A 72,089-nucleotide genomic window follows, 5' to 3' on the forward strand; every position below is an offset into this window, starting at 1 on the left:
TGTTAGAAAGCACACTTCCCGTGCCATTCTCATTGCGTTGCCATTATTTTTCATAGCGCAATTTTCTACCTCATTGCAATCTTGTACAGTGTACCTAGTTGTAACATCCCTGTTCAGCATAGTGTTACAAACCGTCACTACACAGAGCTTGTGACACAACGGCACTTGAGTAAAGCGAACATGGTCATGGGCAAAGCAGAGAGGAGGTGAATCAGGGGCACCATTCACAAAAACTTTCACTAGAATTGTTCACAAGAGGAAACTCAAACCAAGTGCCAAAACCACTGATGAACAAATAGCTTTGCGAGTTCAGCCCCACATAAAGTGATTCACAAGAGTATAATCATATGTTCCCCTCCAAAGCATTTGCCATTGTATTCTTGACCTCTCGCTGGCGATATTGCTCCAGCAGAACCACACCAGCAGTGCAATAAGTAAAAGTGATTACATTTTTCGTGCTGCGATACTGCAATAAGAAGTTTTAAATGTAGCTTGTATTTGTTTCTTTACTATACCTCAAAGGCACAACATGGGCATTACATGAGGGGTGGGCATATAGATAGTGTTTGAATATGTTGATTAGTTTTTAACAAATAAGTGGTAAAAAGCGAGTTGAAATAGTTGTCCGTTGCAGTAGTGATAAAAATGGACAGATCATTTCAATCGTGCTATATGTATGAAGGAGTTCTGAAATGTAACTGTGTGAGCACGTGGTGGGCAAACTGAATTCGCATGGATGGGATGCCATGGCCATAAAAGGTGAGTGTGCTATTTTATGGCAGGGTATTATGGAACCTGTGGAAAAGACAAAAGTGGGCGATTTTATGTTGGGTGGTGAGGTGCAGTTGTCAGCAAAGACTGTTCATCCAAGAAATTGATGGGATGTTAGTCCCTGAATAGCACAATGAGGGCTTTTCCACGGAATGTAGATAGCTGTAGAAGGGCATCATGGAGTAATAGCACGAAGGAAGTGTTAGCAAACCGACTGCATTTCGAAGGGAAGCAATATATTCACTAGTGTGAGATTTAGATTACATTTTGAAGCAATAAGAACTCCCCGACCCCTACAATTGCTAGGCCCGTCTTTGTGAAACATGTCAGAATTGACAAAATAGGCTGATAGAGAGAAAGAGAGAGAATACTTGATTAGAGAAAAAGCGGAAAAGTTGGCCAAACGAACATGTCCCTGGCTTGCTACTCCACACCGAGGTAAAGAGGAAGGGTAGAAAGATTCCCAAAATATCGATGGTCTGGTTGTGCCAGGTTCCAACTAGCACACTTTGTAACCGAAAATTACACCACACAAAGATTGTAAATATTATTTCAGCTCGCAGATATCATCAAAGTGCATAAACATCATGATCTTCAATTATTTCCTTGAATTTCTTAGTACCACACAAAGATTGTAAATCTTTCAGCTCGCAGATATCATCGTAGTGCATAAACTTCATGATCTTCAATTATTTCCTTGAATTTCTTATGTTTAACATAGCCCATTCTTGGGCCACTGGGTACGTGGCACCGTGACACATGGGCCTTTCTATACTAGTAAAAGCCTTGTTCGTTAGCTTGGTTTCATCATTAGACTTTGTATAACTTAGTGCCCTGTACGATGAGCCAAACGAGAACAAGGTGAAAGCAGGAACCAACGTTTCGACAAGTGGACTTGAAGAAGACACGTCTACTTGTCGAAATGTTGGCTCTTGCTTTCACCTTGTTCTCATTTTGCTGATCGTCTTGAATTTCCATCTTCGCCTTCTCCATGTTTTAATGTCCTGTAATTTTTTTCTTTTATATCCATTTGCGTTTGCACGAGCTTTGTTTATATATTTTTCTGTTATTGTTTGTTAAGTATTATATAAGAATGTGTCCTTCGTTTTGTAACTGTTTTCTTTACTTCCCGCTCACCTAATACTCCAACCTTGCAGCCTTTGAGGTATACATAGAATAAATATATAAATGCACAAGCATGTGTCATTCCTTTCTCTGCACACATCTCGCACCATACTGCCTTCAACAAACATCACCGTGTTGAAGTCTCGCACACATCTCACACCATACTGCCTTCTACAAACATCAGTGTGTTGATGTCTCGAAATGCGCATCCACATTAACTGCTATTTGCATTTTGGTATAGCATGTGAACAGCGTAGTGCATAAACAAACCTTGCATAATAACCCTCATTGGATTGTCGAAAATAAGGGCAACTGTAAATATTGCAGTGACTTGACCAGCATTTACACTTGACAAAAACTTCATTTCGCATAGATTCCAGCATGTCTGCTGAATCTGCAGTTTGTTGGCTAATTGATGTGGTCATTACTGTGTGGCCGCATCTTGTAGATTTGAAAACAAAGCTCAATAAATTGCTCTGTTGCAACATATTTACAAAATGCATACATCACTGCAATGACAGCACCTGAACTTGATACAAACACACGCACTACAGGATGTGGACAAACTAAGAACGGACATGCTAAGAACTAAGAACAAGCTGAGGACAAACTCCAGAACGTTTGCATCCTGATACTTATAAAAGTGAACATTTTCATTCCGCGGCTGTCAATGAGAGGGTGAAAGAAAACTTAATTGTGTTCGTGGAACAAAAACACATTGATCAGCTTTCGAAATGAATAATTATAGCTAAGTTTGACATTGAAGCAGCCTTTCGAGAGCAAGAAAAGGAATCAGCACTGAGCAGCTTTGAGCATTAAATTGGAGGCAAATAAAGTAGGCGTACAATTCTGCAAATAGAATGTTTAGGAATACCAGATATACGAATGAACATTGAGGCTTTCCTTTGAATATCCTTTGAGTAATGAAGTTTGAAATGACTTCCATTACCATGTGATAACAATCATCTAACACCGGTTAAATACATGACTAGCTTAAGAAATCTGGATGATTGCAATAAATTACAGTGAAGGCACTATAACAGCAAATAACATTAATAATAATATTTTCACAAAACAGGCTAACCGTGAGAAGCGCGCGAGGCTTGGCAGAATGGTGAAAAACCACGTTCCTGGATTATGCACAGCACGTATTGGTATTTCTCCACATAATTCTCTAGAAGATGACGCTGAGCACGTGTAGCGCGAGGGTCTCGTTGAGCTGACACGACGACTTCGCTGCAGCCGAATTCAGAATACTGCATATGCGGTAAGGGTAGCTATATGAACTTGTTGACAGGTCATCTCATAAGTAGACAGAAGGTAGACAGAACGACACAGACATAGAAGGCTCGAGATAACACGCAGCACTGAACCGCTGAACTAGCTGCGCACAGCGTTGTCTAAAAGTCTCCGTGCATCGCACTGAGCTTCCGCAACCGCCGTTGCGCACTCCGAAACAATGGTAACTTCAACACGTTTTTAAATTACAAAACAAGCATATTATTTGTTCCTAATAAAGAAAAGTAAACAATAATTAAACGTAAACGTTTTATTCATTACAATAAAATAATTGTGCAACGTGTGCCACTAAACCTGGCAGTAAGCAACCCTGGGAATCGCACCAGTCGCATTGTTAAAATCGCAATCATGTGAAATGGGCCCTCTAAAAATCGCTCTGCGACGCGTGCGACAGCACCGATTTTTGTCGTTCCAGTCGCATCATGTGACACAGGCTTGAGTCAAGAAATATGATGCATTCATGTAAACGCGGCTTATGACTGCCTCTGTTGTCTGAACTGTTCGGTGAACGGGCGCCGCCGAGGCCCCAAGCATGGGATGACATCGCAGCCATATGGCTGCAAGGTTTGTCGCCAATGTGCGCACACCCCCACGCGCATGTCCGCGTTCTCCCACGCACCCACTCGCGCAGCGCTACTGGCATGGCGCCTCCTCTCCTTGCTCCCCTCGCCGGTGATCACCGCGTTCCTGCGTCGACCACGGACTGCGCCCGGACACTCATGAGCCATGTCTACGCCTTGAGGCCGTTCCGTTGTGATGCTGCCCGAGCAAAAAACGACTAGCAAAATACAACGCTACGAGCGCGTTGGTGCGACACTTGGCAGGGTATTCATTTACACGTTTGTGCGGATGACATTTTTTTTGGTGTCTCATAAGCACCTACACTTACTTTATTAATCGTTACAAAGTTATTTGTGCCCTCCCGAAAGCTTACTTGAGACTATACGTGCTTCGTCGACCGTCTGCCAAAGGGCACATCTCGTGTTTTTGCAAAATCTTGCTGTTTGCATTTCACTATGTATGCCGTAGCGAGTTTATTCCCCTGATATACTCGTATAAATAAGCATGTGATGACTAAATTGGCGAAGAACACATTGAGCGAGTCGTGTCTTCCACAGCAAGTGCCATGGGATGGTGGCGCAAGGTCAGTAACCGACGCTACGGATTACGAAAAAAAAAAGCTAAATTATCATGTACAAAGTGGACTGGATGTTTTTCTTTCTAGACCACACACAGTTTTTGAAAATCGCCTGTCGCCGATAACATTTTAATCCTTGACCTGGACTACGCAATGACGCGGCATTACTTGCACCAGAAATCGAAACGCGTCATCAAATAATTAAAAACAACTCATTCATTTTAATTAGTTTACAGCAGATATTGCAACTTACGAATTGTAATGGGCGCGTTCAAAAGGCCCATATATATGTGTGATGGGAGTAATGTCGTGTGAGCTATGTCCGCCAGGTAGAGTAATCCAGCTTAAGGACTATGTTTACGCCATCCGCCACACGCGATATGTAAGCATTCTGTACGGCCTAAAACAATTGAACACCTCGTATGTTCATCCCACTGTGATGCGCGTCCCATCATGGAATTCTGACATGTCTTGTTTTCTGGCAGCCCATATTATAAAATCAAGCTTCTGATACTTTTAGAAGGGGAAGCCTTGCGCTTCTGCCTTAAACTCCCCAAGTTTCTGAATATAGTGCTTACAAAGTAGATTCTGCAATCTTAGTGAAAACGTTCCTAAAGTTTTGCAGTACTCTGCAGAGACGATCAATGTATGTTTTAATTTGGGAACCAAGTACATGTTTTGATAAACTCATTGGTCACGAATACGCCAATACTCAAATGGCATTTGTAGAGGCAGAACTAGAGCCATTGAATGTGCAGATTCGATTCGACCAGTCAATCCAATTCGAACCTTTGATTGAACCCACGATATTTTCCCCCATAATATTAACTATTGTAAATTCTAAATTTATATGATAAGCTACAAGATTACCTTGCAGAACTGGAAACAAGCTGTACAATAACTACTTATACTTAGCCACGCGACGAGAAGGTTGGTGTAGACATCGTCTCTCCTTATCTTCATTGGCTTTTTTTCATTTGTCGTCCTGGTTATAGGCATATTTTCACAGCACAACTACTGGTTATTGTTTTAGCAGTACGCAAACTTCCCACGGAGGAGCGAATCATCAGCTGTCATATTTACAGACTCTTTTTCGGTGTGTTCTTCACTGTCTACGACAACGAATACAACTTTGTTAAAATTATTAACCTGAGTCGACCGCCAACCTTGTGTCTGCCGTGCTTTAAAAAAATCAGCTACTAACCAACAACTCTGTTAAATGTGTTGCGAAATGCCCTACCAACTTCCGAAATATCCGTTTACTATGGGTACCAGGCCACCGTGGTTTCTATTTAATGTAAATCGCAGATTTATTAGCCACAGGGTCTCTAAGTGGAGCCATTGCAGCGCAAAGAAACGCCCACAAAGAAGACAGCACACCACGGGCGCAACTCTCAAGAGATTTATTGGTTCGCCCAGAAGAAACAAGAAAGAATAGATATACACAACATAGCGCATGTGTACACAATCTTCGTAGCAAAGAAGACGAAAATTCAGGAAGGCGTGTTCCGCTACCAAATAAGCAGATCGGCGTGTCACTGGCGCAATCCATGCCTCTGTTGCTGATAGGAAAAGCTTCCAAAAGTTCACGAGCAGTAGTATCCTGACCTCTGCCCAGAATGTTTAGCTGAGGGAACCGTGGTTCACACTTGTAGGCCAGGCAATGTGCAGCCAGATGCGCATTGGCTGTATTAATTATTGGATGCATCCTTCTTGGATGCATCCTTGTTACGTAGGCCCTCCAAGCAGCGGCTGAGCAGCACCAAAGAGTTGTTAATGCAGTCAGCTTCGCGAAGCCGTGACCCATTACTGCCCGCTTTGGATTGTCTCTCCGAAGCCGCCAGGTCACAGAGCATCATTGTGTTGACGTGCCAGTTTTGGGTTTCCAACCTTGAGCTCACAAGCCGGACCATGAAGACGCAGTGGCTGCGGCTCGAGCTGCGGTTGAGCCGAGTCTCGGCAAAAGTCTGGTTGTTGCGCGCCAGGCAGAAGAGCCGGTACGCCTCATCAGCCGAGTGCATGGGCACTTTGATGTGCCAGCGCACAAATGCGCGCTTCGCCCGGTCATCACCCAGCTTGACAATGTTGCGCCACTGGCCGCATTTCTTCTTTGTGGCTGCCTCAGCTGATGGGAGTTAAGTTCAGTTAAGTGGACTACAGTCCAATATAAATAACTAACTGAGCTTGGAAACTTTAGGGAAATTTCATGAATCCCTAACACCTCCGAGCATGAAAAAATACCTTTGAATCTATGAGGTCACACTAACGTGCCGGTGCTGAACTTGCCAAAAGTGTTTTAATGCAATGTTGCGTTTTCATCTTCTGTTAATTTCTTAATGAGAAAGCAAAGAGAATAGTTGTAAAAGAACGCCGTCAGTCTAAACCCAATTAGTCTCTATAGTGTCCCTTAAAGCCGAGACAAGCGCAATAGGTAAGCATACTTGTGCTTCGTCATATTTGCTGTAACAGCTATGTAGTAGCGACTCATCGCTGCTATTTGAGGCCATGTGGAAGGTGCTGAAGTCCACAGTGCTGCGGGCCGCCTTATCGTCCAGTAATTTGCTTTTGCGCAAGAGCGCAGAGGCCTCCTCTTCTGCGCCGAGCTGGAGGACGTCGTCAAAGCAGTCGGGGCGCGCTGGTGCCCCCTTGCACACCTGAGTAGTGAGATGCAGAAAGGGGAATACATTCAGGTCACCGATAGATTAAGTGCTGAGAGTTCGTACCAACTCAATAACAGGTCGGTGAGACAATAAAGGTAGCCTCCCAATTGACTGACGACCCAAGGTTCTTTGCAGACAATGTTTGATATGCCGATGTGTATTCAGTGACTGGTGGACAAGCATATCTGCCTGATGTTTCTCGTTGTAAATGTGAAAAATATTGGATCTTTTTCGTGAATACGCCAATGCTCAATGCGATTTGTAGATTGGGACAGCAAAGCATTTTTCTGGTATTTATATGTGTCGTCCTTAAGGAGTTCAACTTAAGGTAGCAAGGAATAGTTTCATGGGGGGCTACATGGGCGGGGGGGGGGGGCGAGGTGTTACCTACCCCGAGGTAGTTAACAAGCCGCGTATGGACAATCACATGCAAATATTGAGAATTGTAGCTTCAGACAACGCTGTCAAATGGTTGCACTACTGTGCAGTAGAACTATCTTGGTTGAGGCCCTGGAGGAGTTTTCATTTCCTTCAAATTCAGTCTGAACAACATGGCTATGGATGCATTCTTTTCCCTGACAGTGAGGGAGCAGGCGTGCACAGCCTTGTGCAAGTTTATGTCGTGCAAGCCACAAAGTCTCGTTCTACACAAAAATATATCGGCAGGTACCGAATATTAGCTTATAATATACGAATTAGTGATAAGCATTTTAGATTTACTTCATATTATACGCGATAACTCATTCTAGCAGTCTACACATCATGGTTTGACTGTACATAAAGCACGCAGAAATTGAAGTGTAGACGTGCAACGAGCTGAGTGGTGAGGCTGTCTGTCTCCAAAGTGCGCACGGCCAATGTGAGGCACAAACTCAACGCACAGCGGAAGCAGAGGGTAAGCAAAGTTATTTCCTTGCAAAAATTTCATGATGTGATGCCTTCCGTGAATAGGTGAGGCGCGAACATCGAAGTTGCTGATCAATACTACAAGAGTTGCAACTATGAGTAGCTGCCGACAGTACAGAAGCCGGACAATAACAGTCTGCAAGTTACACTGAGAGAAGTGCCAGCTGGGCCAGTTTGTTCTATTTTAGATGTGCAGTGTTATTTATTATTTGGAGGGAAGTACGTAGAAGTATTTGATTGCTTTTCAGTATTGCCTCAATTACTTTCGTAGGGCAGGAATTGGTGACTAAGGAAGTACATTTTGATTAAATAGTGATCAGTTACTTTTTGCTGTAAGGTGGACAAGTCTGTTCTAGCGCAAGGTAGAGTTCAAGAAGAGATATGGGAAGTGAAGAGTCCCTGACCCGAGATCCAATCAGCTTGACTAACCTTTCAAGGGTGGGCTGCACGACTCCTGGGTCATGCGGTGGACCCTGCATGGTGTGGGTCTTGCGGCAAGCGGTAGGGCCACACGCAAAGAGCTACACATGGGCTCCACGTACGAAGGCATCAAGTAGATTCCGCACCACCTCCTGAAACAGCTGCGTCTGGCTGCAGCCCTCTGGAAACACCTGGGCGCAGAGGAGGATGATGTGAAGTGAAAACAAATCGAGGTAACGTAGTAAGAGAGGAGTTTTCGGAGACATTGAGGAATAACTAAACAAATCATTGGGAAAGCTGCGCATGTTTTTGTTGTAGAAAGGATGATGAAACTGAAGAGACTCGCAATAACAATGCCGTTTTCTGCAAATCTCACCTCTGCATTGAGGGGTAAGCAGTGGCAAAACCTCGGCATTCAATGCACACTGCTGGGATAAATGGTACGTGCGTAAAAATTGTATGTGCGCCAACAGAGATATTGCAATGAAGACAGGGCAAAGGGAAATCTGTCCTTGTCATGTCTCCGTTTGATAATTTTGATGTCTAAGCATAACCTCAAATTTCAGTGGATAATTTGTCTGCTAAGACACTTCTGTTGTATTTGACTCTGTGGTGCCGCCATGTATTATATGAGAACTCACGGGGTCTCCCTTAGAACACCGATGGCAGATTGATCTGGTTTTTACCATGCTCTATGCTTGAAATTATGTGGACTTCTAGAAACTGCATCCCAAGTAGGCCCGCCCAAGCCAAACATTCAGCTGCTAGCAGAGCAATCGGGTAAGCCATCTCGATAGCTGTCAGACATCAGTCGCACACTCTGCTCAAAGGCGAGAGAACCTTTTAGCGCTTAGAACGACAGGAAGCAGAGCTAGTTGGTAAGGATCCATTATGCAAAATAGGTGAGGTGTGCAAACCGGACACAAGAGAAGTGCACCACACGAACGTCAAATCGTCCGATTGTCCCATCGCAGTGGTCCGTCAGTGAAGTTCACTTCTCCTGTGTCCTGTCTGCATGGCTCACACCCTTTTTTTTTTGCATAAACTATTAGCGCTCTGAATAAACCTGACAAAAATGTTCAGAGTACTCCCTTACGTGTGCTTCCAGAGCACGAAAAAATATCCAGTCACATATAATTAGAAATGCCTTCTTAGCGCCGTGGAACTCAGCGTAAGGCATTCAAGTAACTACAACAAGAAAAAATATGTTTTTTGAAAAGGCATATTGTCACCGTTGGAAGCATTTAAAGCAGCATAGATTTTACAGCGAAGCTTGCTTTGCCGCGGCCATTCCACAATTTCGTTTAGGTAGGTTGGACGAGTTCTCGCTGAATAAATTTGACACACTTAAAAAAAAAAGCGCGGCCGCCAGCAGGAATTCAACATCGGCACCCTCTTGCAGCAACCCGACTCCCGAACCATTAGGCCACATACGCCTTTTTTCTTCATGGTATTTATTACAAATACAAGGGTGAATCAAAGTAATTGACCGCAGTTTTAGTAGCCAAACCAACCTAAGTAAATGTAGCTACAAATATACGACACTTATTGCGGTTTCAATTTACTGGGAGGCAAGGTAGTGATACCAGACGTCGGACCTAAATAGGTGGCTGTACATATTTTGTCCGACGCGAACTGACACAGTAAAAGCAGGGAAAAAACGGCAAAACAAGACAAGTACACAGGACAAGTGCCGAGGTCAGCGCCTGACCTGCGCACTTCTGTCTGGTGTTGCCGTTATTTTTGCGCTGCTTTTATTGTAAATACTAATTCGGCCAGTTTTACACCTTACAACAAATATTGTACGCTGCAAACACTGGCTGTAAAACTGACCTTGGTAAAAAACGTTTTTGATTATTGTCCAGAGTGGCGGTGGTGGACTGTACAGTTGTTTTATCACATGCATAGAACGCAGGACTCGTGAAGGCCCTGCCCGTAACTCCTGGTCAAATACGCAGGTAGACCTTCACCGCTGAGCCTGCAAATAAACCTCGTGTTGCCACACCATGCACCAACTCGGAGCATAACTTAATTCAACATTTCATTTGCAGTGAAAATGCCCTTTATGAATTAACTATTAAACCTCCGCGATTGAGCTGCCCATGTAGCGGAAAATCCGGCGTCAGACGTCGTTTCGTCAGACATTTTCAAACCATATACCCAGGCCTTCCCTTTGACGCAATGAAGTGCCTGAACTAATTCAACGTCTCAAGCTAAAATACGTAGAGAAATCGTAAACTACGACTTGCACACAGCCTTCAGACATGATAGCTCTCGGAATATAATTTGATTATACGAAAAAGCACTCCTGTTACGCGAAAACTTAAACCCCCTAAGACAAACCCAGCGCGGCTTTCACAGACCGGTCGCGGCGTCCACCATGTTGCATGTGCCGGCGAGATGGGCGTCTTCGGGCCTACGGAGCGGCGCGCCCGGTTAATTGCAATAGAGAGTTTTAATTTGTCCGCTATTCTGGCAAACCGGGGTGGTTTGGGCTGATTACCGGATGGTCGGGGGGCGTAAACGTGAGCGGTGCAGCCGCCTGGTGTTGCAGAGCTTAACCAGATAAACGCAGAGCTAAAATTGCAGTAACCTACTTTATTCTGCTTCGCTGCTGGTACAAATTTTCGGCAGCGGCGTGATTGTCTTCACTATCACGCCACTGTGGAAAACTTGCTTCCCAGCTAAGGAAAATATAGTAATTGGCTCTGTTTAGGTGGTTGAGCTTTGCACCACCAGCTGGCGCCACCAACCTGGCAGCTCACGTTTACGCCCCCGACCATCCGGTAATCCGCCCAAACCGCGCGGTTTGCCGGAGTAGCGGACACGCTAAAAGTCTAGTAACTCCAGCTGGCGCTCGCCTCCGCCGCCTTCCTGCCCATGCAAGACGCCGTGGTTCGACCAAAAAGCTCACCTTCGTGCATAGCGCTCACGGTAAGCGTCTCCGGGTAAACAATACTGTTACATACGCTCCAGTTGCCGAGAAGCGCGAGGAGCAATCACGGAGCTGTGAATGCTATTTCGTTACACGCTTAAAGGCTAGCATTAGGCCTCCTCCAAATTTTTGAAGAGCGCCGTGCGCGGTGCTGCACAGGTTCACATCGTACAAGTGCAGAGCCACTCCTGCATGCCTCGTAACCCTGTCGCAAGATGAGAAGTGCAGCGCTCAAGGAGCTTCGTCTTCTGCAGACAATAAGGCTTTCTTTTTCGGGGCTAACGCACGTGTAACAAAGGGGAACGTATTGCCCTCCTTTACTGAAGTAATCGTGGGAAGTTCTAGAAATGTAAACGGAATAAAATGCACCTTAAGAGAAAGCTGCTCAATAAAAAGCCGTTGAGCTCATTAGAAGGCTTCATCAATGTATCCCGACTACAATAGACATCAAACTGGTACCCCGTTTCCTTAAGACAGCCAGAGGAAATCACGCCGCTAAAGCTGAAAGTTAACGTCCGTATACTGTGAATCAACTAAGGGTGCACCACATTGTATGTTATCAAGAGTGTGCATGTCAGCTGCTCTTCTAAACTAGCCAGTAAACAACACCAGTGCGCTACTGGCCTTAAGTAAAATTTAATAGCACGGTGCAGGCCACGCTCACTGCATGAAAATGAGGACGGAAGTGCTACATTGCCTGAACTAGTGTAGAGAACGCAAACAAATAGGAGAGTCTACATTGAAGTGATGCTGAGCCGAGTATAAAATGGGCAAATGCATAACGAAAGCAGAGCAAGGCATGATATGAGCAACCAAAAAGCCCAAAGTACGGAAGAGGGAACACTCCAAGGAGCTCCAAGCAATTTATTGAACCGTGAAGTAAGTACACACAACCGAGCTTTTAAGCAGCCTTTCCACCAATGTACCCTAAGCGCTAGTGTTATTCTAGCCACCTTGCCATGCTGCTCCACTGTCACGGTGGGAAGTAACCCTGCCGAAACCGGGATAAATGTGACACCATAGCCAGACATCACACCATTACTCGAGCACCCCAACACGGCAAACACGCCTGGCAGGAGTGACAAATGCAAGTAAAGAAAGAGAAGGACATGATACGAAGGCAAACAGACAAGATTCAAATTAGTTTCTCTGTACTTCTAACCATATGGAAAACTACCTGCTTCTTGGCCAATCCCCCCCCATACTTGGTACGCGCCACTGTTGAGGACAAGACAAGACATGCGAAAAAGGAAGACGAAGAGAGTGCGCGGAGACGCCATCTTGTAGAAGGGGCGCGCGCATGGAAGGACGTGATGGCCGGGGCGCAGCTGATTTCCGGCACCGGAACTACCGCTGTCCCGGACCTACCCAACGAGCCAGGTCAGCGATCACTCCACTGAACGTGGACGCGCGAAGGCTGACTGCAGCCGTCACCGTCCACTCTAGGGATTTCAGCTGGGTGGGTGTGGACCAGCGCCAGCTGGCACGAATCCAGTTCAGCTATAGCGCGACAGCTCCCGAGCGACTGCCTTCGTCATGTCAGCCGGGGCACTGGTGACGCCGGACATCAGCGACATCTGATCACGACCGGGTTGCGACGATATCCTCGACGGACATAACGGGTACTGTAAGCGCTCCGACGCCAGAGTAACGATCTCCCCACAGACGTTGGTTAATGCGGAGGGTGTGAACACAGAACCTGCTTAGGAAGGACGCCTGCCGTGTACAATCAGTGTTGTATTTATATGTGTGCATTATAATCTACTCATGCAATCAATGTTGAAGGCCCAACGCCGGATCTCTGCAGTCTTGTTTGGGTCGCTCCGTAGAAACCATTTTTGCTTACACTCACTAGACACCCCGACTTGAAAAATGGCATGTCAGAGACTGGCAACTACGAGACACTATAGACGAGGGAAAGGTTAACAGCTGACGCTGTAATGGGAACAATACCACGCAAGAGTGTCAATCGAACCATCTACTCTGGTGTCCTTGAACCAAGTTGCGGAACTAATTAGGCAAGTGCTTCGTAAAATTTGCCCCTGCGGGATCGTATGTACAAATGTGGTGCATTGAAAGTTCTGCAGCACGTAAGATGTTATGTTGAGCCAGTAGCAAGAAGCTCCCACAAGCTACACAACTACAATGTCAGTGGTTAGTTCAAGTCCACTTATGCCGCGATGAAGGCAATACTTTTCTGTGCTGTGATTCTACCATTTGACTCGATAACTGCAGAGCATAGGCGCTTTTTTTAAATTTAAGGTGCACATAACATTTCCAACAAGCTATGCCGTACAGAGAAACGAGACACCATTAAGGTAAAGAAATAAAGACATAAAATACAACCAACAGCATGGGAGGGGCCTCAAAATGCCTGTCAGTGCAAAATAAATTGAACTGGTTTCCCAGAGGGTCAAGGTGCATCGACCTCGCTTTAAATTGAGTTTTAAAGCATTAACCATAGACAACAATGCACGTTAAATGTTGATTACCAGTTACCAACATTTGTATTTGTGTGCACTAATATTAAATTGGCAAACGGCAGCCATATAAACAAATGCCAGGGTTAATCACGCTGGCACTAACGGTGCTAAAACAGATCTGAATATGCCTTGCAGAAAGTACAACGAAGGCTTCAAGGTGATAAAAACAAAATGATAAGAAGTGAATGAGAAAATTATAGCCATGAAGTGCTGCCAGAAATCTGTTGGTTCTGCTCAGCATATTCTTTCTGAACTACACGTACAAACGTGTTGGGTGCTGTAAGGGAACATTACCGATGTTGTATCGGCCTGCTGCAAGTTTTGCAATAGCAAGCATTGAATTTCTGCTTATACGTTGCACAGCGCACTGTGGATAGCGAGCGCACATTCGTAACGGCGACATGCCGCCGCGTCCAAGGCAGCTGTGGACCCTGAATAGAAGCAACGCAAGCATGCCGAGGCTGAGCACATTCAACGGGCGAATGAGAGTGCCGACAAGCGACAAGTACGCGCCAGCCACGCCATGAAAACTGCGACCTCTTGCGGGACATCCACCTCACCCAAACGTGTGATTCGTAACGTGCGCGCCAGGAATCGCAGGATATTGAGCAGCGCTCGGGAGCCCAGTACTTTAATGGAAGAGAGCCGGCCAACACTGCTGCGTGGCTGCCGGGGAATGCAACGAGCCTCCCCTACGCAACAGGGCTGAGAAGGCATGGGCTAAGGCGACCCGGTGTTGATCGTAATGCGCCGCATTCAGTTTCCTGTGCTGCTCTCTTGCGCACGCTGCTGGAAACGTTTTGGGAGGGCGCCGAGGGTTTCGCTGATTGATGTGTGTACCTGCGCCAATGTTAAGTGCGCGTCGATTGTCCGTTTAGTCGATCGCAAATAATTAATAGTTTCTCCGTGGCAGCATGTAGATTCTGGAAGTCATGTAGCACCGACTATTCTGGATCAGCAGGCCTCTGAAATTACAAAATTAGAGGAAAAGTGCGTGAGCAAGCCATCTGTCTTGCTATCTGAAGAAGAGATACGATTCCTCAATTTATCGAGGTAGATATTGCAGTGCATGTTTTGATCGTGCCTTGGAAAAAAACGTATGCGGTTCATGGACATACACCACCCAATTTTCTGTTTTCTTTGCTGCCGTTGGTTTCCGCTCGTTCGGATTTACCAATGAGTGCTAAAATCAAATCTATTGTCGAAAGCTTAGCGCGGTCTGTGTACCTGTTTCTTCGCCCTTGTTCAGTCGCGCTTACACATTCCATCATGGATAACGTCGTTGACACCGTTGTGCATATTTCGGAGCGAGGCGGTTGTTCGTGCTGCTGTACCGAGCGCACTGTGCGTCTATTGTTCCCATTTGACGCAGAGGTAAACAATGCAGCCTTGGAATGAAGAAATGTGTCGGCATGAGGACACGTACAGACCGACCCACCTACGCAGTGAACGCGACCGGTAGCCGACGGGACCGGTGACGTATATACGTATGTCGGCACAGCACTGTGACGCCGCTTGCCGCTTATTGTGTTCGCCCCGTGCGAAGTGGAGTACATTCATCGTTCGCGATGAAAACACAGTAGTGGAGTTGATAGTAAAAGCTGTTGCCTTCGTCCTAGCTGCTTATTCTTTAGTTCACGTCCGCCGTTAGCAGGGCCACGAGCTCGACGGCGCCAGGCCTCCTTCGCTGAACAAGATCAACATTGGCTGAAACTTCAGGTATATGGCTTGAGAGGGTCGCAGCTTATGCATTTCAACTTAGCTACGTTTCGGCTCATCTAGAGCGTGAATAAGTACGTATACAAGGCGGTGCAGCTATCGCGTTGCCGGCTCGACGGCCCATCGCGCTGTGGTCGGCACGCTGATGTATCGGTGCCATCGGCAAGAAATCCCGCCGCAGTACGACAACACGCGCTCGTCGGTTGCAACGCTGTTGGCCTGGTATGACAGTCGGCGAATCGCTGGCGTGAGCGTGTTGTCGGTCTCGGGTCGACTTAGAAATACCGCGCCTTAAACGAGTATGTGAAGTCAGGCACGCGCTGCCATCACTGACAAGTGATGGCCGACGCTGCAAGAAGAATGTCTCTGCAACGTCATGTTCTTGAGTGTCGCCCAAGTGTAACAGCAAGGGTTTTCCGTTACATTTACTTTCTAATAATGAGATGCGACAAGTGGCTCACGGTGCAGTCCCGACGAAGCCGTGGCCCCTTTCTGTTTTGATATGGAGTTGTCTTATAAGCTACGCACGTTTTCGGCACCCTGCCGACGTCGAGCCACCAGTGGAGTTTCAACGTGGTACACGGCACGAGTGTGGGCACCAGAGCGTCCGAGAGCTCTTCATATTTTTGCGGGGGACTTTCCCCCCGATGTCGGGCAGCGCGGCCGCGCGCGCGACCCTAGCTAGACGATTCGGGAATAATCCACTAGGGCAGGGCGCATGCGCCCTCCCGCCGTGAGGAAAGCAGGTGGGATCTTAATGGTATCTTATTTGACGCGCAAACTAAGTGAATAATAAACAAAAATAAGACAGAATGGATACATAAGTAACGTTTACTCGCCGAATATAACAGCCATGTCCGTTGACCTTGTCTGCGTACCTTTCTACATGTATGTCGCCACATCCTTGTGAGGAAATTGAAAAGGATAAAGCCGCCTATACTCAATGATAACTTTGTGCGGCAATGAAGGGAAACCTACGAAGGCAAAGCGCGCAAAAGTGAGAGCGCTTCTGGAAAGAGTCCGGTGTTGTCATCCACGTAGGCTTAAATGGGACAAGAGAGAACATAAGCACTTTAATGACAACAGTTAAGAAAACACCCGACTGATTGTGAAAGTGCCGATTTCGTGGCTTTTCCCTGCCGTGTATTGGCAAACGCGAAACGGACACACATGAAGCTGCGCGGATTCAGCGGCCGTCCCGTGGAACCAGAAGCACTGTCATACGGCGCCAAGTAGTCCGCCAGTGTAACACATATGCAGCAGCCACGCGCCCGCAGCTTTCCCTCCATTGCCACAGAAAGTTGTCCGCGAGTATAGTCGTGCCCTAAGCCATGTGGTGACCGCGGTACGTTTAGGAATGGTGCGAGCGTCCAAACAATTGTAGATGCTGCATTGCATACCACGTGCTCAGTGCTTATACATATAACCGAGATATAGTAATTGCTACCGCTGTGGTCGAGAATATCGTGGTTGCGAAATAGTGATCAGATCGAAACTCTACCGCGAGACTTGTTAGCCTGCACCAGTATCTGCTAGCGTTTCGTGCCGAAAGGAAAAGTTCTTGCATTTCTGGTCTAGTTGTGAAATGCATTACGTGCATCGAACATACAAATTTATTTTTTTAAACAAACCCTGTACGAAAGCCTTTTATCCGAAATAGTATGAAATTTGATAATGTTTTTTATTCGTGGTTTGAAGGTAGTTTCTTTCGAGTACTCGTAATCCATTTGAAATGTTTCCCATTCGAACTCCACTAATAAAATACGAAGGCTCACTTGGAGCAAGGAGGGCGTCCAGTTGTCGACGTAGTCTGAAGTGGTTGGTGAAGCTCCTCCCTTGCCGGCTGAGAAGATTACGCCGAACCCATGTATGGTTTTGCTCGACTTTCCATCGCTGTGAGCCCACACAAGCTGCGATACCATTAAAGTGACAGTATTAGGTTCTCGCCACGGCGCCTGTCGACTTCGCACTCCATGCATATGGGACGAGAAACACCATATTTATCAGTGTATATCAAGCGAGGCGTTGTCTTTCAGCAGGATGGGGTCGTCTGCGTTTAAGTGAAAACACCGAAGAACTGGGAAAACAAGCGGCATTACACATTGAGAGCAGACGCGAGTTCATACGTAAACAAAATGGGGCCGAGATATGTACAGAGTGTTGAGGAGACGGAATCTCGGAGGAAGTGTCGAGTGGAGTAGGAAGCATGGTTTACTGTTCATGCTGGCTTGTGAATGCGAACAGGCGTTCATACGCAGCAAGGAATGACTTAGAACGCGATTGCACACTTTGCTTGTAAGCGCGAAGCTGGACGGCGCCAACACGCATATTATGACAGCAGTTGAACTTTGTCGTTTCATTTACTTGCCTGAAACAAGTAGTTTAAGAAACACTTCGTGTAGGACAAGTTTAGTTCAGTGGGCAGTGTGTGCGACAGACTGATTCCCGCCGTGAGCGTCTGCGGCGCTGGTTGCGCCACAAGGTTAAATTGAGCGAGGTGTTCCACGGTGAAAATTCGTTCGACTTGGGCGGGTACTCAAGAGCTTAAAAAAGGTTGTTAAACAAGAGCAGGGCTGCAGGAAAACACTACAAAAACCTTCGCTTAAAGCGTTGCCCACAGCGCATGGCATCCGCTTAATTCTTCACGGTAGCCGGGCAAGGACAAAGGGTGAGTAAAGACCGCACCGCAATGAAGGGTATAGTGCTGAATCAAAACCACTTACTTCGATTCAATATGTGTTGGCAGATGCTCCAGTGTAGCGGATAGCCTGCAGAAGTGAAGCCTCGCTTGCGCCTCACAAATGGGAAATGGCAACACAGAAACAACTGTGTGCTATCGCAGGACCGTTCCAACAGCTGTAATCTCGTGCGTCTCGCTTCCACAGCGCCACCTGAGCCGCAGCACTGAGGCTGATTGGTCCCGTTTCTTTCCACCATAACTGAATGATGATTGGTCCCAAGGGCTGGTCAAATGACACGGCGTAACAAGAAAACATGCTGCCGGTGTCCCGACAAGCGCGGGTGGCTCGTTGCTCTAAATGTTCGATTACGCAGGGCGCAGCCGCAAAGGCAGCACATATCTTGGTCGCATGTCGCTCCCGGTGGTTTCCGCTGAGGCTTCAACGGCAACGTTTTACAGCGAAGCTGTTTATGGCTAGGGTTCCATGAAAATTAAAGACGAAAGCCTTTCTAGGCTCATTGTGAAATTTTTGTCAGCAGATCTGACCGCCGGAGTGTCTACTGAAGTGTCATCACACCATATGAAGAAACATTAAAGAATGAAAAATGAGTGATTGTGACAGTTAGTGAATGATAACGTTATAATAGAGATGGGTAGAGGTTAATATTGACTAATGACTTGTAACGACTACTAATCACTCCGAAATGACCAATATGTCTAACGATGTCTTGTAATGACCATAATTGACTAGAAATGTCTAGTTATCTGTAGTAATGACTAAAATGACTAGTAATGACTATGAAATGACCAATATGTCTAACGACGAATCATAACGGCTACATTTGATTAGAAATGACAAAGGACGCTTAGTAACGACCAGTAATGACGAATAATGACTGAAATGACTTGTAATACTACTGGTGACTATGATATGACCAACATGTCTAACAACGGCTTGTGAGGACCACAGTTGATTAAACATTACTGAAAATGCGTAGTCGTGAGCAGTAATGACTAAAAGAAAGAAGAGAACGAGAAGAGGCGAATGATAAGAGGAGGAAGGGAGTAGGCTTTCGCCGTTCACCTCTTAAGAGAAATCTTGAACCCCATGATTTTTCATATGTTGGAGCAAAATTATCGTCAGCAATGGCTCCTGCCACTGGTCGCGCGTTTCTCGCCTTAACCCATAGCTGGGTCGCTGGCGCCCCTCGGCGTAACCGCGCGAACGCGCTCGTGCCACTGGTCGCGCGTTCGTCGGCGTCGCGCTCTTCTTCCAGAGCTGGCTCTGTTGCCGCTCATCATGCCAGCGTTCCCATACTGCCCCTCCCTCTGGGAAGGCACTCACGGCAGTGGCCAACTGTCAGTCAGTGCGGTGATTTCGATCTCAAATTCCTTGCCTCAATGTACAGTGAAATGAAAGCACGATTGAATGCGTATGTATAAAACAATTTTGTGTGCGTACCCTTCGTCACGATAACCACCGATCGAGAGAATAAATGTATACGCACCTTTGTTCGATATTCCGTGTCACATCTTTGTCGTGTGCTGCACAGCTTCGCTGGTAATACACCTTCACAGAGTGGAATGACTCATGATTTTTTCTCGAACGCTTCGTTATTGCTGTTATTCGAGAATTTCTCACTGGAAATTAATTTTTGCTGCCATAGAAGCATCTTGCTTGTCTATCGTTGCCATTTGATACAGTGAGTGCCGCCATAGACAGATGCTTCGAATAGCCCTGTTTTGGTCATGGGTGTGCGAATGTCCTCATTTCTTGTTTTCCTCTGCGTGGTGGTTCCTCCACTTCTGCTGGTGGCAAGAATGCTGTACGTGTGCACGCACATAAGGCGTTAGCCGTGTGGATACCGCATCGTGGTGGAAACATTCGTCTGAGCGTAACATAGACAAGCTAAACCTATTTAATCTTTTTATTGGGCGCGGACAAACGCCTATGATTTTCAATCGGTTTTTAATAATGACCGCAACTCTGACTCCCTCCCAATAGCTTGAGGTGTACCGCAAGGATCCACCCTCGAGCCCCTCATGTTCTTGATATATCATTAAACACTTGCTTTTACACGAGTCCTCTCACGACCGCATGTTTGCTGACGATTGCGTCATCTGCTGCAACATCCCTAACACATCTCACCAACAAGCTCTACACACTAAGCTTAACCATGTAATAAGCTGGTGCAGACAATAGTTGATGGCACACATGTCTAACAATTATAAATCTGTAACCACTTCCGGCGGTCCTAACACGCTTAACATTTAACATTCAGTTTATGACGTTTCTGTCCAAGTCATACTCATTCAAATACATTAAAATCGCCTTGTCCAGTGACTTGTCCTGGCGTACGCATATACCTAACTTCATCTCATCTGCCAATAACAGGCTGGGTTTGTTAAAACGGAACACCATGCCCCCGAGCATGCGTTTTCTGCAGCTTGGAGCCCAACCAATCTTAAATCATTAACGCTGTGGAAGCAGTTCTGAAACGCGGCGCTCGATTCATTCATTCCACTTATCAATACCACGTTAGCGTGTGGTCATTAAATGCAGAATTAGGTTTATCACGTTTTTCTCTTCGCCGTCGTACTGCCACGCTGTCTTAGTTCTGCAAATTTTTGGCAGTTTTATCATGTCTCCCACATCCGTTTATATCTCTCTCTCGGCACTCATCTCAGATCAGACCCGCAGCTATCTTTAAGTAATGATAATGATGATGATCATTCGCATTTGGGCTATCCCCTTTAGTAGCTACTAAGGGGGATAGGCCAGGAATCGGGTAGTAGGAAGTAGCATAAAAGAAATCCTTACTTAAAATGACACTATAAATAAAAAGAAAGAGCAGAAAAACAAAAATCGGACTATCTGTAACAAAATTATGAAAGAGGTATTGGCGTACGTGAGAGTAAAGACAGCAATAATAAAGAATTTGGAGAATCAGTATAGTGAAATGAATTGGGAACGGAGAAGAGTAAACCAAAAAATAGCACGGTAATTAATCATTTTATCTTACTGAAAAAACTAAACGCAGTGCAGCAAACATCCCTATTGCCTATTGTGTTGGGGTCCCAAGCGATATTATTACCAGCATATTCAATCCTAGTCCTAGTTCAATTTGGCAAAATGGAGTCAACTAGTGCTGCCATGCGGGCTTGTTGGCGTGGCATCAAGGAGTACGATTGTCGCGCATACAGACGTGACGCAAGAAGGCACACGAAAGATGGATGCGCTACAATCACACTCTAAGGCAAAGTGGAGCTTCGAGTGACCACTTTCTCTGGTTTTAATGTCGTCGGCAGGGTAAATAAGTGACTTGTTTCCATTACAAGCATGGAACAGTGAGGACGTCATCAGACCCTTTCACGAAAGTATATTAGTGATTTCATTGTGGTATACGGCAGTGTAATCTGGTATATGAAACTTCCTATTGCTGAGGAGGACGCCAGCGTTTATTCTACCAAAAACGGAGATGTTGCAAGCCTGAAGATGATCCCATCAATGTTTTCGTTAAATCATTTTGTAAGCAAGATTTTCTGCATCTCGATTCAGTCACGTAAGCCTTATTGGTGTTATAGAGGTGGTAGGTCCACTTAGAGACAGTAAAGCTTCTTAAGCGAGTTGGTTGATCCTGAAAAAGGTAAAGGGCTGCAGACGTACAGCTAGCACCTCATCCCAAAAAGATATGAGGGCCGAAGTAGTCCTCTACGTGTATTGGAGGTCCCGCAGCATCAAGGAGGCCGCTTGTATAGGTACTGTGTACCAGTGAATTTTCTGGCCCCGAGCAAACTAGCCAGCCTTTTCCCGCGCATTCTTTGCAAACAAAGAAGGCTTGATTGCCAGAAGAAACACGCTAGGTCGTATTCTAAATGCGCAACCAGTGTCGTTTGTATGATACCGCTGTCGTGTGTGAAGGTCCACACAGGCCAAACAGGGAGGTCGTTAACAACCGAGAGCGGGAGCACGAACTGCCAATAATTATTACAGCCAATGCGCATCTGCCTGCGCATTGCCTGGCCTACAAGTGTGAACCACGGTTCCCTCAGCTAAAGATTCTGGGCAGAGGTCAGGATACTACTGCTCGCGAACTTTTGGAAGCTTTTCATATCACAAAAAGAGGCATGGATTGCGCCAGCGACACGCCGATCTGCTTATCTGGTAGCGAGACACGCCTTCCTGAATTTTCGTCTTCTTTGCTACGAAGATCGTGTACACATGAGCTATGTTGTGTATATCTATTCTTTCTTGTTTCTTCGGAGCGAACCAATAAATCACTGGTGAGTTGCGCCAGTGGTGTGCTGTCTTCTTTGTGCGCGTTTCTTTGCGCTGCAATGGCTCCACTTAGAGACCTTGTGGCTTATAAATCTGCGATTTACATTAATATAGAAACCACGGAGACCTGGTACCCATAGTAAACGGATATTTCGGAAGTTGGTAGGAAATTTCGCAACACATTTAACAGAGTTGTTCGTTAGTAGCTGATTTTTTTTAAAACACGGCAGACACAAGGTTGACGGTCGACTCAGGTTAATAATTTTAACAGAGCTGTATTCCTTGTCGTGGACAGTGAAGAACACACCGAAAAAGAGTCTGTAACTATGACTGCTGATGATTCGATCCTTCGTGGGAAGTTTGCGTACTGCTAAAACAATCACCAGTTGTTGAGCTCTGAAACTGTGCCTATAACCCGGAAGACAAATGAAAAAGGCCAATGAAGATAAGGAGAGAAGATGCCTACACCAATCTTCTCGTCATATGGCTAAGCATAAGCAGTTATTATACAGCTTGTTTCCAGTTGTGCAAAGTAATCTTGTAGCTTATCATCTAAATTTCGAAATTACAATAGTTAATATTATGGGCTAAAATATCGTGGGTTCAATCAAAGGCTTGAATTGGATTGACTCGTCGAATCGCATCTGCACATTCAATGGCTCTAGTTCTGTCTCTACAAATGCTATTTGAGTTTGGCGTATTCGTGACCAATGAGTATATCAAAACATGTACTTGGCTCCTAAATTAAAACATACATTGATCGTCTCTGCAGAGTACCGCAAAACTTTAGGAACCTTTTCACTGTAAGAATGCAGAATCTACTTTGTAAGCACTGTATTTAGAAACTTAGGGAGTTTAAGGCAGAAGCGCAAAGCTTCCCTTTCTAAAAGTATGAGAAGCTTGATTTTATAATATGGGCTGCCAGAAAACAAGACATGTCAGAATTCCATGATGGGACGCGCATCACAGTGGGATGAACATACGAGGTGTTCAATTGTGTTAGGCCGTACAGAATGCTTACATATCGCGTGTGACAGATTGTGTAAACATAGTCCTTAAGCTGGATTACTCTACCTGGCGGACATTGCTCACACGACATTACTCACATCACACACGTATATATATGGGCCTTTTGAACGCACCGATTACAATTCGTAAGTTGCAACATCTGCTGTAAACCAATTAAAAAGTGAATGAGATTTTTTTAATTAGTTGATGACGCGTTTCGGATTCTGGTGCAAGTAATTCCCGCGTCATTGCGTAGTCCAGCTCAAGGATTAAAATTACACCATCTGCGACAGGCGAGTTTAGAAACTGTGTATGGTCTAGAAAAAAAAAACACATCCGGTGAATTTCGTATATGATAATTTAGTTTTTTTTTTCGCAATCCATAGCGTCGGTTACTGAGCTTGCGCCACGATCCCATGGCACGTGCTGCGTTAGACACGACTCGCTCAATGTGTCTTCGCCAATTTAGAGTCCATCACATTCAAATTTAAACGAGTGTATCAGGGGAATGAACTCGTTATGGCATACACAGTGAAATGTAAACAGGAAGATCCTGTGAAAACACGAGAAGTGCCCTTTGGCGGACGGTTGACGAAGTATGTATTGTCTCAAGTCAGGTTTCGAGAGGGCACAAATAACTTTGACGAAAATAAAGTTAGTGTAGGTGCTTATCAGACACCAAGAAAGCGATGTCATCTGCACGAGCGTATAAATGTATACCCTGCCATGTGTCCTTCCAATGTGCTCGTAGCGTTGTATTTTGCTAGTGTTTTTTTTTGCGCGGGCAGAATCACAACGGAACGTCCTAAAGGCGTGAGCCTTTAGTGGCTCTTGTGTGCCCGTGGGCAGTCCGTGGTGGACGCAGGAAAGCGGTGATCACCGGTGAGGGGACCAAGTAGAGGAGGTGCCATGCCAGTAGCGCTGTGCGAGTGGGCATGTGGGATTGCGCGCACATCGGCAACAAACGTTGCAGCCTAATGGCGATATGGCTGCAATTGCATGCCATGCTCGCGGCCACGGCGGCGCCCGTTCGCTGAACAGTTCAGACAACAGAGGCCGTCATAAGCCGCGTTTACATGAATGCGACAGTGACGCATCGCATCAGATTTCTTGACTCACGCGTGTGGCGGGCGTTCCCAGGAGAGTTAGTGCGCTACATGTACACGGCGTCGCATCCCCTTCTTAAATGCGCTTGGAAATGCGATGCGCCACTGTCGCGTTCATGTAAACGCGGCTATAGGTAGGCTTTCGCCTATCGCAGTTTAGGTCAGCAAAGTGTATGTAGATTTTTTTTTGCTTGTTTTCTAGGTTTAAATCAACAACGCTCATCCCTAACTTTAAAGTAGCAACAGCTTGATCATGAGCGACTGGAACACTCATTTAAACAAATAGTGAGTTTTTAAGAAATGGCGTAAGGATACCATATTTCGAGGTCATGTCGCTGCCAATATGGGCCGACACTACGTATCGACGAAAGGGCTTCACACTGCCAATGCATGCTGCAGGTTACTTAGTGATGAAAACAGAAATATGACTGTTTTTCAGTTCTCACAACTTATTAAAGACATTGCACTCGCCACCATGACACTTTTTTTTTGCAACAGCGACGCACAACGGCGGACTGATATTTGTTCATCATATTCTTCTTAAATACTTCTTAAACGAGTTTAATTTCAGTTTTCATTGCGGGACCGCAATTGCAGGGAGCGCCGCGCGTACTCCGCGGCCATATGTATGCTGGAGCCGCGTTCTTTTTGTTCTACCAATATGGCCGCCAGCGGCTTCACGCACTCCCGTAGGCGACGACTGGGACTGGCACTCCATCCAGAAGTTGATAATCATCATCATCATCGTCGTCGTCGTCGTCGTCATCATCATCATCGTCATCATTTATTATTCCCTTAGGGGTCCCTTCAGGGACATTAAATAAGGGGGGGGCGAGACAGTGATGGGAAAGTGCCATACATCAGCTCAAAAAAAAAAGCAAACAAAGGTAACAGAAAAATAAATAATAAACTGTGTAGAAAACATGAGGTATAAACAGAACAATGAAAACATCTCACACTGAGTAGCATAAGTTAAAACTGTGCACGTAAATGTGAAAAACGCTAAACAAAAGTTGCAAACAAGAAGAGAAGGAAAAAATAGGCGATGACACAAACAAGTCGGATTTAATTTTATAACCTCCTTGCATAGAAACGACAGCATGGTTGCTAATAGATTGTTGGCTTGGATATGCTTGGCATGAGCTCCAAGACGGCTCTTACGTTTGTGTTCGCGTCTTGGATCCACCGGGCACAGCGGGCCAACGTAGACACCACTGCGCATTTTGTACCGCGCATGCGCACTGGCGTCTACGCTAACCCACTGGGCACGCTGGCCTGCTGGCTCCCTGAGCTGTAACTCTTCTTTCTTGAAGGGAGCCGCACCGTAACATACTGCAACGGTGCTTCCGTTCAGCGTATGTCAGGCGAGAAACGCTGTTCTAAACTGTCTGTTCTCTAACCTAGGCAGTAAACCGATGTTTATACTATAACGCAAACGCACGGCTAACGAGTATTGCAACCGTAACCGCAAGAGTCACAGTATACTCGGAAGTTGTGGCGACAGCGCAGCTGTAGTTTACACAGCCTGTCACTAAGGGATACGCGGCGAGGTATGACCTATGAATAATTGGCAAGGTTGGTATTTGGTAAACATTAAATACCAAGAACGGCGGGTGCTTATACTAAGCAGAGGACGCATGCTGGGCGGTGACTCCAATCATTTGCTCGCTACATCACACATCTACACTGAAATTAAACTGGTTTCAGAAATTCCCGCTTATATTCGCTCCACCCTTGTCCACGACTTCGCCTGGCACCTGGACTCTTTTTTTTTCTCTTTTTTTACCTCGCTCCTTTCTCAAAGTACAAAGACGTGCTTACACCGACGTTTGGTTCCCCCTTTTTTTTAATGAATTCATTCACTCATTTATTTAATCCTAAATTGCTACAGGAGATAGAGTCTATTCATTTCCATAATAATCCTCTCTCTCACCTGGAATTTGTCATCGCAAAACAATGTTGCTTTGTTGCATATGGCTGGGCGTCACATACGCAGTTTTCTATTAATGTCCAGCAGCACACATTAAATTTTCGGTGGGTGACGAGACGGTATAGACCACCTTCTCTGCGACTTCCACAGTCAACACTCTGCCCCGTGAGGTACTATTACCAGGTTCGAAGGCACACCACAATCGGAGAAAAATATCCTGGGAACTTGGTCTAAGCATTCATTATTCAATTCACAAGGCCACAAAAGGCCAACTGTGCTTCTTGAAAGTGCCTGCACTGTGTGTACTGCAAGGTTCACTCTGGCTACCTCTCCATTCTGTTTCCATATTTCGCTGTTTATATTTTAACACGTAGCATTAGGATTGTTAAAGTGGGAAAAAAAGCGTAAGCGTGTGAGGTTTGGCCCCGCTGGTCAAGTGGGAGAGGTAGTGAAGAGATGGGACCGCTTAGAACAGTCTGTGTATGGGTCTGGAGCACATATATATATATATATATATATATATATATATATATATATATATATATATATATATATATATATATATATATATATATATATATATATATGTGCTCCAGACCCCACCGTCGGTTACACGTGCCTCCTAGAAGAGACAGGACTTGTGTCGAGTGAGGTACTGAACAACAGGGCAATTTAGTAAACGTGGCATAAGTCATGGATCCGGGACCTCACTGAGGCGCGACGTAAAGCTTACCGCATTATCTCCCTTTTCTTAAATATGTCGCACTTCTTTTTTTTGTCGGTCGCCTCCCTCATCTCTTACACGACGAAGTACAAAATGAAAGAAACCCAGCAGCGCAAGTCGAGGGCAGCTTTTTTCGTATTCCTGATGCGTCGATTTGAAACGTACATTTCCTACCCAAGCCTAAATGACAGCGATACAGGCGATGTGAGTTACGGTAGCTCGTGGGTTTGGACTAACGACGCTACCCACGGAGAACTTTCGTCTTTTGCGTGGTTGTGAACCGGAGTGAAAGGCAGGAGGGTAACACGCCTTCCCGAAATGAAAAATTCGAAATGACCCTTTGTTCGAAGGTTGGACGTACGTCACGGACGCACAATACGAAACACCTTCAAGTGGGTATCAGCTTACGAAGGGGGAACTCAGATGAAACGTTTTCAAGGATAGACTTTTAATTATCCTAAGGATATTATTATTGAAACTTCCTTCCTTTCCATCAGGCGAAAGCAAACTAACAGCATTTAATTATTTTTTTTATTCTTGAGACCTTCTACGAGTGTCCAGGTTGTTATCATTTACAACTTCTGAGATTAAAAAAGTCAATTGTGAATAATAAATTATTGTGTAAATGAGTAAACGCCCACGCAACAAAAATCCTAGTCCATTTCTCAGTATTCACCCAGTGAAGATGTAGCACGTCTATACTGCCAAGTTGTAGTGATGTGAAGACCAAGGCAGTTCCAAAAGACCGAGTCACGAATATAACTCACTATAAAAAGCGAGCTTGCGCTGGAAAAGGAAATAACAGTGAAAGCACACCGATGGCTGCGATCAAAATAGCGCTTCCTCTGAGTCTGAGCCGCTATTTTGTAGCGAGGCCTTATGCCTTATTCTATGCTATTCTTATCATCCACCACACACGGCCGTCCGATCCCGTTGATAATGTGGACAGACCGTCGCTCTGACCACTGGCCAAGCGCGAAAAGCGTGAAAAAGCATGGAATCGGAAAACGCATCGCTACAAAATACCAGCCCTTGGGGCTCTATTCTGGACACGCATGGCGGCTGCACGGCCGCCATTATCCGCCATGTTTACTCTCTGATTGGCTGTCGAGAGGTCACGTGCTTTGAAATTTGTGCCGGGAAGCGGAAGTATTGCAAAATGCAATATTGCGTTTTCATCAAGATGACGAAATGTGACGTGGAGCTGCAAATTTTATGGACTAATACATTTGTTTGGTCCTTGGCAGATATATTGTGATGTTCGCGCTTCAAAAAGAATGTGAGCGGTAGCGTGCAGAAGCCAGTGCAATGCATCTACAATTGCGCGAATATGTGGTGGCGATCCAAGATATGCGCCATGCCAGCTTGCTGATTGGCTGAAGGAATATCTCGTGAGGAGCGTCACAGGAAGGGCTGTTTCGTAAACGTCATTTTGACGATGCGTGACGTTGCGCTGGGCCGCCATTGCTGAGATTTTCCGCCATAATTTTTGCTGCGACGAGCCGCGCGAAGTATGGTAATGAGCGGCCATATGCAATGGCGGTGGCACCGCTGAATTGGCGGCTGCTGCGTCGCCGCATTGGAGCATGCATACATTTATGCAAACAATACGAAGGGCAAATTAGCCTATTTTTTTTATTAAGAGCACCCAAACAAAACTTTTTATGCGAGTACATTTACAAGACGACTTTTGTCATTACTCTAACGCGAACTCGCGCTGGTGTAACGAGGGGGCTCTACATGCCTTCCAGAAGGCACCCCGTAGTTACAGCCGTAGACCGCGGCCGCCTCTCGTAGATTTTAGGACGCAGAAGCAATGGCGGCGCCTTTTATTGTTCAGTGGCTGGAGTTGCAGGAAGAGCGGCAGTTTCGTGAGCATCGCGATGCGTTCCAGATGCTCGAGGAAATGTTCCGGTCTCGGTATCGACTAAGTAAGGACTTGGCACGGTGGTTGTGCGAAGAGCTTCGTCCGGTGCTTGTGCGGGAGCGAGTGAACACTCGCACAGCGTTGACTGTAGAAGTTCAAGTTCTGTGCACGCTTCGCTTCCTTGCCACAGGCGGGTTTGAAGGTGCGATTGCCAGTGACGAGGACTTGACTACAAGTCAACCTAGTGTTAGCCGTTCGGTTCACGCAGTCATCGAGGCTATCGTGGATTGCATCGGCGACGCATGGATCTCGTTTCCAGACGACACAGCGGTATTGAGTTCTGCATCCGAAGGGTTCGTGCGCAGAGACTGCAGGTTCCAGGTTTGCATCGGGGCTGTGGACGGCACATTTGTGTGCATTCGCGCACCATCGGAGAGGGACGATGCCAACAAGGCGGCTTACATATGCCGGAAAGGCTATTACGCCTTGAACGTCATGGTGGTGAGTTTTTATTAACGCTGCGTCTAAAGGGGCAAGGTTCTGACCGGTACACTTCTGATCACTATCGGTACCGATCCGGATCGAAATCCTCTGCTGCGATTTGCTCTCTCGCACAATTTGTGCAAAGGAGACAATCACGACCGAGCAATTCGATCCGAATCGGGCTTGATCGCGATCAAAAGTGCGCCGTATAACACCCGCATAAGTCGCGGGCCGCTTTTTCCGTCGCGACGATAGAGTGGATTTTTTACAAGCACTGCTCCAGGAGGGCACATGTAACCAGCAAACGGAGGCCTCAGGAGAACACCTGAGATTATAATAAATCTATCGCGGACAGCCGATCTTATACATCCCTGGCACGGGCAGGCCTCTGCGAGCCCCAACCTGCGGACCAGACCAGGTTCTAGCTTGGGTGTCCTGGAGGCGCCGCCAATAATGCGAGATAACGATACGTTGTTACAATTAGTAAAGAAAAAACGATTAAATCGATATAACTACGCCCAGCCGCCAACTTGTTACGCGCTCAGCACTACCGCGCCCCGCTACTTCTGCAACCACTGTCAAAACTTTGCCTCGAAAGGTACATTCGACGCACCTTTAGCTTCTGGGATTTTGCGTACGTCTGACGTACGGTTAGTCACTTTGTTCAACGAAACTGGGTCGAACGATATCGAGATGGAAAGTGTCCCTGTGACATCAACATAAATGTGACGCCCCATTGACATAGGGAAACGCACTTAAAGAACACAGTTCAGAGACAGGTGTTTTATTTCGGATGCGCATGATCGGTCTAAAAAAATGTTTCGGTAAATGAAACGATGCACACGATCGTTGTAAGAAATATTTAGTTAAATAAAGAGCAAATTGAAAGGGCTCGGGCATTCTAAAAAAAAGCAGCAGAAAAATATCACTGTGTTGATGGCATAAATAAATTTGACCAGATGAATATTGCACTGTGTCATTGTCTAGCCCTGCATGACCATGACATTTACTGTGCAAAGCACTCGGTGATATGTAACTAACACACAATTTTTTGCAGGTGTGTGATGCGAGCCTCAGAATAACTGCCCTCTAAACCTCATACCCAGGATCTGTGCACGACTCTTTTGTGCGGAAAGCATCAAGCCTCTACGCAGAGTGCCGATCTGGGAGCCTGCTTCATGGTGGTGAATACCTGCTTGGTATGTGACTGGTAATGAACGAAATACAATTGTGAGCAGTGGTGGTAATACTAGTGTGGAAAGAGTTTTCATGAAAGTGGCACAATTAAAGTTGCTTAAAGGCTGCTCTCCAGATTTTTCTGCTGGTCTAAGATCCCTGCAAATGTCACACACACTTGGCAAATTTATGAACATTCTTAATTATCACTCACATTTTGCGAACGAAATCTACAGTACTGTTGTGCGATTTAACGTGAAAGCCTAGTTACTGTAACTTGTAAAACTGAAACAATATGAAATTCGTTGTGCACATATGTTGAGATGCAGTCAAATAAACAACGGTGACTGAAAATAAATCTAATTGTCAAGGCAATACTCCATACCTAATTGAATTTTTTACATGCTCAGCTCATTGAAATAACATGTGCTATCAGTGTATTCTCTAAGCTACGAAAAGGTTACTTGTTGTCTCATGTCTTCAAATGAGGTATTTATTTAGTGTGCAATGCATTTTTAAATAATGTGCAGGTGACAGTGCTTATCCGCTCAAGCCATGGCTTGTCACACCTGTTCCTAGGAACCACATTTCTGGTAGCCCTGCAGCCATGTTTAACGCTGCCCACTCATCACCGCGTTCACTTGTGGAACGCTGTATTGGGGTCCTCAAGATGCGCTTCAGGTGTCTGCAACGGCACCGGCCGCTCTACAATGGGCCAGTGTTTACGTCAAAATCATTGCAGCCTGAGCAGTGCTGCACAACTTGTGCGTGCGCGCTGAGCTTCCAGAGCCAGATTGCACCTCTGGGATCGACGACTTTGACGGAGACGTGAACGCATACGATGACAGCGAAGATGTGACGGCGGCAACACTCTACAGGGCGGGCAGGCAGAAACGCCGAAGGATGCTGCAAATGTTCTGAGCAGGCCAGCAGTTCAGCATATCCAAGTAGTCACCCTGCAAATGACAGCCATTGAAATAGTAACTGTAGTCCCTGCAAGCGCAGTGCTTTTTTTCTTGTCTAAATTTTTATTTTTATTTATGGTATTTTTTGTTTTTGTTGCAGAAAGCAACAGACAGCTGGAAGACGCAGCACATATTAGTTGCTAGTCCATGAGCGTGTCATTGGCAGGTGGTCAAAGACACTTATTATTTTCTTGGTGCACGTATAGTGTGAAATGTAATGTACCCTTCAGTTCTCATAGAGGATGACAGGGACTACTTTCTTTTTATGTGCCACAAGATTTCATGTGCCATTGCACGTTATAATAGCGGCAAACAATGAGAAGCCTCCAGTAAGCTCCGTTTATGTTCAGTATTAATGCAAGAGGACAGATATTTGTTGTTTTAATTTTCCACATGCCGCAATATTGTGCTCCTAGTAGCATACTCATTTAACATTTCTGGCCCTATGTGCTGAGCCTATGCCCTAGCCCTAGCCCTATGTGCTGGGAAGGTGAGAACTCTCATCAGCAGAGTGAGCCCACCATGGACTACCGTCACGACGTCTTGTTTTACCGTCCCGGTGAAGAATAATCAGCCACATGATGGGAGCATGGGAGAATCCAAATGTAATACCAAGAAGGCAGTCTGCCTGTTCTATGGAAAATCTGTGACCCTGACCAGAAGCTAGCAATGTTACCTTCCCTGAATCATTGACTTCTATATCACAAGACCTGCAGCACAGTCACTCTGCCAGCAGTTGGCGTGCAGGATGCATATACTCCAGTGTGATGCCTGGGTGTATTGTCTAAGTGTGCTGTGTGTATGCTGGCTTAGGTAGTCTTTTTTTTTCACGTGCCACTCGAACATGTTCTCCATCTGAGATGTGCTACGTGTGCCTGGTGATGAGCCTACAGTGTGATGCTCTGGTGTGCATGAGCAGTGTTCTCCCAAGACAATGTGATTTTTATGTGCAAGAAGAACAAGTGCTTCATTTATTGGTGCACTGGGCATGCAGGATAAGTCTGCAGTGTGTGCGTTGTGTAGCTTGGTATACTGCCTCAGGGCACTCTTTTATGTCTTAGCAATTCATGCTTGCTCTTAACCTTGTTCCTTTATGTAGACTTCAGTAGTGAGATGTAACTAAGCCAGTGTCTGTGGAGAATCTCTTGCTATGTGCTCCTCCCCTTATAATGAAGGATAAGGTGTGACTGTTGATGTGCACAGCAAAGAATATGTTTGCCTGCGTGGGAATCAATCAGGATAGTCCCAGATATTCTTGTGGGAGCCACAGTGATGAAATAGGTACAGCGGCACTACAAAGTCGACACGTTTCTATTGGACGACATGTTTAATAATTTCGTCCTTTCTCTGTCCACATTCATTGGCCTTGTTTTAATGCGAAAGCATTGAGTGGCTTATGAGCCAGGAAACACAGTGTTGGCGGCATGACCACACGATAATGCAGGATGGCTACGAACCCTCGACCTTTGGTGGAAGTCGAACCCACGACCTTGTGTTGTGCACACCTTGTAACGAACACCGCTGGTCACATGATGTCGCCGCGCTTCTGCTGACATGGCTGCACTGCTTTCGCATTCATCGACGTAGCGACAACTAAGTGCCATTCTTGAATGCTGGCATCGTAATGGTGATGTGGATGATTTTTAAGTGTCTAATTTGCTACGCATTAAATAAAATGTCATCGCACAAGCTTTCACAGCCACATGGTTACAGCACTGCTCGAGTTATGCAGTAATTAAAGTGAAAAGAAAAAAATGGTTTTCCCATGCTGCAGCACTGCAAAGTTTATCTAATTTCCAAGTGATGCCAAATCACATCACAATCGCTCACCAGTTTACTTTTGGCAACAGTCGCCTTGGACTGCTCATAAAAAGACAACCATGTCTCATTGTTCAGCGCAATGGTCAGCATGCACTGTCTGTATCCAGGGAAGTATGGTTACAAAGCAGCTTATTCGGAGAAAACCGTGCAGCTATTTCTTATGCACTGCCTTTCATAGCTTTGATGTGCTCGCAGGGAAACAAATGCCCAACTCACCTGTCAGTTAGTTTTGCCTTTGCAAAGTTGCAAGAATTTGCTGCAGGGTGGTGACTAATTGCTGAAGTGATTGGGTCTGCTCCACCTGTTGTGCTGCGATCTGTTGAAAGTAACGGCAATGAAACTGTATTCTTTAGGATGCATGTGAAACCAAATCATTTAGTATAGTACCGTTGCCATGCTCTGGTCGATTCGCTGCATGAAGCCTGTCTGTAGCTGCAGGTGTTGCTCCTGCACTTCTAGCAGGCGACGCTGGTCTACTGCCAGAGTAGCGGCGCTGCGGTGCATCCTTTGCACTGCAGTCATCCGGCCGCGTGGTTGGAGGGGTGGAAGGGTTCGGTGTACTTGGGGAGCATGCAGGCGGTGTCCTGCTGTGATGACTGCATACATTTTAACGGGATTTTAAGGATGTGTTTTCATCTGCAAATCATCATTTCATTAGCAAAAGAGATGACCATGGCCAAAAAAGCATGTACTAGTTATTTCAACCACTGTTGTTTTGCTTCACTGTTTTTCATGGGCATGCGTATTACCAATGCAGTTTACGCATTTGCTATACATTCATATTTAACTAGAGGATAACAACCTGCTGCAGCAGATGCATTCCAGTGGCTTGCAGGTTGGCTTGGAGACATGCATTGACTTTGTATCTTCAGTGAACACTAAACATTGCTGAGAGTCCTGACAATTTAGGTCTAGCCCTCCCATGGGGCACCTCTGACAGTGAAATGGTTTTTGGATGAGAACAATCAACTCTTTCGTTACCGCGCAGAAATTGATTGATATGACTGACAGTTTTGCCTTGTTAAACATTTCTGTGCGAATTCTGCTAACATCATCATGCACCATGAGATATGACGACTGAATTTTAACTATTGGGCAGATTACGCAAATTAAAAGTCTGATAAAATAAATCTTCGACTGGAGTTATCGTCAAAAGTAGCCTCCAATGCTTCAACCGCTTCTTTAATAAAAAGGCCCAGAACTTGCACTGTTGTCCACCCGGCAACACAACTTTTCAATGACAGCAGCTGCGAAGATGGGCTGTCAGTTTTCTGTTCTGATGTCTAGGCTGCAACGGTGAATGCTCATGAGTGTGTGTTAGTTCGATAATTGTGTTTGACTAACAAAGTACAATTTTATGTTCCCCCATGGGTTGCCTTTATCCACGAGCACTTCAACTCATGTACAGATTAATGTGTACGATCCTTCCCATTGTGTAGCACACTTATAGGCGTAATTAAAGAATTAATATCTTGAGGCAGTGTATATGCATTTGTGCACACAGAGCTAATGCATCAAAGGCCCTAGCTGATGAAAATCATTATTTTTGCACTGTGTCGCAGACATTTTAAAACACTTCAAATTGTACCTGCGGTGCAAGTTTGAATGATCTGCATAAGATGTTTCAGCTAAATGTGTTCAAAGGCTGTTGTTTGCTCTCACCATCAGCATGTCATGCGCATTGCCGTTTCCTCTTTCATTGTTTCTTGCACAAGGTTTTCATTCACCATATATGTTTAGTTGCTAAATGGGTGTTTTGCATGTAAGTTAGACATTCAATATTTTATGTATTCATATGTGACAGTCTTGTAGAGAGCTGTAGTTTGGTGCACGCATTCTGTAAACTTAAGAAAGCTCAATGAAGAACAGTACATTTTTATATTCAGTATGCTTTGTAGCAGAATGCTCTTCACAAAGTACAAACAAGTGTTGCAATGCTATATTTTCACAGGTCAGAAAAAATGTATTTATCTTTTTTCTCCACATTTATGACAATTTATTTCATGGTCACCATGTTCCAACTAGGACAACAATAGCCTTACAAAAGGAGGCAGTGCCTTCTCTGTTTGTGTAAGAAGTTGAACAAGAAGCAAGAAATATGCATTAAACCTCATGTTTCATTACGCAACACTTCCTAGCAAACTCTCCAATGCAATGTTTGTGCCATGCATTTAACATAATGCTGTATTCACACTACAGGAACAGATACTAGTGTCTGCACTTATTGTTCCTCTGTGCGAAGGTTTGTGTAACTGTTTGTATAACACACAACGTATTTGCCGCGAGCCCATGCTTACATGTTCATTGTGATCAAGGGACCCATATGGGGCCCAAAACGTCACATTCATTATTTTTCTTTTATTCTTGCAAGTGCACATTTCTTTGGCACTGGCATCGCAATGTATTTTATGAAGTACAAGGGTCTCATTCTTTTAACAGCACCGCATGAGCGTCGGCTGGCCCGTCGATGAGTGCCTTATATAGCCATATAGTCAATTATAGCCATCACTCCAGCGTAACGCAAATAAAACTCGATCATTCCATACAGCCTTTAGTTCTTCGCCGTAATATCGCTCTGTTATCCTTGTTTCACGAATATATTTATAATGCCACACAATCCACACTACATATCCAGACCGCCTCGAACACCTCTCGTCGATTAAATAACCACTTAAGTTTTGCGCGCATGTACGGTACGACACATGCTTTTAACTTTTCCGCACTCCCTACGGCCATTCGCTTGTGGAACAATCTGCCTGATCACATTGCTTCCGAGTCAGAACAACAAAAATTTCGTCATCTCCCACACGAGCATTTTTCATAATAGCACTGACAAATCACTTTATCTTGTTTCGAACACTTGGCAATCTGCTTCGAACTTCTTGTGATATTTTTTTTATGGATTGCTATCTCGCTCTTGTGAATTGCTATGTTATGCTGCGTCGTGTGTGAACTTGTATACCCTGTATATATTACTGCTTTTTTGCGTCTTTTTCCTTGAATATCACTTCAAGAATTGTACTCCCTGATATGTTCATTTTTTGTGTATTTTACTTTCTAGTATTAATGCCTTGCGTTAAGTTTTACTCAAGTTATTTCCGTAAGTGTAACTTTGTGGCCTTTCATTACTTTTGTTGTTTGTTTCATGTTTCAATCTTGATAGTAATGTTGGTGAGCCCTGTATTGAGGTGTACCTTTTGTATACCACTTTAGAAGGCTGCTTACTCTGTAACCCCCCTTACACAATGCCCCCATGAGGCCTGTAAGGTATTTAAAATAAATAAATAAATCATGTAACAGTAGTGAATGGAACTTTCAGAAATGCTTAATTGATCTCCGAGGCTGATTGAAGGCTCAAACAAGCGCGCACACATCGCGCTGCGTGCTCGGCCCGCCTCAACGCCAGCAGAAAGTCCGGCCACACCCAACGGTACCCACACTGTCAGGATCGTCGCGTATGCTTCGTTGCTCCTAAACCGCACCTTAGAACTAGAGGAAAATACTGCAATAATGTCACATTAGTGAATGGAGATTTCAGAAATGCACAATTGATCTCCGAGGCTGATTGAAGGCTCAAACAAGCGCGCACAGTTCGCGCTGCGTGCTCGGTCCGCCTCAACGCCACCAGAAAGTCCGGCCACACCGAACGGTACCCACGCTGTCAGGATCGTCGCGTATGTTTCTTTGCTCCTAAACCGCAGCTTATAACTATAGGAAAATACTGCAATAATGTCTCATTAGTGAATGGAGATTTCAGAAATGCACAATTGATCTCCGAGGCTGCTTGAAGGCTCAAACAAGCGCGCACAGTTCGCGCTGCGTGCTCGGTCCGCCTCAACGCCACCAGAAAGTCCGGCCACACCGTACGGTACCCACGCTGTCAGGATCGTCGCGTATGTTTCTTTGCTCCTAAACCGCAGCTTATAACTATAGGAAAATACTGCAATAATGTCTCATTAGTGAATGGAGGTTTCAGAAATGCACAATTGATCTCCGAGGCTGATTGAAGGCTCAAACAAGCGCGCACAGTTCGCGCTGCGTGCTCGGTCCGCCTCAACGCCAGCAGAAAGTCCGGCCACACCGAACGGTACCCACGCTGTCAGGATCGTCGCGTATGTTTCTTTGCTCCTAAACCACAGCTTATAACTATAGGAAAATAGCGCAATAATGTTACGTTAGTGAATGGAGCTTTAAGAAATCCACAATTGATCTCCGAGGCTGATTGAAGGCTCAAACAAGCGCGCACAGTTCGCGCTGCGTGCTCGGTCGGCCTCAACGCCACCAGAAAGTCCGGCCACACCGAACGGTACCCACGCTGTCAGGATCGTCGCGTATGTTTCTTTGCTCCTAAACCGCAGCTTATAACTATAGGGAAATACTGCAATAATGTCTCATTAGTGAATGGAGATTTCAGAAATGCACAATTGATCTCCGAGGCTGATTGAAGGCTCAAACAAGCGCGCACAGTTCGCGCTGCGTGCTCGGTCCGCCTCAACGCCAGCAGAAAGTCCGGCCACACCGAACGGTACCCACGCTCTCAGGATTGTCGCGTATGTTTCTTTGCTCCGAAACCACAGCTTATAACTATAGGAAAATAGCGCAATAATGTTACGTTAGTGAATGGAGCTTTAAGAAATCCACAATTGATCTCCGAGGCTGATTGAAGGCTCAAACAAGCGCGCACAGTTCGCGCTGCGTGCTCGGTCCGCCTCAACGCCAGCAGAAAGTCCGGCCACACCGAACGGTACCCACGCTGTCAGGATCGTCGCGTATGTTTCTTTGCTCCTAAACCACAGCTTATAACTATAGGAAAATAGCGCAATAATGTTACGTTAGTGAATGGAGCTTTAAGAAATCCACAATTGATCTCCGAGGCTGATTGAAGGCTCAAACAAGCGCGCACAGTTCGCGCTGCGTGCTCGGTCCGCCTCAACGCCACCAGAAAGTCCGGCCACACCGTACGGTACCCACGCTGTCAGGATCGTCGCGTATGTTTCTTTGCTCCTAAACCGCAGCTTATAACTATAGGGAAATACTGCAATAATGTCTCATTAGTGAATGGAGATTTCAGAAATGCACAATTGATCTCCGAGGCTGATTGAAGGCTCAAACAAGCGCGCACAGTTCGCGCTGCGTGCTCGGTCCGCCTCAACGCCAGCAGAAAGTCCGGCCACACCGAACGGTACCCACGCTCTCAGGATTGTCGCGTATGTTTCTTTGCTCCGAAACCACAGCTTATAACTATAGGAAAATAGCGCAATAATGTTACGTTAGTGAATGGAGCTTTAAGAAATCCACAATTGATCTCCGAGGCTGATTGAAGGCTCAAACAAGCGCGCACAGTTCGCGCTGCGTGCTCGGTCCGCCTCAACGCCACCAGAAAGTCCGGCCACACCGAACGGTACCCACGCTGTCAGGATCGTCGCGTATGTTTCTTTGCTCCTAAACCGCAGCTTATAACCATAGGAAAATACTGCAATAATGTCTCATTAGTGAATGGAGATTTCAGAAATGCACAATTGATCTCCGAGGCTGCTTGAAGGCTCAAACAAGCGCGCACAGTTCGCGCTGCGTGCTCGGTCCGCCTCAACGCCACCAGAAAGTCCGGCCACACCGTACGGTACCCACACTGTCAGGATCGTCGCGTATGTTTCTTTGCACCTAAACCGCAGCTTATAACTATAGGAAAATACTGCAATAATGTCTCATTAGTGAATGGAGATTTCAGAAATGCACAATTGATCTCCGAGGCTGATTGAAGGCTCAAACAAGCGCGCACAGTTCGCGCTGCGTGCTCGGTCCGCCTCAACGCCAGCAGAAAGTCCGGCCACACCGAACGGTACCCACGCTCTCAGGATTGTCGCGTATGTTTCTTTGCTCCTAAACCACAGCTTATAACTATAGGAAAATAGCGCAATAATGTTACATTAGTGAATGCAGCTTTAAGAAATGCACAATTGATCTGCGAGGCTGATTGAAGGTTTAACATGCGCGCTCACATCGCGCTGTATGCTGAGTCCTTCTCAACGCTAGGAGAAAGTCCGGCGACACTGAACGGTACCCACGCTGTGAGGATCGTCGCGTATGTTTCATTACTCCTAAACCGCAGCTTAGAACTAGTGGATAATACTGCAATAATGTAACATTATTGAATTGAACTTTAAGAAATGTACAATTGATCTCCGAGGCTGATTTTACGCTCAAACAAGCGCGCACACATTGCGCTGCATGCTGAGTCCCTCTCAACCCCAGCAGAAAGTCCGGCCACACCGAACGCTACCCATGCTGTCAGGATCGTCGCGTATGTTTCATTGCTCCAACACCGCAGCTTAGAACTAGAGCATAATACTGCAATAAAGTCACATTAGTGAATGGAGCTTTAAGAAATGCACAATTGACTTCCGAGGCTGATTTTACGCTCAAACAAGAGCGCACACTTCGCGCTGCGTGCTCGGTCGCTTATGTGGGTTCGCTGTGATGTGATGAATTAAGGCAACATTTGCATTATTGCATTAAATTGTTTGTTGTTAAAAAAGTCAACACTGCTTTATGAAACAACTAAGTCTACCTAGCGAATATTGATAATTTGTTGTACAGGAAACCCTATATATTTACGAGAAAATACAATGCCACTGTTGACGTCAAACATGCGTACCGTAGTGAAGTGTCGTCGAGAAATGCTTTTTACTCATTATAGGACATTTTCTGCGGAAATTCAATACTGTTTTCAATGAACACATTGTGATTCTAAACTGGTTATGAGCGCTAGCCATAAAATATCTACCTATGGCAGCCTCTATGCCTCAGCTCTGTAGGTCTATAAAGATGGTCGCTCATTTAGCGCAGCTTCCTGTATCGCAATACCGCATCCCGCAATCAAGCATGTAGCTTGCAAACTGAACCATAATAAATCTTCTGAAAAGGTGAAGTACTGTAAAGAGTGTAGCAGCCTTAAGAGTCAAAAGAGAGTAAAAGAGCAGCTTTCATGGTCTGTCAATGACGAGTTCCAGAAGCTGTCTAGATCTCTGACAAAATGAACAAACGTGTGTTGTTCGTACATAAGGTCGACACTTTGCCATAAGCTTTGGAACCATACCCTTGCATACGCCTTTGTTTGCGATTCTTTTTTACTTTGTGTTACGTCTCAACACGAGCAAAGGCGTTTGATTAGACGTTTTCCATGAGGCAACCTCCACCCATCCATCAGCGCCTACGAAGAGTCGATGCAGCATTGACATCGACTGCTCACAGGGTCACAAAAGGCACCCCCAACATTACCTGACAGCTGGTGAGGTAACGATCATAATGCTGATAATGATAATGATCATAATGATAATGATGAAAAGGGCAAACTTCAGATGCCACCGAAGAACGGTGGCGATCTTGAATTACCAGGGGGCTATCCTGCCACATATTCCATACCATCCAAGGTGGGGATGCTGAGGAGCGTTACGATAGCATGGGCGTGGTATCGCAGCCGATTCGACGATTGTGCCTATGCAAGAATGGATCGCCATAAGAGGTAGCGGAGTGCACTCTGGGCCGGCGTGATGAAAGGCATCAACGACGCCACCTTGCTGGTCTCATCTGCGTCAACGACTGCTGGTGAGCTGCAGGACAACTTAAACGCTCTAAATGAAACAGCCAGCTCTACGAAAATCAGATAGCACAAGGGAAGAACTGGTAGAAGACGAGCGATTTCAATGAGAACTCGCAAACGTGGTAAGCTACCAAATATTTATGTGTTTGGAGAACTCTAAAGTTATCAGACGCATAGAAGAAATGCAAAAGTCAATAACCGATACTGAAGCGCTTGGGCCAAGCAGTGAACGCAAAACTCGTGGACAGAACAGGCAATTTCGATGTACTATCAAACTTCCGAAACTTGAAATCAATAAATTCCATGGAAGTGTTCAAACCTAATGCTCTTTTGGAAATCGGTACGAGTGTTCTATACAGAAAAATGTGCATCGGCCCGACGTTGATAAATTTAGCTAGTTGAAGAGCTTGCTGGCAAGGCAGAAGACAGCATATGTGACCTATCATTGACAGATGCCAATTATGAAATTGCTGTAGACTTGCACAAACAACGTTTGGAACGCAAGGAAGTGTCCGTCAACGATCACATGAGTCGACTGCTTCAGTTAAAGCCTGTGATTTCCACTGACGATATCATTTCCTTGCGACTTCTTTGTGATGAAACATTCAAGAATGTTTGAGGGCTTGAGACCCTAAGTGTAAAGCAGGAAGAGTACGGCACCCTTTTGAAAGTTCCTGTAAAAAAATGGCTGTGGCTTAGGTAAGGTTAAGCCCAGGATGCGAAGCATACTAGCCTTTATTTTAGTTGTTGAACCACTGTTTAGCCTGGTGAACTGCTGTTGCTTGGCTATATTTGGTTCGGCTAGACGAAGAAACAACTCATGCATTACTTCTTCGCCTTCAAGAGTGGAACGCGACAGCGTTCCCGTCGACCCGCCAAGGGGTGTAAGACAATGGGCTACAGGGCAGCGACTACGCGCCCCGCATTGGACGCGGTGAGCGTCGAGCAAAGCAGCGTTCGGCGCGGCAACGAAATGTGCGCCTGAGCAAGAGACGCACGCCTTAGAAACAGCGCGTTTCTAAGGCAACACCGCATTCACTAGAGGCGCTTTTGTACCGCTTTGAAGCGTTGTACTCGTGGCTCAGTGGTAGCGTCTCCGTCCCACACTCCGGAGACCCTGGTTCGATTCCCACCCAGCCCGTCTTGCAAGAGTTGAGCCAAAGCCACTTCTCCTCTGTCGTGACGTCACGGTGTCACGTGATTTCATGGTCACCGCCGCGCCTGAGGAGCTGGGTTGAGCCCTCGTAATATGCTTCGCATAAAAGTACCTACCACCGGAAATTATGATTCGCTATTGCGAAAGCAAGTCTAACAGCATAGACGCAAGTAACACTTTTTCTGACTTTATCGTGTATTTGAAGAGGGAAGTCACTAGCAGAAAGGAAGCTTTTCAAATTTCTCAGAGATGTGGAGGCCAGAAGAAATTCAAGGCAAAGAAGACACAATTTATTCTACGCTGTGTCGCCTCAGCTGCTGCGTTAACGACAACCTTTGAACGTCACAAGAAAGCTTGATTTTTCTGTGAGTGAGATAAACATTCCTTTACCAAGTGTGACAAAGAGATGTCCCTGCAAGGGAAGAAAGAAAAGCTTAAGTGAAGCAGACGTTGCTTTTGGTGCTGTAAGAAATAGCACCTCGCAAAAGAGGGCAAAAACGCAAGGTTCGTACGTTGTGACGTACGTCAAGGAAGTCATTTGGCGTTTCTTTGTGAGCCTTACACCAAAAAGCGTTAGAGTGACTCAGAACAGAAAGTAGTGAACATTGTGCAAGTCGCAAGCGCGCTTCTCAAAATTGATAAGGTGATCTTGCTACAAGCGGCTGAAGTTTGGGCTCAAAGCTCATGCAATCAGTGTCAGGTCCGTCGCCTTATGGACGGAAGAAGTCAACGTACATTCGTCACCGAAGACATGTCGAGAAAACTTAAATGCCAAACTTTAGGCCAAGAGAATATGAGCTTGTCTTCATTTGGCGAAGTTTTGTCCTCTCCCAAGTTACTACGACGTGTGGAATTTCTTTTAAAAAGCTGATATGACGGAAAGCAGATCAGAGTGGAGGCCCTAGTAGGCCCTAATAGTTGTAACGGCACATGATCCTAACTGCCCTACTCGACACTTCATGAAATAGACACCAGTCTCCAACTTACAGATGATGCCCACATCAATGGCAATATAGAGATTCTTACTGGATCTGACTACTATTGGCAGGTTCTACTGGAAAATTCAGAAGGCTAAATAATAGACTGGCTATCATAAAAACATTGTTTGGTTTGGCTTTGCAGCGTGCTGCGGAAAGTTTTGAAAGTGTCTGAAGAACTTACACTACCACTGTGAAAACGTCGTTGTGTGAACCTGATGTCTTGATGAAGACATTTCAAAACACCTCGAAGCGTTTTGGGATGTTGAGCACATGGGAATACAACCCGAAAAGAATACTACAACGTCGGATATAGTTATCCAAGAATTTAAATGAACTGCAAAGAAAATTGATGGAAGTTATGTAGTTCGCTTTCCTTGGAGGGATAACGCTGATGAACTATTCAGCAATATAAAAGAAGCAAAGGAGTGATTTGTTAAGCTCATATGAAGATTTATCAAAGACGAAGAGTTACTGACACGATATGAAAAAGCAATACGAGAATATGAAGAAAATGACTTTGCGGAACAAGTAACTATTAACGAAGATACCGGATCTGTTTACCACTTAGGACACAAGATAGTTGTCAACAACAAAAGAGAAACAACAAAGACAGGGATTGTGCTTGACCACTCTTCAAACAGACCTGGCAGACTGTCTTTGAATGATGTTTCGCATGCAGTACCAAATTTGAATCTATCTGCAATCGAACTTGGAGTTCCGAACCTACAATATTGCAGTTACAGCTGAAATTGAGAAGGCTTTTTTTGCAAATTCATCTTGCGAAGGTTGACAGCAATGCACTTTCCTATTCTGGTACGGCAGTCCCTTGAAGCAAAGAGAAGAATTACGAAGACGAGTCATATGGAGGATGAATCGTGTACCATTCGAAGCTACATCAAGTCCGTTTCTTCTTAGTTACATACTTTACCACCACTGTTATAATACAAAGGGAGAAGATCACGAGAATGCGAGATGACTAAAGCACCAGATTTATGTCGACGACTTTGTGGCAGGAGCAGGCACAATAGAGACAGCTTTTTTGGTATACCATAATGTAGCTCAAGTCATCAATGATGCGGGAATGCATCTGCATAAATGTTCAATGGACTCCACAAGTACACAACTTCTCAGTAAAGAAAGAAACAGACATTAACGGCGATATTCGGTTAACGGTTTCTAAAACCAATAAAATACTGAGTTCTGAGCTTACCGGAGGATGATATGTACGGGTTTGACACCTCGGAAATTATGCAACTCATGGCATCCATGGCAACAACAAAAATGAATGTATTAAAGACAGCAGCTCTGATTTATGACCCATACGGCTTTCTTTCTCCGTTCGCAGTTAATGCCAAATTAGTTTTAGAACAGTTGTGGAAGAACAGCCGCATTGGGACGGTCTTCTTCCAGCTGAAATTTGTGACTCTTGGGCAAGATGGTGTAAAGATCTTCGTCTTTTGAACATTATACGTGTCCCACGTAAAATAGATACTGCAGAAGCGTTGAGCAAACCAACCTTCCGTGTTTTTTCAGATGCCATCATATTGGCATACGGAGGTGCAGTTTATGCACGAACAGAGGCAGAGAATTCAGAAGTAACAACAAGACTGGTGATCGTGAAATCAAGAGTGGCACTGTTGAAAGAGAACGCTTCCGCGATTAGAGCTGCTGGCAGCTCTTACGGCAGCATGGCTCATGCAGATTGTGCATAGAGGCACATCGACAGACTACGAAACGCACTTCTCCTCTGACTCAACACCCGTTCTTGGGTGGATAGACTCAGACTGTGATAAGTGGAAGCCTTTTGTATTGAACATGGTAAAAAAAATACAAGCCCTCAGTTTACCAGGTCCATGCCGATACTGTCCATCGTAATACAAACCAGCAGATTTACTAAGACGTGGCCTAACAGGGAAGCGTCTTCAAGAAAGCACACTTTGGTGGAATGGACCTGAGTGGTTGATTAAGAAAACTTCGTTTTGGTAAACGGAAATGTTTAAGGCTCCTGAGAAATCTGGAGAACAAATAGGTGACAAGCAAGAATACATATCCTTCGCTCGTCCTATCCTGCATTAACAATCTTACCAAAAGTATGAACATAACTGCTTCGTTATTCCCCTTTGTTCGAAACGCAAGGATAACAGGGCCACTATTAACGATTGAGACAGAAAGAGCAGACAAATTTTCGATCTATAAGATACAAGAAATTGCGTTTGGCTAAAGTTATGCTTCTAATACCACCCTAATAAAATTTGCTCCTTGCAGAGGTGAAGACAAGTTGATCAGAGTGAGCGGAAGGCTTTACAATTCTTCACAAACAACGAGAAACATCCTATTGTTCTTGCGGCAGAGACACAATCCACCAAATAAGACAGAAAGAGAACACTGACGCCTTCTAGACACTGGAATTGTCGAGCTACTGGATCATTAGAGGTCGACAAATGGTAAAAAAAAATGTTGGCCACTGCAGCGTATGCAGAAGATTTACAGCTAAACCAATGAGTGAACCGTTTGCACCCCGGCTCAAAAATAGAGTGACATAATTCGAACTATTTTCTACTGTGAGTATCAGGCACGAACCCAGGATTTTTTTCGGGGGGGGGGGGCAACCCAAGGTAACTTTTCTATGCAAATGAGGGGGGGTACCTTTACTAGTACAAATGTGTATAACGCCCACCATTCGTTATAAAAACGCGTAAAGTCAGAAAATAGAAATGAAATAAGGTGTATTGTACAGGTACGCCTGTGCGAGACCTCTCCTTTACTTGGCAAACAGAGAACCACGTCAAATGGACTCGTGCAGGAATTGATTGATTGAAAACATCTTTATTTGCAGGATATTCGTAGAACTCGCGGGTGGGCCACCTATTCCGGTAGCCCGCTGGTTACTACTGCCGCGCTGGCCCTCCCTACCAGCCAGTGCTGACGGTCAGGATCATCGCTGAGCAGAATAGCCTCCCACTGCTCTTTTGAGGGATTTGGAATGTGGTCAACTATGGGAATAAATTGGCAAGCCCACACCATGTGGTAGAGCTTAGCTACCTCTCCACAGTGTGGGCATTGCGGGGAGTATAGTGTGGGTACCACTGGTGTAATATAGCTGGCGTTGGGTATGTATTAGTTTGTAGTCTCCTAAGAGTGTTCTCTTCCAACTTATTGAGGGATTTATGTGGTGTTGGGTACTCCTTCCTGGCTGTTCCGTATGGTGCGAGATTGTCAGCATACACTGCTAAAGCAGTTAGGTCCCAGCACTCTTCACGGTCATCAGGGGGAGACGCCCGGTATAGAAGAGCTCGGGCATGCTTGTGAGCAGCTTCGTTTCCTCCTGGTAGTTCCTGGTGACCGGGAAACCAGATGACTGAGGCTTGGCTGGGTGGATGCTTAGTCGGCAATGACAACCCGGACCTGTGAATTAACCCATTATTGAAGTTGCGACAGGCGTTCTGGGAGTCAGTGAGCACATCGGCGTTGGGTTCAGATGCTATAGCTAATGCAATAGCTGCTTCCTCTGCGTGAGTGGGGTTGGATGTTTTCATGGAGGCGCAATTCACCATCAATCCTGAAGGCGTTGAGACCACAATAGTCATCACTCCATTCTTAGGCCCTGCGGCGTCCACACAGAGGGTGTTAGGTTGCTCGTCCCATTGCTTCTGCAGGGCTTCCCCTCTTGCTTTTCTCCTTTTGATGTTATATGCGGGATGCATGTTCCGCGGAATGGGGTACACGTTGATGCGTCTCCTCACATCACGTGGTACCTCTTCCCTTTGGTCTATCGTATAGGGCAGATTAATATGGATCTTTTCGAGCAGATCTCTACCTGGTTTTATGAGTGCGAGCCTATTGAGTTCTGAAAGTTGTTGTGCTTCCCACATCTCTTTGAGGGTAATATGTACTCCTAGAGCCATGAGCTTTGCCCTTGGCGTGGAGTATGGTAGTCCCAGTGCCGTCTTGTGGGCCTTCCGGATCAGTGTCTCCAACTTTTCAATTTCCGACTTGGAGAGGTTAACGAATGCCGTCCCGTACATTATCCTAGAAATCACGAAAGCCTGCACTAAGCGGATGGCGTCCGTTTCCTTCATGCCATGGTGCTTATTTCTGATACGATGCATCATCCGAAGGATTTGCTCGGTGGATGTTGTAAGCTTTTTCATAGTGGTGGTATTCTGTCGCCCCTGCGGGATAAACAGCCCTAGGATCTTGATCTCCGTGGGTTTCGGTACTGAGTGGTTGTCTATATACACCGTGATGTTCTGTGCCAGGGGTGTTCTCGGTTTCTTCAGGATGAGCAACTCGGACTTTTCCGGCGCACACTGGAGGTCTCTTTCCCCGTCTTTCGCTGTCGCTGTCGAGCTTTCGCTGTCGAGAGCCACGCTAGTTATGGTGACTCAAAGCAACCAGTACAGAAAGGTTAGCTTACACCGATGCGCACAGCCTGTACGATCCGCACAATTTTTCTTTTCTGACGAAGTTGAAATCGAAATTTCGGTCAATATAAAGCTGCTGAAATTTAGCTCTCTCGCTCAAGTGAAATAGTCACCGCCTCGCCATCGTCGCTGCGCCATCGTTGCCACGCTATCGCCGTCGTACAGTCGTCGCCGCGCAGTTTTTGTTACCCCATCGCTATCATACCTCCATCGTCATCTGATTCTCCTCGTTCCATGGTATTAAGCAGTAGTCGTTATACGATAGTCATCATTTCTGAAACGTCAACCCATTGTCGTCATTCCATCTTCGTCACACCGCTTTTGTTCTTCAACCAAAGTCGTTTGTCTTTGGTAATACCATCGTCGTCACTGCCTCATTGTCATGCTCTTGTCGTCATGGCCTCATAGTCATGGCCGCCCCCGCAGAGCGAGCGTTGTAGCAAAGTTGTACTTGATGTAGGGATAGTTCGTGCATGTCGAATACTAATAAATTTAGTGCCAAAAACACGATCACAGAGAGGAGAAGGTAATAATATTTATCATAGAAAAGTGGGCCAGTGCTGGATACTATATCGCATATAATCCAAATAACAAAATGACCGCTACAAATATTAAATAAACGTTGCTTCGACAGTACCGTGCTGTCGCTACTTTGCCTGAACGTTAATCGCATTAACGTCAAAAGTTATCGTGAGATGGGTCGTTCCACAATTTTTCGCAACCCGAATATTTATTTCAGCATAAATAGGTAGCATGGTTTTACTAATTAGCGCAAAAAAAGACAGCTATCAAGGACAAAGGCTATCAGCTGTATATACCAGATATTTCATTGTCACTAAAAAAACTACAAGAATAGCTTTTCAACGTACTTACAGCCTGTCTGCAAACGAAGATTTCCAACAGTGGATGTCTGCTGTGAGACACGCTTTCAAAAATCGTCAAAAATGGTGGTCGAAAGAAAGATTGCATGTTGTGGGAAAAGAAATCTGCTGAAGGAATTGGTAAGCCGTAAACAACGCGTAAACTGGCGAATTGCAAGGAAAAAATCTCTGGTTGCAGCATAAAAAATAAAATGCTACACGATTAGGCTTACAAAACACTAAATGACAAACTACAAGTAAAAATTACGGCTTGCCTGCAGGCTTCTTGCGCGAAGCCTAAAACAAAGCTTGCATTACCCATTTTGTATCTGCATTGATTCGAAAACCTTCGACAGTGGTTTACTTCTGATAAATTGTGATACTTCAGTTCAGCAGACAGAGAATAGTAAGAAGACTTTAATACTAGTATTTTGCGAAATATTTCATTAGTTTCGAGTATTTGAAATAACCGAATAGTTGGTTTTTTAACATGAATACGAATAGTTAAAACGTATAATATGTCATTCTTGTTCGAAATTTTGCATATACGACCATCGCTAAAAATGTACATTAGTAAGGACAGACTACAAGTGCACAGGAAATACGGGTGGTACAACAGTAATTTCGAAACAGATAAATAAGTGAAACACACACAGAAGAAGCAGTGGAATGACTTAGGACAGTAATGCATTGGCATTAAGGTATATAGCAACGCAACACATAGCCAGAGTCCGAAGGAGCTATGTATGAAGCGCGTGCCGCAGTGGGACTCCCGCTTCCGCGATTCCCTAAGAACACTTGACGCAATCAGGCGCGGCTACGGTGAAGCTTGACCGTGGCTTCCGAAATACATGGCGCGCCGGGACATGCGAGCGCTGAGAAACACGTCATGTGATAACCAGGCTCCTCTCTCACTCTTCTTTCGGAGCACGCTGCACCATCTAGCAGCACTGCCGAGAAGTCCGCGCGTGAACGCCGCGACATCAACTGTATAATCTTTTTTTTTTGGTGCATTCGCATTCGTAGGGTACTTCAGGCACATTCCCGGTGTTATCTGTGCATGTATTCATGTTTCTTTATAATCTATGTATGTGTGCCGTTTCCCGCCTACCTAGATTACTGGGTAGTCAGTGGCGAAATGGGTAGCACAGCGGGTAGCCATGGGCCGAGGTAACAGGACTCAAAACCAGCTATCGGATCAATTTGGGTCACTGAGTATGTGGCAGTGTGTACATACGCCCCACTTTTTAAAGAAGAAATAAACTGAACTGATGAACTGATGACCATTAAAGACACAGAGGAATCTCTTTCATGCTGACATGGGTCACTGTTTGACGCCGACTTGGAGTACCGGTCACGTACCGGTTGGTCTTAGCTAGTCTCGAATGCACCTTTTTTATGCCAACTTGGGTTACTGGATATGTGCCAGTAGGTGTGTGCTGTCCTTCAATGAACGAATTTGATGCCAGCTTGGGAAACTATGTATGTGCCACTGGGAATGGGCCGCTCTACAATGGTGATTAAGATCCCTTCAAGTTATCCGATACTGAGCGGAATGATACCAACGTCCCCAGCGTTTGTCAAGTGCAGCAGCCCAATGCATTAGCGACGTGCGACACTAATGCACTGGGCATGTTCGGCTTTTCAATGAACGCTTTTCACGCCAACGCTTTAGTGAGCTGCGCCATGAATGCACTAGGCGCGTGCCGCTCTTCAATGACTATTTCGCCAACTTGGGTTCATGACTATGTGCCGCTGAGTGTACGGAAAGCAAGAGAACTGTCAGCGTTCGCACGCACCGGCGCGTCGAGAATTTCGGAGATCACGTGCAGGCTTCGCGGCAGTGGCACTAAATGGCGCAGCGTGTCCAGAAAGAAGAGAGAGAGAGGAGTCGCGGCTGCTGTACGCGCCTTAAATACCTAGTTTCGACGGTGGCGGTACGTTGTGTCGCTATATCGATTCAATGCTAACGCATTACCGTCGACAGTCATGGTAAGATAGGTTCTGCCGCAATGTTTTTGTAAATAAATGCAATATGGCCTGTTGCTCTTCCCTTTATATCGAGCAGCCAGCCCCTATAACACTGCTCAAAGCACCCGACAATGTCAGCATGAGAAAACAAGGTTTCACCTAATCTCGACATTTTAGGCCCCGTTATCGTACAAGTCGCTATGATAACCGAGAGTTCTTTCCGTGACTACCACCTTTGGTGAGTCTTTTGATTGTATCATATGGGTCGGAAAGAACGGGAAAGACTGCCTTCAACGCGTTTAAAGCATTTTTACTGAGGTTGAGTTTGTTTATTATGTATAATATTATAGCCAACTGCCCAACACCTGTTGTTACTGTACACGCTCTTCTATTCTCATAAATAGTGATTTATGTGAGGACAAGAGGTGGACGTCAGCCTTGCTTATAAACGTGTGCTTAGCGATCGCCAATTTCCCTCTGTGGCAGTTCACATTCAGTAAACGATGTGACACTGGTTTCTGAGAAAGTACGTACATATCGCCAAATTCTGTGCCTCAAACATTATTCTACGGATTTTGAATTATACAATCCAGCATCATTGCAAGTTGTTGGAATAACTGTTACCATTGCGCTTTGACTGCGCTGTTTTCATGTTCGTCAGACGTGAATAATGGATGGCTCGAAAAGGATGCGAGGAAAGAGCAGCTGTCATTGTTGACCCACTCTACTGTCTTGCCTAACAGTCAGAGTGATTTCCCCATTTTTTTTTATGGCAGTAACGGTTAATAGCCAAAAAATTTAAATGCCACGCTTTTGCCAGTCAGTGAACTCTTTTTTTCGATTATCGAGACTTTTTAGTTCGGACCAAGCCGCGGCTCAGCTAGCCCTACCCGACTAGGCCTATCGTCGGCAGCGAGGAGCGAGCAAGCCCAGGCTTCGCTTGTACGTGTGCGTGGCAGCATTGCCGCTGTGGAGACAGTCGTGGAGGGAGAGCACATCTCCCGATAAGAAGCGAATCACCCAGGCTGGACAACGACCATGGACAAAAACAAGATGGGCAAACCGGGACCGACCCTACCGGGCCGAGGCCACGAGGAATGAGCAGAGACGAAGGGCGGCCGCTGCAACGCCGGCCCGCACAGCGCGGTCAAGCACCTCGTCACCACATCGAGGCTTCCCCAGCTACAGATGGACCACATTCGTATCATAGTGAGGCCGAGAGACAGCCTCGATGTGAAAAAAGTGAGTCAAATTCGCCTGGCGCAAGCACTAGCAATGGCGGCCTCGCTCACGCCGAACGAGACCGAGGAAGACATCGTTTGCCCGAACGCAACCCAAAACATTCTCGTCGAGTCCACGCCGACCGAGAAGAACGCGAACGCATACGCCGGAGTTCGCGAAGCTTCATCTAAGAGAAGGCACATTCATAGTAGCCGCATACATTGCAGCGCCAGACAACACGTGCAAGGTGGTCATCAGAGGAGTGGATCGAAATCAATGAGGCCCAAGTTCAGGCCATGATCGTGAACCAAAGAAACTCCAAGGCCTTGGAAGCCAAGCCGATCAAAAACACCTCGATGGTGGTAGTGCTCTTCGACGGCATGAAAGTGCCGAACCATGTCATGTGTGGTGTAAGCCTAATACGCTGCACGCTATACAGGCAGCAGAACGACATGTGCTACGGGTGCGGTGACTTGGGCACAGAGTCGACGTCTGTCCAAATCCTGACAAGAAGAGGTGCCGCGGCTGCGGAGTCAACCACCCGGCTGAAGACCACCAGTGCTCGCCCAAGTGCGCCCTCTGCGGGGGCCAACACCCAACGGCGAACGGCAAGTGCAAGCAACGATACCGAATCCCTTGCGTCGCGCGGCGCAGGAGGCGCCGATGCAGAAACGCGAAGAAATCGCAGCTGCAAAGCCAGCCGCAACAGCTGGAGAGTAGATCACGCAATTCCAGCGTGGCAAGCGTCACCAGACGGGGACGTTCAACAACGCCGACACGACGACAGAGCAGCCGATCGAGAGGCTGCTCCAACTCGAGGGGGTGCTCCCGCTCCCAAGGGCGCATTCAAGAGGGGCCGACCTGGGCGGACCAGGTCAAGCCAAAGCCAAAGTCGAAACCACAATCAAAGGTAACGCAGGTAGCATCACCAAAGCATAACAAGGAACACCCTGGAATAGCTCAGGTAGCGAAAGAAAACACGCACCTCAAGACGGAGATTCAGCAAATTAGGGCGGATTTCGAGTTGTTTCGGAAACAAGGTTCCACTCGCCAGCTAGTCGAACAACAGCAGCAGCAGGTGCCACAAAGTACACCGACCCTACAAGGGGAGCAGTCGGTTCGCTCGGTCAAACGCAGGGTGCCCTCTCCTGACGGAAGAGGGAAACCTGGCGGATCCCGAGTCCAGTAGCATCCTATAGGGAATTCAGTAGTCGATTAGCTCTGCGCACCTAATGGTCCAGCAACTAGCGGGAAGCATGGTAACCCGGCCCGCGGCAAGAGTGACTCGTATTTAAGCCCACATGGCGCCTGCCGGTGCTAAACAAATCCAAGGTATCAATCATGGCGAACAACTCAACTAGAGAGCTGGTCGTGTGGCAGTGGAATTCTGCTAGCTTCAAAAAGCGTCTGCAGTTCGTTGCCTCTCAGGCGGACGAGCCGCATGTCATAATCTTACAAGAAACTTTGGGTAGCAAGGCGATCCTGCCCGGCTACCGGGTCACCACGTCGAAATTCGAACAGGGTAAGCGCGGAGTGGCGACCCTGGTCGCAAACAAATACTATTTCCACGAACGAGATTTGAAATTAGACACCGCGAAAGCGGCGGTAACCACGATCGAAATCATACCGAATGGTTGGCTGAAAAACAGAGCATTCGTAGTGAACGTATACAGCCCGCCTTCTGACCGTAGACAGTCGTTCGGATCGATCATAACGAAGGCGAACTCAATAGCCAGGGGGCCCCGCTGATAGTAGCAGGAGATTTTAACGCGCCCAACGAAGCCTGGGGTTACGCAAGGTCAATGCCTAAGGGAGAGCAGCTATTGGATGCTATCACTAAGTGCTCGCTAGAGCTGGTGACGGACCCCGCTATCTGACTCTACTAGGCACGTCGATGGCGCGGGACACGACGCCCGACCTGACCTTCGTCAAAAATGTGCGAGGGGCCCCGTGGCGCAACCTGCACGAGAACCTCGGCAGCGACCACTATGTACTGGCAGTGACGATCCCCATCAGGGTGGCACCACCGGAACAATTGAAGGTTAGCGACTGGGACGCCTTCTGCAAACAAAGGAAGGAAGACTAGAGCAAGTACGCGGACCTAGACAGCCTCTTTAGAAGGCTCAAAGAGGACGTTAGCACCGCTACGAGGGTCGTCCAAACCAAACTGAACGTGGAAAGGATGGACGCGAGATTGGCAACCTGTTAGAAGCAAAGAATTCCATCACAACCAGGTGGAAAACGCAAAGACTAAATTGCAGACTGCGAAAAAAAGTAGCAGCATTAAACCGGGAAATCGAAGCGTACTCGATCGAGCTTTCCAAGCAACAGTGGAACGAGGTGTGCGTGTCGGTACACGGACAAATGAGAGCCGGAGCCAAATGGAACCTCCTAAATAAGCTGTTAGACGACAGGCAATGCAAAGACAATCAGTGATTGGCAATCGATAGGATTTTACGCAAGCAAAAGGAGCAGGGCAAAACGGAGAGCGAGCTCCTATAGGAGCTGGCGGAGACGTATCTGCCACTGGGCCCGTAAGGCGATGGCGACTATCCGCAATACGACGGCGCAGCGGTCGAAGAACTCGACGCGCCCTCCACGGAATAGGAAATTTGGGATGTCTTACAAGGCCTCAACGGACGCTGGGCGACGGGCCCGGACGGGGTCTCGAAAAAAGTGTTGAGAAACCTAGACGGAAAGTCGATCAAGAAGCTCACCGAAGAAATCACCAGAGCGTGCACTCTTAATCTGGATCCACATAAGATCCACTTAGTAGCTGGAACTTTTTTGCAAAAAAGTTCCGCTTCTATATTTGGAACCACGTTCCACATACTTTAAAAAGTAGATGGAACGGTGCACCACTTATTTTTACTTATTAATTATGTGGATCATCGTTCCACATAAGAGTATATGAAACCCTGTTCCAAATAAAAGGGTTCTTTCAGTTACTGAAACGTTGATCCAGATAAAATAGTCATGGCTATATCTGGTGCGCCGTTCCAGGTATTTTCAGACCTGTTTTTTATATAAAACAGTGTTCTAATAGACAGGAAACTATCTATGGGTTCCCACTTCTGCAGTATTTCTGCTTTCCCCTGTTGGGGTACAAATTGAGGTCATATGCCAAGCTGGCTGATGCATTTGTGTCAGAAGGAAACCACCGACAGTATTTTGACAGCACAGCCTTGGGATGTGGCCTGCGGTGATACCAACAATTCGAAAGTAGAAATTTTAGCAGCATTGTGGTCCCTGGCAGTTCCCAACAGTTGCCTATTAGAGCACAGTCCTATATAAAAGTAGGTTTGAGGTACCTGGAATGACGCAGTCGAAACTTTGGCTTCGCCTGCTGCTTCCTGCTCTGACCTTTAGCTGCATGTAAAAGAAACAAGGTACCTAAATTAAAACACCTATGAAACAAATGATTACACTGCTTTTCAAAATGAGTAAACTTTATTGAGTGGCAGTGTTGCATACACATGATATGTTCGTCTCAAATTTCATAGATATGACTAGTCAACAAGGAACAAATACCAAAAACGAAAGGAGACTAGCCACTAAGTGGCATTCACACGTATGCCTCTATATTAAAAAAGTGGTTAATAAAAATGGCCCGAGACATAAGTACACCACATGCAAATAAACTTGCACATTGGTTGTGGAACAAATAAGCATTAAATAGAGTCTATAAAATATTCTGGCTGATCACACAAAATGACGTAACTCAAATGCGCAAGTATCTGTCTGCCATTTACCGAGTTTATGCATCCCCATTCCAAAAGAATTCAGCACTCTAAAATTATGCAAAAAGGGCATAAAAAATGGGCTTGTACAGTTGCATTATCACAAGACCAATGAAGAATGTAGTGGATGAGTTATTAAAGGGAAAAGACAGTGCAAGCCAAAGCAAAAACTTGGCAGAAGCACGTGCCAAATATCACAACAAAAACTTGAACACTAGAAAGAATACAGTTGGCAGATCACAGATGTACGTATACTACAAAGCAAATTGTGACCAAAACACTTTTTATAAGCACCCTGAAAAAGCCTCCCACTTGAAGCAGATTACTTGTCCCAGCATTATGTAGTTTGGGATAACTCATCCCCAACATTAATATGACAGGTAGTGTAAACGTTTATAAAATTTTATGCACCAAATAGCTGGAAGCATGTTACACATTTTAAAGATTCAACAAGGCAACAGCGAAATACAATGGTAAGAAATTCTGGAAAACAAGTGAGAAATTTTGAAAAAAGTAAACAACTTAGCCTTGAAAAATGCAAGTAAAATATCCTCAAGCAAAAAAAGAAAAAAACAAGCCATCCTTGAAACAGGCAGCGGACGCTTTACCCTAGTGATAAACAATTGTATAAGAAGGCACAACTTCACAGTATTGCAAGTGACATGTTGCTTCTACCTACCAAACATTTAGCACATGAATATTAGGCCTGACTGCTTCAGGTTTTTCAACAGAGACTACCTTAAACGACATCAAGCCACTCTCAAATCGCTCACCCTTCACAACAACTGTCTGCACAAGTCCTAAAAACTGTCCAAAAAGCGTATGGGTACGACAAGCTTAAAATAAAATATACAGTCAAGAGGAGGCTGACTGCTTTTCAGGTGATGATGCAGGTGGTAAAGCCACGATGTTTTCCTTGCAGGCAATTTTGAAGTTGCCATTCTCTTTCAAAATGCATAGGCCTGGCGGAGACCTGTTGCCAAGCTCTCGTGCCTCTAAAGGAAAGAGAAGCAGCAAATTTTAACTACGCAATGGCTATAAATTGCGGTGTTCGAGATAATACCCTTTTTATAAAACTAATAAGTTATTTCACAGATATTTTGGTTTCTCTTCTTTCAACCCTGCAAAAGGTATTAGTGTGCATGAAAATTCTATGAGCATGCAACATCGACGGTTGCTTATTGTGAATGGAATCGCTGCTTCATTTCTGGAAAAAGCGTTACGCTTTTCCAGTTGAATGACCTGAACATCAATTGGCGTTTCCAGCCTTGAGGGATTTTAGTTAGCAGCCAAACAATATATTAATCTATGTGTACTTCATACTTCGTGCACCTTCCCACTAGAATAAATGTCCTCTTTACTCCATTATGTGCTTTCTAGTGATGTTATGATGCTTAACATAAGAATGGCAAGAACCTGTACATAGAGTATTGTTTCTGTTCCTTGTACTGTGAAGACAATACCTTCAGCTGCAAGTTCATTCACTGTTAAAAGAATGTCCTGCAGCGATTCTGTTTGACTCAGTGGTTTTAGGATCGTTTGACTGGCCTACTCCAAGAAAGAAAATTGAGTTCGTTTGTGAACGCTTCGAAGGAGGGAAATTTGCAAGCATGATATAAGAAATCATCAGTTTTGCACAGGCCCCTCGCTTCATATTTAATGGGTTAGCCATCTCCATATCATAGAATGAAGTACAAAATTTATTTTTAATTGAAAAGCTTTACAGCATATCCACTTTACTTAATTTCAAGTACTTATATTTTCAGTTTTTACAAAAATTTCAAAGCAGATTACAGTTGTGAGTATGCTTCGTAGGAGGGCTGGAAGAGTTGTAAGTTGGCTGCTGAAAATGCAGTAAATGATATACCTAGAAACCTCGCTAAACCATGCGTCACAAGAAGGCAAGACTGTGCACCAAGCACTAAATAAGAAGCATAAACAATTATAACACTGTAGAACACCTAAAGTAGAATGAGGTGGGGTGCTTGTTTATGGGTGCGAGAGTGCTATTTTTCCATCTTGTGGTTAACAACTGCGCAAGAAAATGGGGATGAAAAGGGAACACGTACAAGACGTGGGACTTCGAACTTCCAAATGCCATACTACCAAAATCTAGTTCGAAGTTCGGCACCATGTCGTTGTACGCGGAGCTTTTTCATTCCCATTTATTTCGCCATTGTTAAATCATGCACGAACTTGCCCACATCAACCTTTTACAATTTTTCCATCCTAGGAATGGCTTGAAGTACAGTGACAAACATTTACTGTATTTTTCATTTCAACAACAGGCCAAATAACAATATTCACTCGACAAGGCATTGCATTTTCCCGTAATTATAGTAGCGTGCTCTTCAACGTCAGCCGCTCTATTATCAGCAACGAGTCGCTAAGACATTCGCTCGAAACACTTAAAGGGATTTTAATTTTTGGAGGCAATGCCGTTAGCAGAGTAGTAAATCAGAGGATCAAATATGATCTGTTCACGACTCCACCTTTTTCGCTTTTGCAGCATCAGCTTCAATGCATGCTATAAATGTTTTAGTATGGTCGCACTGAGCCTATCTTGTAGAAGAATGTACTAAACAAATAATCATGAAGGTAAAAGAGTCACGCTAATAAGGAAAAGCATACATTCGTGTTCCTCGGTGCAATGCATATGACGCTGTAACTGATGGTGCACAAAAAAAAGAAATATGATTGTAGTTACAATTAGGTAATCTATTTTATTTTAGAAATATGTACTGCTTCTATTGTACTTCGGCGCACAGAAAAACTAAATAAAGAAGAGCAAGACTGAAAGCGAAGGAATGATATCCCACATGATCTAGATATGTTGCTCTTTTCCATCGGTGGCGGTTTCAAGGCTTTTTTTTTTTCGTTAGCAATACTCAACTGTCCCGCTTACGACTCCATAGAACAAAATCGCTTGGAACGCTTGCTCATCATTCAGGACAGGTGGTTCAAACCAGCTGAAAATTGGAGAGGAGCCTTCTTGAGGAAAAAAAACATCCACTGGGGAAGCCCTGGTAAGGCTTCATTGCTAAACACTTAGAGACAAAAATATTTGAACATATTTTAGGCTCACCTGCAAATGATACATGCGCGACTGGTGAATGTCCTCATAATATGCACCACCCAAGCGGCACTCGTTTGTGGCTTATCAGCTCTACAGTGAGCCGGAACTCGTCGCAGTCGCACTGGTCACAACAACCCCTCAGTACGCCCGAGATGTCTTCAGCCACAGTGGATGCCACAGCCATGACGTAAAAGGTTCGTGTAGAGACTGGAAATAACGTTTTCATTTTTTATTTTGCATACAAAACAAGAATATTTGTCAGAAACTATCCAAGTGGACCCAGCCATATTTGGTTTCTGCACAGGTTATTGTCGAACAGAGAACATAGCTATGTCTGCAGTATATTAAGTTTGAGGAAGCGCAGAAATGGCATAATTTTTGTGGGCACATCATGATGTAAGAACTTAATCAGCACGTACGCGTTGTAGGCAATTGTTCTGTCGTGCTACGAAACCTGACGTCCACGGCATAGAAGTGGCGGCACACTGTCTGAATACCAGGTCGGCATGTGTTCCTCCCTTTCTTTCCTCCACGAATGAAATATTTTTTTTAACTAATATAAGGTGCCGCAATATGGTCATATTATAAAGCGACAGCAGCGTGAGCTGACGTTACTGCTAAGACAACCAGTGTCCCTTCCATTTGTCTATGTCAGGGAGCAGGCGAAGGGTAGCGCGAACACAACATCTGAAAAGGCCGACGGCACTGCAAGAAACATGAAACAACTACCTCACGTACACAGCCAGACCTAGGCAGTGCGGCCGCCAATGCCTTGAACCATCATTAACATTTATGCGGAATGACATTTTACTCGCACGCTCTCCTTGGTGCATTACGTATGCGCAAGGGGCAAGGACGAAGATTCCCGGGACGAAGATCCCGGTTTCGCAAGCACTGTAGATCCATGCTACCTAGCAGAATAAAACAACAGCGGGAATATCCCACAAGTTAAAAAAAAATACCGATAACTCCAAGGACGCAAGCTCCTACAAACTTGCTTGGAAGTTGCTAAGCGTGTGATCGCGATGAGATAGCGAGCGGCGAACACGCGGTCGCACGTTGCGAAGATTCACATCCGCCGTCAGATAAAGCGACCGTCAATATCCTACTAAGCAACATACTGTAAGGGGGCATACAGATTACTGGGAAGCTAACACGCGAACCACCAACGTGGATGGAGTCAAATGTCGAGCGGATTCCGACGCACGAGCACGCAAATTGACGCCGATTGCCGTTTACCGATTACGTTCGCCAAAACAAAGTAGAATTGCAGGCTACTAATAAACATTTGCGCGCAGAATTTAAGATAGCATAAATGACGAAGTACGCATAATTCGATGTGCCTAATCGTCCTTTGTCTCGCGATCCGCAATTAGGCGGAAAAACTGCCATCATTCCGTCATCTAGATTGCTCTATTACGAGCGCTGGAAGCAAATCCGCTAGGATGGTACTCAAATTAAGCTATCGGGCTATATAAGCAGTAATGTCTTCGTAGAGCGATTTCAGCAGGCGTGCCTGAATTCAACTGAATACTACATAGGGCAGCGTAGCGGTATCCTACCCGACACAGTGGTATTCTTGATTTCACTCAGCAACAATCGTAACGCGCACATAAATATGCAGCACTGACCTTTTCTTTTTTGCGCCTCCTGGCAACTGCACCACTCCGCTTTGCCCAGCAGCGAATACAGTGATACAGCCACAGGATCGGAAGAATATTGCAGTCGTTCGTCCACACAAAGTAACGGTTTCCGCTCAAACTGGCAGACACCACACCACCTCCATTTCTAGTAGTTCAAATCAGGCGCGGCACGCGCCACTGTACTGCGCCTGCCACATGTGGCGTTGGTGAAGTAGAACGTTTAGAACTAGCGGAGCAAATGCCCAAGATATAGTCCGGCGTTCTCGGCGCGCCAGGCCGCGGCAGGCGAAGTCGGATACGCTGCGCTAGTGACGCCAGGGGTGCAAGCATAGAGTTACTATACTGACTCTAGAGGACAAGCTACCCATAGGGCCCATGCATTAAAATCGGGAACCGCAAGAGCGCCGCCATGTTGCTACGCGCCGAGGTTGCCAGCTCCTGAGACGCTTGCTAGACTTGGTGACAGTAGTCGGTTTTAATCCGGCAACAGTAGCAGCGTAGCAGCATGGCGTCTCGCTTGTAGTGTTGTGATGTGTGCGTGCAGCAGTGTGTTTGGGCTTTATAAGTCGGTTCTTTATTCTATGTTGCGGGATGGTGTGGGTGTGGTCCATGTTGGCCGTAAAGCTGGCAGGTATGCAACCGAGGGATGATCCTGTTCAAGTTTCCGGCGGTATGCGGTTTTCAGCGGTCACGCCTGTAGCAAGAGTGTCGCTCGACGACGTTACGAGCTCGAAGCTGTGGTCAGATTCCTCGTTGGCGTTCCGTAATTCTCTTCTCACGGCGCGGTATGTTGCAAAAGCCTCTTTCGCGATCTATCGTCGTGACGATAGATCGGGTTTTTTATTATCATAGGTAATGATCCAGCTGTAGGGCACATGTAACCGACAAACGAAGTCTCAGGAGAGCACCTGAGATGATAATAGAGCAGGCGGCGCAGGAACTCCAGGGCACCCAAGGGACAGTGGGGGGATCAAAGCTCGAAGCAGAACGGTACGTAGGTTGGGGCCGCCGAGGCAGGTGTGTGCCAGGGAGTGTTCGCACGGACAGCTCCCCTGGCACGCGCAGCCGTGCCTCGCAAAGTCGAGATACTTTAAAGGCACCTGCGCCCATGATCTTTCTTTTGCCTCGGCGCAGTGAGCACGATTAACGAGAATAATGTGGAGGGCATCCGGTGCAGTCGTGAATGCATCATGACAAATGTAGCTCGCGTCGCCTGGCGTCTGTAGTAATATCAGAGTTGGTTGTATGAACTTTATGCATAATACGCTTTGTTACGGTACCTTAACGGAATGGGTCTAGAGGGCGGTGTTGGTACATTTTTTCGTACCGCCCTAATCCTATACCCCCACTACAAACACACACATACCCCCCTTTTTTATGTATACATGCAATTCCTTGCCATGACGGATCATAGCCTCCTTTATTTTTGAAAAATAGAGGAGGCTATGGACCGATTGACCAGTTCAAGTTGTCAACTTGTCAGTAACTGTCGTAGGAATCACTGTAATAAACACAATTCCACGATCGGATTGTTTACTTTCATTTTTTGTTGTAACACTGAGGACTACATAGAACTTTATTTTGTATATGTGAGAGAAGTATGTGGATATCATCAGCTTAAGCCAATGTGCGATACACAGACAAAGCAGCTGCTACAACATGAACTGCATTGAGGGCCACACAACACATACGTAATTAAAGGTGCAAAATATAGGGGGAAGCTTCAAAATACGCTCTGTAGCACGGCAAAGTATAACGTAGATTGTATGTGTACAATAAAGGTTCAAAAATACAATGCATCAATGTCCCATTTGCCTTCAAGTTTATTATGAAGTTCAAGTTTACTGAAGTTTATTATGAGCATATGTACAACAGGAATCTACTAACACACCTACAGTCAAGGTGGCTGTTCGAGTTGTGCTGGCTGCCTCAGTGTAAGAAAAAGAAATTGGGTAAATGTCGACACCAGTGCCACTGCTTCTTGCCTCTGACCTGCACGTGCCTCTGCGGCGTCTTTGTGCACAAGTGTGCTGGCGTGGCGAGGCGTAGGAGTCGCCGAGAGAAAAAGTATTGTTTACATGGAGAAGTGGCTGTTCACATTGCCTGTCACTTTCCCTCAAATGTTTCCTTGGCGACTAGGGTGACACACCCGCAGTCCAAGGTGGCTGTTCGAGGTGTGCTGGCTGCCTAAACGAAATAAAAAGAAATTAGATGAATGTCGATACCAGTGCTATTGCTTATTGCCTCTTACCTGCATTTGCCTCCACGGCCTCTTGGCTTGCGGAGTCTGTATGAGGGAGCTGCTGTGGCTAGGCGTAGGCATTGTCTAAGCAAAAAGAAAAGGCCATTTAAAGGGGGAATTATGGAAATAAAAGCAGTTGTTATGTCTGCTTCTTGCACTCTTCTTGCCTAAAAGTTTTCAAACGTAGTGTCCAGAACACACCAGCACTTTGACTGCTTCTGCTTTTTACCTGCAGGTGTTGCTGCGAGATCCTTAGTATGGCTGCGCGCAGCATTGTAACACTTGGTGGAGGTATTTGAAGTGGTAGCCAAAAATATAAAGAATCATCCTTGTCTGCACGAATGCTTTCAATCTCTAAATGCAGTGGTAACTATCACTATTGGTGCAAGGCCCCCCCACATCTATGCGGCAAGTGCCATAACTTGAAACTGAATTGTTCCTTTAGTGTTTCACAAGGCATCTGATATGTCTACATTAGATGTGATGTGTTTCTTTTTATGTATCCCAGTGTGGAGAGAGCATCATTAAATGGCTGAAGTACTATAGCGCCAAACAGACGAAACAAGAAGAAGAGACACGGACGAGCGCTTATGTCCGTGTCTCTTCTGCTTGTGTCGTCTGTTTGGCACTATAGTACTTCAGTAATATGCACCAACTAGCCCAACAAAACGTTCTGCTGGAATATCATTAAATGGTTTTTTATTTTTGCGTGTCTTGTTTTTTGGTTTATTTCTGAATTTATCATGATGCTAAAGTTACTTATGTAATGGCAATCAGCTTTTGTTTTGCAGAAAAACAATGCATTTCCTGACCCATTGTTTGAAATCCCCTCACTCGCATAATTTTGCAGAGTATTCTACCTATATTGACTTGCTTGACCTCCACTAAAGAGTCTTGCATTTTCAAATACGATTTGGATTGGAAAAACTTTAATCAAATACGACTCTTTCCTTAAAATCATTCGACACTTCTCATAATTTCAGTACCTTGGGCTTCTGATACTCTGCAGTCGCCATTTTTGCTTGTTCCTGACTAGAAATATCTTCTTTAATTTAGAGCTTAAATTTTTCTTTTGGAACACATGGAAGGGCTTGCCATTGCATATCTGCATAAAAGGGAAGCATGTTTCATTAAACATTTCCAAAATCCAATTGAAGATTGATGAATGCAGCTTGCAGTGTGATATGACTGAATGATCCATAAAAGTAACTCATCTCACTTGGTAAATGAAAGCACATATTAGTGTGATGCACAAGATACGTTACACTAACGTGGTGGGTTCTCTTGCTTATACAGCAAAATAATCGGTGCGCGAGAAAAAATTATTTTTGCATAACCCTTGTACACACTGACTTAAGGAAAATGAGCTGGAGCTGTCCACATGATGTACTTATTTTACCTGCGAGTATGGTCAACAAAAATGTGTCCCAGCTGCTTAGTGGTATTCGGGATTATGTCAGTATTGCATATGTACCTGTTGTCGAAAATAACTGAATTTTGAAAATGCTCGCAGGGATCTGATGTGCATATCTGCAGTTTATGGATACAAGTAAAAGATTCAGCATCAAGTGCAAGTGAACGGTCCCACAAGCCCGGAGTCGATCATGCAAATAGATTCGTTGCACAAATTTGCGACCAGAAAAGATATTCCACATGAAATGGCATGCAAGGAAGTGTTGAAAATATTGTACAGTTAATAAAACGCCTAAGCTATTAATATGTGGGTTGATGCACTCGTTATGCAAAACGGAGGTGAGGCGTGCAGACAGGACACAAGAGTAGTATTTACAAGCAAACACGAGCGCCGCCCACTTCTCTACTCTTGTGTTCTGTCTGCATGCCTCACCTCTGTTTTGCATAATGAATCCTTACCTACTAGCTCAGCTTTCTGTCGTTCGAAGTCTCGATGCACTCGATTTCGTCCGCATTAGGCACTCGCCTCTTGATTACTTCGTGGCACAGAAATACTCGGCATCAGGCTGTTTTTGCGCTGTAGCCTTTGTAGAAGCATGATTGTTCAAAGTGCAACAATTAAACAGATTCTTTGAGTTGCTTGTGGCTTCGCCAGTACAATTCCGGTGCGCTGGTCCGCCTGTCCAGCAATTTCCTACTGAAGTAAAACCTGCAAATAAAAACGCCGCTCCGCATGCAGAAAAATGCTCTACTGTGACGCTTCTCAAACGATTGTGATGTACCACAAAAGCTGCCTACTCGCGTGATATTCTCAACAAGGAGATACATTCGTTTACTTACATGTGAAGGTATATGCCAGACCACTTCGGGGCTTCGGTGGCACATAAGGCACGAGTGTGCCATAGCGTCCGAAGTCGACGCGCGATCGCATGTCAAACCTAAACGAAACTACTACGCATCCAAAAAACAGATTCGAAACCGAAATTCGCGTCATCCTTTATTGCATGAATGCGTACATCGTGATTTCCATAAGTCACGGACTTAGCGATCGCTTTCTGTAAACTTAATATTAACGTACCACCTTCATAAAGCCACCAGGTATGCGTTTTTAGATGACAAAGCATAAGGTGACCTGTACTTGTTCTCAGCCCTTTCAATAGTTTTTGCGCTGGCCACATTGACCAGTAGCAACAGGGCGGCGCCCTAGAGGTTCCCACTTTTCCGGCCCAGCTTTTCCTCTAGAGTTGTTCTACTAACTCTATGGGTGCAAGAAATTTGCTTCCTCTGGAGTTCGGCGTGCGCGCGCAGCTCGAGGCTGGCGCCATCTATGCGTCCGGGAGCGCAACTTCACCGCCGCGGCGAACAGCTGTTTACATGGCGCATGCGCGTCTTGCATATACCCTCGCCGTTCGGGTAACGCGCGCGCTTCTCGTTCCGCGCGCTGTTTGTGCGCTAAAATAAAAACTTTTGCGGGATGGCGGTAACTTGTCCTGACAGCCAGAACACAAAAAAAACAAGGTTTTACGTGCGAAAACCACTTTCTTTCTGACCTGGGATTCCTTAACGTGTACCTAAATCCAAGCACACGGGTGTTTTTCGCATTTCGCCCCCATCGAAATGCGGCCGCCGTGCCTGACAGCCAGAACATCGCACTCATATTGCTAGTACTTCGGCTACGTCAAAAACGGAAGCGGACCATGTATGTGCATGCGAAAGCTATTCGACAAGCGCCCTCAACTCGGCGACTACCACCAGCTAGTACAGGAGCTGCGAAATGCAGCTTACCTGTGGCGAGACCACACTGCTTTCGTATAGCTTCCCACGCGTTGTTCTTGCGCTCTGTGTCGCGGTGGTCCATGCGTTTCACATCGTATACACATGGAAGGTTGCAAATCGCTTCAAGCAGGCGTCCTCACTCGCGCTGTCATCCCACACGGATGTTCAAAAAACCACAGCCGCACTGTCAGTACGCGCACCGCAGGCCGCCATTCTGGCTTCCGCTCGCTGCCGCTGCAGCGCGCAGTGCATTCTGGTCTAGCGGCAGCCGCGTGAAATAGAACACGCTCTATGTCCGCGCCGGCGGCGTTGTGCTCGCCAAGCGCGCCTAAGCACGCCGGCTACGCCGGGACGCCGGACTGTAGACATGCTGTAGAGTGCGCGCTTTTCACCGACGTCGCTTAACCGCGCCGCGCGTGGCCGCGCGCGCGCGTTACGCCGGACTATAGACGAGGCAACCTAAAGTTTTCCCGCGCGGCACCAGCGCCGAATGCTCCCCTAGCGGACCGATGGAAGTTTCGAGGGTCGTCGCTGCGCTGGCGCGCGCCCGTGTTCTGTACGGCGGGAGCGCTCGTGCGTGTGGTTTTTGCGATGCCGAGTGCGACCTCATCAGCCAGGAAAGGTGGCACGCAATACTGATGCGTTGTCGATTGCCACAGCAGCCTCGAAAACACGAAAGGTCCTACGACGCCCGTGATGTTCTACAGATTTCCTGGGAAGTGGTACGAGAAGGACAGACGACAAGCATGGATTACTGCAGTGCGCGGCCGAGTCAAGTAAGTCTCATACTTTCGCATTCGCGTGTAATATCTTGAAAGCGGAATAGTCATATGCCTGTTTTTAGTGCACGGCCGTTTGTTTAGTCGTGTCGCGTTGTTGAATTGTGGTGGCATCCGCCGTTTGTTAGCGGTAAATGCATGCGTGTTGCGCCGTTAAGTTCTACGACGCGTGCTCGATTCCCAGCCACAGCGGCCGCATTTCGAAAGGGGCAAAATGCAAGAACACCCTTGTTACCGTGTGCTTTGATTTTTGTGCACGTTAAAGAACCCGCAGAGGTTAAAATTATTCCTGAGACTCCCCATTACAGCGGGCCTCATAATGATTTCGTGGTTTTGGCATGGTTTTGGCACTTAGAACCCCCGAATTTATTTGATTGCACTGTGGCTTCCCTCGCGATCGGCATGGTCGAGCTCAAGAGAATTATTTCCCTTTTCCAAACGCTGCAACTTAAATTACTAGTTGTGCAGCTAACGAAAGGGGCCGCGCGCCACTTTTGTATGGTAGCAGACCGTGTTTAATGCAAGCCGCGGTCGTCGCGTGCGTCGGGAAGCGGCAGATCGGAAAGCAGCCGCTCGAGACGTGCGCGTTATGTTTGTTGTTTGTCCATGCTTTCTAAGTTATCTAAGTGTGCACGTATCATAACTTGTAGTGGAACCACTCTTGTAGAATAATATATGCACACAATCACAGGAACGTTACCTTTGCAAACATAATATTGGAATTTATTCCCCAAAACAATTAGGCACACATAATGTTTCATTTATATGCGGGCCGCATTTCGATGGGGGCGAAATGCGAAAACACCCGTGTGCTTAGATTTAGGTGCATGTTAAAGAACCCCAGGTGGCCGAAATTTCCGGAGTCCTCCACTACGGCGTGCCTCATAATCAGAAAGTGGTTTTGGCACGTAAAACCCCATAATTTAATTTTAATTTAATTTATATGCGATGCAGATGGAAGCGGCGCCAAACAGACCAATGGCAATCACAACAGTCTTCTCACCAGTCAGCACCACCGGGACATGTGCTTTCGTACTGCAGCGACACAGCTCTTGAGCAGCAGCAAGACACGTGTGAAACAGACTCCAGAACATGCCTTTGTGAAGTGACGGAACCGTCAAGAAGCAGCCCAATGGATCTGCAGTCATCGAGTAGTATGACAACAGAAGTTCCTGCTGCCACTGTGACTTATGTTGTAATTGAAATAAAAGTGGCTAAATTTCTGAACATGGTGCGTACCTGTAACTCGACGTCAACACGATCTTGTCGGACACCTGTAACACGCACTTGGCTTTCACTCTCACATCACCGTCCACAATTTGTTCAACGCCGTACACGTTCGGAAGCAGACGCTCCCCTATCGTGAGGTTGCCGCCACGAAAAAAAGCTGTCGGCGTCGGCAACCTTCTTGAAACCGCACGGCAATCTTTGCATCGCTGTTGCGCAAGCAGGCGATCTGCCGCCGTCGAAAACGCAGCGCCGTGAGAACGAGCAGCGAAGAAAAGCGCGGACGGCACAATGCAAACAAAACGGAGACTACGCCATGAGGCGACCGCGCTGCTTGGCGTTTCCACATTGGGGGAGGCGCAGTAGCGCCGCCTGGCCATGGTTTTCTCGTCTGTATCTTGCCCTTAAGAGATGGGGGCGCTGCGATCGTTACAAGCGTTTGCGCATTCCCGTTTTCGCACTTTGGCGTTGTAGCAGTTGCAGCCCCACGCCCCACTGTACTGCGTGTCACAACGCAAACCGCGCCGGCGAGAAGAGCTCGTCAGACGTCGCGCATGCGCACTTAGAGGTATACCGATTGGATGGGTGATGTGGCGCATGGCCGGCCCGCGGAAGAGCGCGTAAACATGGAGTGGCGTGAAAACTCCACAGCCATCGGCGCTTTTTATTTCTGTCCGGAAATGACAAAGCGCCGCGCGCCCTCAGGGCGCAGTGTGTAGGTATTAACAGGTTAATACGTATACTTGTAATTTTGCATATATATATATATATATATATATATATATATATATATATATATATATATATATATATATATATACACACAACCGCGTAGAACATTAATTTTTACCGAAGTTCTTTCGCGCTGCTGGCCGTGAGCGCGCGCAATAGCTATACGTAATTTTTCAAGACAGCTTTTCAGCGTTGCTGTTTACAATAAGCACAAAATGTGCGCTGCTTCATTTGCTGCGTTTCCTTGACCACAGCACGCCTGGTCATTACCAAAAAATATAATGCGACACTCTTTGATATACACATGACAAGATTACTCGCATATAACCAGGGGAAAGTGTGGCACAATTTATTAGAAAATAATGCAGCAGCCCGTTTCGACCCAGTTCTTTTCCTCCTAAACGCCAGCTCGGCAGGAAAATAATAAACAAGGGAGCAGCAGGAGACGGAATTCGGGTCATTCAGTGAGCTACAGTTAGCATGAAGAAATGGATGTTTACACTACGAATTTTTCCTTTGTTGAAGTGCATAATTTAGAAAAATAATATGATATCAGCATTAATGCACAGAGTTTACTGCAGGTACTGTGAAGTATTTGAAGTTCTTAAAGTTTAATTTCGTTCCCAACTTCTGAATCGTATAGAGTTGACTGTTCCCTGCAAACTGATATTTTTGTTTGCTTGTGGAAATGAAAGAGCCACCACGAGCAGAAAAATGAAACCACACTTGCATGCGTATAAGCATGCGGAATATGCCGCAACGTGACCCAAGGGCTCATTATAACTGAAGGCTGTAGTCATTGACATATTGCTGAAACGTTGAAAATTGTGTATCGTACTAGACCACAACGAGCAAATGACTGAACGTCGAACCAAAGCCGTTGTTTCTATGGTGCTAATTGTTAGTCAAACGCACAACACGCGATAGCCTCAACAATTGTTTCGTAACCAAGGTGTCCAGAAAAGCGCGCTGTCCACCAGAAATTCTTGAGCACAGGCAGTTATGGGCTTCGTCCAAACAGCAGAGTGGGCACCGAAAGGCGCCAGACCTTCTAGAATTCAAGTTATTAATTTTAGACACGCTGAAGTAAAATCGAGAGACGAGCAAGTTGTTGAACATTTGTCATTGAAACTTTGAACTCATTGAAACAGTGTACTGCGCGTCTGAAATTAGTCACAGCAAGACCAGGTACACAAAGGCTGTCTGAGCGCCGCAGACAACCTGACAAGAAGTTCCTGCAAGTTCTGCTTTAAGATATATCCTTTGCTTGCGTCGTTTATTCTTTTTACGGCGTTGTTGACCAGGGATATTGTTTTATGCAAAATGACAACACTAAAAATTCTCCTTAGCAGTTTATAAATGTCAACTGCTGTAAGATAGCTTCACAGATACAACATAAGTTTCTGTAATTTCATATGTCATGTGTCTATGTGTCAAGAGGATCTTCGACCAAAGAGCGCCAAATTTATATGTGGTGCGATGATGTAGTTAATGCACGATACACTGCACACTTCACTGCAGCGCACGAGTTATGTGGAACAAGACACAAGCAGAAAATAGACAAACGCACTGTCTAGAAATTTTACTGAAACCTAAGTGGAACGATATCTGGATCATACAACACTGCCTCCTCCCCTTTACGGAGTTCCAGAGAAGAACGATAAACATAAGGAAAACAGAAGGAACCTTCCACATAAGATCCACTTATATATCTCGTTCCACTTATTAACAGTACGGATCCAGATAAAAATATGTGGATCACACTTTTAACTGGAACTTACATGGAACCAGATTAAGAGTGTGGGAAACGGGACGAGTACCAGAGGTCTGGAAAGAGGCTTCGGTCATACTAATACTGAAACCCGGTAAACCACTTGCGGTGGAGAACATGCGACCGATATCGCTAACCTCGTGCGTGGGCAAGACGGCGGAACATGCCATGCATAACCGAGTATCGCGATACATAGAGAGAAAGGGCCTGTTCCCACATAACATGGTGGTCTTCAGACCGGGCGTGTCCACACAGGACTTGATGTTACTACTCAAGAAGCATATAATCGATGGCATGACCAGAGACACCAGGAGTTTCCCACCCTGGAACTAACGAAAGCGTTTGACATGGTCAAACACAGAGTTCTAATGGAAACGATCTCGGTGATGGGGCTCAGCCGGAAATTCCACTCTTACATAGGCTCCTTCCTCAGAGACAGGAAGGCCATGATCAAAATAGCACAGGCCACGTCCGATTGGTACACGCTGGGCGCGAGGGGTACCCCACAAGGGGTGGTGCTCTCCCCACTATTATTCAATCTAGCAATGAAAGGGCTCTCGGACCGGCTGACCAAAGTGACCAACGTCAATCTGCCCTGTACGCCAACGACAATTCGGTGTGGTGCCCGGGAGGGTCCGACGCAGAAGTCGAGCGGGCTCTTCAATAGGCGCTGGACACAACGGAATAGTACCTGAAGGAAACGGGACTCCGCCTGTCACCCAGTAAATCGGAGCTGTTGCTGTACAGGCCCTCGAAACAAGGCATGAGGAATTTGACGCCGATCGATCAAATACCGATCAAATTACACACGAGCGACGGCCAGCCGTTCCCCAGAGTAGACACTATAAGAATCATGGGGCTGCTAATGGATGCTAGATGCGCTAACACGCAAACGGTCATGAAACTCACGTCCAATACAGAGAACATGCTCCAGCTGATCCTCAGGGATGATAATGATGATGTGTGGTGTTTTGTGGCGCAACGGCCAGGTTTGGCCAAAGAGAGTCATGACACGTGGTAATGTTGATGAATTATTGAAGATGTGGCTTGGCTGTAAAGTGGCCTAAAATAGTCGCTGTAAAGTGCGTAAAATCTACGTGCTATAACATTATGGCGATGACTAATGGCGAATACTATGAACATTAAAATCCATCGTAGAAGAATGATGCGAAATATAAAATATATAAGATGGTAAAATTACTCGGAGCACTGCTGCCTCGCCAGAGCCCTTGAAACACAAGGGCCTAGAGGCGCGTGCTATACGGATGAGCTATCACAGCGGCATCCTCTGAAGAGAGGACCCCCTACGAACATGTAGACGTAAAAACATGGAGGACAACATCTTTCAGGAAACTAGGACTGCGTTGGTGTCAAGTAAAGGTTCTGGGCCGAGGAGCATTGCGGGATGAAGGAGGATCTGCTGCCGGTATGCTAGGGGAAAATGCTTCTTTCTCTCAGATTCGGCTGCCCGACACTCCAGGAGGACGTGGAGGACGGTCAGCCTCTCCCCGCATCTACCGCAGGTTGGAGGATCATTTTCAGTGAATAAGAAGTTGTGTGTGCCAAATGTGTGTCCTATTCTGAGGCGACAGAATAGGACATCTGTTCGCCGTGATTTTGTTACGGAGGGCCAAGAACCTAACTGTGGCTTTATCACATGCAGTTTGTTATTTACTTCTGCGTCCCACTTACGTTGCCAGTGGTTTCGCAGTTTGCTTCTTAAAAAAGGCTTCAGGTCCGTGACAGGGACCGAAGCAGTAGGACTGACTGTATGCAATGAAATTGATGTGGCCATCTGGTCTGCTAGAACGTTACCCTCGATGCCCCTATGTCCAGGCACCCAGCATATAATGACATGCTGGTTAGACATATACGCTCTACAGAGGACGGAATAGAGCTCAGTAATTACGGGGTTTCTGTGTTTACAGTGTGACTTCAAGGCTTTTACGACGCTTAAAGAGTCTGTAAATAAAATTGTTTTTT

The 72,089-nt window shown here is 45.8% G+C and overlaps 1 long non-coding RNA gene across 2 annotated transcripts; it reads right to left on the reverse strand.

Moving 5' to 3' along the window:
• Positions 1 to 5,719: 5,719 nt before the first annotated feature.
• Positions 5,720 to 18,367, reverse strand: LOC135917560 (uncharacterized). Of its 2 annotated transcripts, XR_010569326.2 has the most exons (5): positions 18,180 to 18,367; positions 17,232 to 17,366; positions 10,153 to 10,297; positions 8,329 to 8,510; positions 5,720 to 6,987 (listed from the first exon to the last, which is right to left on the reverse strand). It is a non-coding gene; the product is annotated as an uncharacterized lncRNA (long non-coding RNA). The 2 variants fall into 2 exon arrangements; XR_010569327.1 differs by lacking the exon at positions 10,153 to 10,297 and having other exon boundaries at positions 18,180 to 18,360.
• Positions 18,368 to 72,089: the final 53,722 nt, after the last annotated feature.

This window comes from Dermacentor albipictus, chromosome 5 (assembly GCF_038994185.2).
Source record: "Dermacentor albipictus isolate Rhodes 1998 colony chromosome 5, USDA_Dalb.pri_finalv2, whole genome shotgun sequence".
Taxonomy (NCBI): domain Eukaryota; kingdom Metazoa; phylum Arthropoda; class Arachnida; order Ixodida; family Ixodidae; genus Dermacentor; species Dermacentor albipictus.